Source organism: Hemitrygon akajei, unplaced genomic scaffold (genome assembly GCF_048418815.1).
Source record: "Hemitrygon akajei unplaced genomic scaffold, sHemAka1.3 Scf000042, whole genome shotgun sequence".
NCBI lineage: Eukaryota > Metazoa > Chordata > Chondrichthyes > Myliobatiformes > Dasyatidae > Hemitrygon > Hemitrygon akajei.
Window position 1 is genome coordinate 1,805,672 of NW_027331928.1, and position 72,089 is coordinate 1,877,760.

A 72,089-nucleotide genomic window follows, 5' to 3' on the forward strand; every position below is an offset into this window, starting at 1 on the left:
AGGTGCAGAAACAGACCATTCGGCCGTTCGAGCCTGCTGATAGCTGATCATCTACTATTAATACCCGGTTCCTGAATTGTCCTCATATCCTTTGATTCCCCTATCCATCAGATACCTATCTAGCTCCTTCATGAAAGCATCTAGAGAATTGACCTCCACTGCCTTCTGAGGCAGTGCATTCCAGACCCCCACAACTCTCTGGGAGAAGAAGTTTTTCCTTAACTCTATCCTAAATGATCTACCCCTTATTCTTAAACCATGCCCTCTATAACTGGACTCTCCCAGCATGACAAATCTTGAACATATTTCCTGCCTCTATCTTGTCCAATCCCTTAATAATCTTATATGTTGCAATCAGATCACCTCTCAATCTCCTTAATTCCATCGTGTACAAGCGCAGTCTCTCTGACCTCTCAGGGTAAGACAGTCCGGACATCCCAGAAATTATCCTTGTGAAACTACATTGCACTTCCTCTACAGCCAGGATGTCCTTCCTTAACCCTGGAGACCAAAACTGTACACAATACTCCAGGTGTGGTATCACCAGGGACCTGTACAAATGCAAAAGGATTTCCTTGCTCTTGTACTCAATTCCCTTTGTAACAAAAGCCAACATTCCATTAGCCTTCTTCACTGCCTGCTGCACTTGCTAATTTCACCTTCAGTAACTGATGAACAAGGACTCCTAGATCTCTTTGTATTTCTTCCTTACCCAACTCTACACCGTTCAGATAATAATCTGCCTTCCTGTTCTTACTCCCAAAGTTGATAACCTCACACTTTTTCACATTAAACGTAATCTGCCAAGTATCTGCCCACTCACCCGACCTATCCAAGTCCCCCTGAATTCTCCTAACATCCTCATCACATGTCACACTGCCACCCAGCTTAGTATCATCAGCAAGCTTGCTGATGCTATTCTCAATGCGTTCATCTAAATCGTTGATGTAAATCGTAAAGAGGTTTGGTCCCAATACCGAACCCTGTGGCACCCCACTAGTCACCACCTGCCATTCCAAGAAACTCCCATTCACCGCTACCCTTTGCTTTCTACCTGCCAACCAGTTTTCTATCCATGTCAATAACTTCCCCCCAATGCCATGAGCTCTGATTTACCCACCAATCTCCTATGTGGGACCTTATCAAAAGCCTTCTGAAAATCGAGTTACACTACATCCACTGGATCTCCCTTGTCTCACTTCCTGTTTACATCCTCGAAGAATTCCAGTAGATTAGTCAAGCATGAGTTGCCCTTGGTAAATCCATGCTGGCTCGGCCTAATCCTATCACTGCTATCTAGATATGCCACTATTTCATCTTTAATAATGGACTCTAGCATCTTCCCCACCACTGATGTCAGGCTGACAGGGCGATAGTTCTCTGTTTTCTCCCTCCCTCCTTTCTTAAAAAGTGGATAACATTAGCCGTTCTCCAAACCTCAGGAACTGATCCTGAATCTCAGGAACATTGGAAAATGATTACCAATGCATCCGCAATTTCCAGAGCCACCTCTCTTAGTAGCCTAGGATGCAGAACATCTGGACCGGGGGATTTGCTAGCCTTCAGTCCCATCATTCTACAAATCACCGTTTCCTTCCTAATGTCAATTTGTTTCATTTCCTCTGTTACCCTATGTCCTTGGCCCATCCATACATTTGGGAGATTGCAGAGTGGTGATATAATGGGCACTACAGGGAGTGGTGTTCACGCAGGCATGGGGTCAGAAATGTGAAGTAGATCGGGCACCATCGTAGCACACTCTAATGGAGTCAGGAAAAACTGTGCAACTTCTCTCTCATCCGTTCTTTACACTCACCAATACCCAGCCTTTCGGCGTTCGAGTCTTGAATTGAGTGTGCCTCTCAGAGATGGTGTGTGTGTGTGTGTGTGTGTGTGTGTGTGTGTGTGTGTGTGTGTGTGTGTGTGTGTGTGTGTGTGTGTGTGTGTGTGTGTGTGTGTGTGTGTGTGTGTGTGTGTGTGTGACTGGATCATGTGCTGCGGGAAAAGCAAGGAAAGGGAGAAGAGTCCACGGAAAGGGTGTTAATTTTCCAGGTAGTGAAGCAAGTGGTGTGGAACCACACGACCGGCCTGTGCATACAGAGATGTGGAGAAGCTCAGATCCTGGTGATAGATATCCAGTGGAAGGGGAGAGGTGTAATACTAGATATCATCTCTCCCTTATACTCCCCACTATTGCCTGGGACACAGACGGGGAGGATGAAGGGAATGGCGGGAGACGTAGATGGGGAACGATTAGCAGATGCGGTGTATCTCGGGGACGGAGATGGGTGTAGGGAACGTACAGGATGTGAGGGGGGTATAGAAAGTGTGCGAAATAGAGGCAGCAAAGCAAAAGAGAAGAGATGCGCGCAGAAAGAGAGAGAGAGAGCCAGAGGGAGCTAGAGACATAGAGAGTAATGGGTAGAGAGAGTGTATGGGCGTAGAGTGGACGAGTAAGAGAGAGAAGAAACAGAACAATATCCCCTGGAACATACGAACAATCACGACTGGGGTCAGACACAGAGTGAATCTCCCTCCACACCGTACCATCGCACACTCCCGGGGTCAGACACAGAGTGAATCTCCCTCCACACCGTCCCATCACACACTCCCGGGGTCAGACACAGAGTGAATCTCCCTCCACATCATCCCATCACACACTCCCAGGGTTAGAAACAGAGTGAAGATCCCTCCGCACCGTCCCATCACATACTCCCTGGGACAGACACAGAGTGAATCTCCCTCCACACCGTCCCATCACACAGTCTCTGGGACAGACACCGACTCTTTCGCTCTCTAACTCTGTTTGACTGTCCGTCTGTCTGTCTGTCTATCTGTCTGTATCTCTCTCTCTCATTCTCTCTCTCTGTCCTTAAGATTAGTAGCGTGGGGATCGGCCCTTTACCTCACCTTTCCTGCTTGTCAACAGTTGGCAGAATTTGCTTTCGGGGATAGAGAGCTTCTTGTTGAGGGTGAGACAGTTGGTCTGGCCGAGGACCAGAAGAGAATTCGCGGTTATCCTGGATTCAACGTCTGAATGCAACTCATGGACATTTAGACGATATCGGCACCGGTCTCTGTTCGTCTTGTTCCCAAAGGGTCTAGTAGTCTCTGTCGGAAGTGATAGGAGAGTGACTAATATCTGTCAAAAAGAAAAGAAAGCTTACCGAAGGGGTTCATAGATTTAGGTAATGTTAGAGATCTAGAAGACGATAAGGCTAATAGGAAGGAGCATAAGAATGAAATTTGGAGAGCCAGAAGGGGCCATGTGAAGGCCTTGGCGGGCAGGATTAAGGAAGACCAAAAGGCATTCTGCAAGTATGTGAAGGACAAGAGGATAAGACTTGAAAGAATTGGACCCATCAAGTGTGACAGTGGGAAAGTGTGCATGGAACCGTATGAAATAGCAGAGGTACTTAATGAATACTTTGCTTCAGTAGTCCCTGTGCAAAAGGATCTAGGAGATATTAGTGATAACTTGCAGCAGCATGAAATGCTTGAAAATGTAGATATTATGAAAGAGGATATGCTGGAACTTTTCAAAAGATCAAGTTGGAAATGTCACTGGGACCGGATGAGATGTAACCCAGGCTACCATGAGAGGCGCGGGAGGAGATTACTGAGCCTCTGCCGATGATCTTCGAATCATCAGTGGGGACGAATCATCAGTTCGTGGAGGATTGGAGGGTTGCGAACGTTATTCCTTTATTAAAGAAAGGTAGTAGAGATAGCCCAGGAAATTATAGACCAATGAGTCTTACATCACCGGTTGGAAAGTTGATGGAGAAGATCCTGAGAGGCAATATTTATGAACTTTTTGAGCGGTATGATATGATTAGGAATAGTCAGAATGGCTTTCTCAAGGGCAAGTTGTGCCTTAAGAGCCTGATTGATTTTTTTTGAGGATGTGACTAAACACGTTGATGAAGGAAGAACAGTAGAAGTAGTGTATATGGATTTCAGCAAGGCATTTGATAAGGTTCCCCGTGAATGGCTTATTGAGGAAGTAAAGAGTCATGGGATACAAGGGGATATGGTCTTATGGATCCAGAACTGGCTTTCCCACAAAAGGCAAAGAGTGGGAATGTACGGTTCATATTCTGCATGGGGGTCGTTGATCAGTGCTGTGCCTCAGGGATCTGTTCTGGAACCCCTACTGTTCGTGAGTTTTATCAATGACCTGTATGAGAAAATAGAGGTATGGGTTAGTAAGTATTCTGATGACACAAATGCTGGAGTTGTTGTGGGTTGTGTAACGGTCTGTCAGCGATTAGAGCGGGACATTGATTGGATGCAAAACTGGGCTGAGAAACGGCAGATGGAGTTCAATCCAGATACGTGTGAAGTTGTTCAGTTTGGTAGGTCAATAGTATGGCAGAATATAGTGCTAATGGTAAGACTCTTGGCAGTGTGGAGGATCAGAGCGATCTTGGGGTCCGAGTCCATAGGACGCTCAAAGCAGCTGTGCAGGTTGACTCTGTGGTTTAGAAGGCGTACGGTGTACTTTGCCTTCATCAATCGTGGAATACAAATTAGAGCCGAGATGTAATGTTGCAGCTATATATGCCCCTGACCAGACACCACTTGGAGCACTGTGCTCAGTACTGGTTTCCTCACTACCGGAAGAATGTTTAACCCATAGAAAGGGTGCAGAGAAGATTTACAGGATGTTTCCCCGATTGGGGATCATGCATTATTATAACAGGTTCAGTGAACGCGGCCTTTTCTCCTTGGAGCGACGGAGGATGAGAGGTGACCTGATAAAGGTGGAATAGATGATGAGAGGCATAGATCGTGTGGATAGTCAGAGGCTTTTTCCCATGGCTGAAATGGTTGCCACAAGAGGACACAGGTATAAGGTGCTGGGGACTAGGTAAACAGAAGAAGTCAGGGGGATGTTTTTTTTACTCAGAGAGTGGTGAGAGCGTGGAATGGGCTGCCGGCAACGGTGGTGGAGGCGGACACAATAGGCACTTTTAAGAGACTTTGTGTGTGAGCTTAGAAAAATAGAGGGCTATGTATAAGCCCAGCAATTTCTAAAGTAGGGAGATGATGGGCGCAGCTTTGTGGGCCGAAGGGCCCTCTATCATGCTGTACGTTTCCTATGTTTCTATATTTCCATCCATGAAGCCTCACTTAGAGAAGTTGTCCTGTCTGTTCTGACTGTGTTTTGTGGTGACATTTGCTCAGCACTGTAATGTCACCCCTCCTCCTTTAATTCTTCCGTTTTCTCACGTCTAAAAATAGGGAAACCCGAAATATCTTGCTGTCCTGCTTGTTCCTCCTACACCCAATTCTCAATAATGGCTGCAATATCATATTCACTGCGTTGATTCATGTCCTGAGCTCAACTGCGATTTTCAGAAGCTTCCTGCATTGAAATATACGGAGCTCAGGGCACCAATCGCATGATGCACAACCTTTTGATTCCTGCCTTTTTCAGAGGACTTAACAATATCTGTTTCCATATCGACTCCGCTATCTGCTCTCGAACTCTGAATCCCATCCCCTGGCAAATCGAGTTCAACAACTCTCCCAAAAACTCTCATGCCACAGTACTGACAAACCTTCCCGCTGGGATATCAATTGCCCTCTAGTTTATGTGCAAACCGTCTTCCATCTCTTCTGTTGACATCTCACGTTCCTTGGAATAAACACAATGAATTCTGAAGCCCTCCCACCTGCACCGTAGCTTGAGCCACGTGCTAAACTGTATGGTCTTCCTAGGTCTGGGCACACTGGGAAGGGTGGTGTTCCTGTCCTTTAATTTAATAGCTAAATCTCTGACCTCACTGTGCAGAACCACCTTCCCATACATACCGATTTCATTGGTACATATATGGACCAGGGAATCGAGCTGCTCACTCACCTACTTGAGTATCATAGAATATTTTTTGGTATTGCAGTTGAACCTCTTTCTAATGCACTTAAGTCAACTACATTATTTCAAGGTGTTAGGAGGGGGGGGGTCACAGAACATTGCCATTGAAATCCTCTCAATTCACATCTGACCCTGTCGTGCGCCTCCACCCTCAAAAATTTTAAATCAATTTCCCTACCACTATACGTTCACAACAGTTCAGTTTTGGGTCCCATTCATAGAGGCCATCTATTTCTTTCCTACACACTCGATTCAGTTTTTAGACAATGGGGTTTGAAGCGTCTTGTGCGCATTAAGGATTTGTGCACTGAAAATATATTTAACAGTTTTGATCACCTGTGCAGTAAATATGGCCTTCCGCATCATCATTTTAGATAGATAGATAGATAGATAGATAGATAGATAGATAGATAGATAGATAGATAGATAGATAGATAGATAGATAGATAGATAGATAGATAGATAGATAGATAGATAGATACTTTATTCATCCCCATGGGGAAATTCAACTTTTTTCTAATGTCCCATACACTTGTTGTAGCAAAACTAATTACATACAATACTTAACTCAGTAAAAAAATATGATATGCATCTAAATCACTATCTCAAAAAGCATTAATAATAGCTTTTAAAAAGTTCTTAAGTCCTGGCGGTAGAATTGTAAAGCCTAATGGCATTGGGGAGTATTGACCTCTTCATCCTGTCTGAGGAGCATTGCATCGATAGTAACCTGTCGCTGAAACTGCTTCTCTGTCTCTGGATGGTGCTATGTAGAGGATGTTCAGAGTTATCCATAATTGACCGTAGCCTACTCAGCGCCCTTCGCTCAGCTACCTACCGATGTTAAACTCTCCAGTACTTTGCCCACGACAGAGCCCGCCTTCCTTACCAGCTTATTAAGACGTGAGGCGTCCCTCTTCTTAATGCTTCCTCCCCAACACGCCACCACAAAGAAGAGGGCGCTCTCCACAACTGACCTATAGAACATCTTCAGCATCTCACTACAGACATTGAATGACGCCAACCTTCTTAGGAAGTACAGTCGACTCTGTGCCTTCCTGCACAAGGCATCTGTGTTGGCAGTCCAGTCTAGCTTCTCGTCTAACTGTACTCCCAGATACTTGTAGGTCTTAACCTGCTTCACACATTCTCCATTAATGATCACTGGCTCCATATGAGGCCCAGATCTCCTAAAGTCCACCACCATCTCCTTGGTCTTGGTGATATTGAGACGCAGGTAGTTTGAGTTGCACCATATCACAAAGTCCTGTATCAGTTTCCTATACTCCTCCTCCTGTCCATTCCTGACTATTTTATTTTCAATACCTGCATATTCTCCACTTTGTCAAGGAAAAATCTCCCCCTTTTTCTGATATACCACCTGCTATGTTGTGGGACAAACTCACTCTTAGCTTTAATAATAAAGGGCTGATCTCTGTACAATACTCTCAGCTGATGTCTTTGTGAGTTCAAGATCTAAATAAAACTACGACTAGCTGGGAGGATGACCTTGGTGTGGATCTGGCTGAGGAATATTGGGGAAAAGCACTGAATATGGTCCATTCCTCGTCATCATGTGCTAGACTGGGGCTCATACAATTTAAAGTTTTACACGGTATATTTAAATAAAGCCAGGCGTGCTGAGATATATCCCGGGACAGACACAGGCTGTGACAGATGTTCCTTCCCTCCGGCTGGTTTAGTGCATGCATTTTGGTCTTGCCCTCGGCTTGATGGCTACTGGGCACTGGTTTATAAAATTATCAGTGAGGTTTTGTGGTGACACTAAGACCTTGCCCGCTTATAATTGTATTTGGTGTGGCAGATGATGTTTTGGATTGAAATGCAAACCAGTCGGATATCATTTCACTTACATCGCTTTTGGCCCGTAGGAGAATCTTGCTGGTCTGGAAATCCGCCACTCCCCCATCTGCTGCTGCTTGGTTAGAGGACGTAATATTTTATTCTGAAATTAGAAAAGATTAAATTCACTCTGAGGGCGTCTGTGAGGAAGTTCTATTCGAAATGGGGGCCTTTCTTGTCATATTTTGGTAGTCTTAAGGAATTACCTACCGGTTGAGGGCATTGGATTGTAGTTGGAAAGTTGCTTCCCTTTTAACACGCATATGGTTTACCTCACAGGGTTGTTGATGAATAGTAATATGAGTGTATTCTAGATCATAAGAACATAAACATAAGAACATAAGAGATAGGAGCAGGAGTAGGCCAATCGGCCCCTCAAGCCTGCTCTGCCATTCAACAAGATCATGGCTGATCCAATCTTAACTCTAGTTTTCACCGAATCCCACAAGGCAACAGTGCCAACCAACAGGGCACCATGCCGCCCATTTTATTTTATTATTCATCCCGCCCAAACCCATGTGATCACCCGGGGGAAAAAAAAACCGAGTTGCCAATTGAGGAGAAAAAATCTGGAAAATTCCTCTCCGACCCATCCAGGCTATCGAAAACTGGTCCAGGAGATCACATGGCTGATCTAAACCTAGCCTCATGTCCACTTACCTGCTCGCTCACCGTATCCCCTAATGCCACTTTTATCCAGGAAAATGTCTATCTCCGTTTTGAATTTATTGAGTGTAGTAGCTTCCACAGCTCTCTGGGGCAGTAAATTCTAAAGCCCCACTGCCCTCTGAGTGAAGAAATTTCTCCGCAACTCAGTCCTTGAACGGCATCCCCTTATTTTAAGATTATGTCCCCTATTCCTAGTTTCACCCATCATTGGGAACATTCTCCCCGCATCCACCCGATCAAGCCCCTTCACAATCTTATATGGTTCAATAAGATCGTCTCTCATTCTTCGGAACTCCAATGAGTAGAGTCCCAATCTACTCAACCTCTCACCATACATCAACCCACCCATCCCCGGAATTAACCTAGTGAACCTTCTCTGCACTGCCTCGCGAGCCAGTATGTCCTTTCTTAAATATGGACACCAGAACTGCACGCAGTACTCCAGGTGTGGTCTCACCAATACCCGGTACAACTGCAGTAAGACCTCTCTGTTCTTATCCCCTAGCAACTCCATCCCCCTAGCAATAAAAGCCAGCATTCCATTGGCCTTCTTAACCACCTGCTGCACTTGCATACTAACTTTTTGTGTTTCCTGCAGCAGGACCCACAGTTCCCTTTGCACAGAAGCACTTTCCAGTTTCTCTCCATTTAGATAATAACTTCCTCTATTATTCTTCCTGCCAAAGTGCAAGACCTCACACTTGTCAGTATTATATTTCATCTGCCAAATGTCTGCCCAATCACTCAGCCTATCTATGTCCCCCTGCAGGGTTTCAATGTCCTCCGCACTCATTACACTCCCTCCCATCTTTGTGTCATCAGCAAACTTCGATACGTTGCACATAGTCCCTTTCTCCAAATCATTAATATAGATTGTAAAGAGTTGGGGTCCCAACACCGACCCCTACGGAACACCACTAGTCACCAACTGCCAGTCTGAGAATAAACCATTTATCCCAACTCTCTGTTTTCTGTTAAAAAGCCAGTCCTCCACCCATGCCAGAATATTATCCCCAATCCCATAATTTTTTTCTTTAAGTTATAATCTTTGGATCACCTGAGATGTTGTAGATGTGTGTGGGCCTTCGTCTTGAAGTAGTGTGGGGGTATGGCTGTGAAATGTCCGTACTTGTATTTGTGAAGTGTTGTATTGTAAATACATTAGCTGCCATTGTATGTTCGGTGAGGGCGGGTGAGGGGAGGTTTTTATAGGGGTAAGATACAAAAGCAAAATGGAGGAAAATATAAACCATTATGTATTCCACATTGTGCGGTTCCTTCAATAAAATATATTATAAAAAAAAGAATCATAGAGAAGGAATGGTGTGCTGTGAAAAGAGGAAGGAAGGGGAGGAGAGTGAGGCCACAGAAAGGGTGCTCAGATAGCAGCCATTGGAGCAGAACGTGTGAGGCACCATTTTCTGTCTCACTGTCTTTGTTTGGAGTCTGTTTAAACGCCGAAATCCACGGAACCATGGCCAGGAGTCACAGACAGAGCATGAATCCCTCCATACAATCCCATCACACACTCCTGGAAACATACACTAAGTCACGCTCCCTCCTCAACGACCCATCACACACCCCCGGGATCATACACAGACTACAACTCCCCCATTTGTGTTTCAACCCACACTCCGGGGTCACACAAAGAGTGAAGCTCCGTCCAAACCGTCCAAACGCACGGTTCCTGGGTCTGATAACCAGCGAAGCTCCCTAAATATTATCCCATCACACTCCTGGTGTCAGACATGTGAAGTACCTCCCGCACATCGCAGCACACCCTACCGGAGTGAGCCAAAGTACGAAACCCACTCCCTGCTTCGTTCTCCCCACTCACCAATACCCAGCGTTTCGGCTGTCCAGTAGTCTTGAATTGTGTGTATCTCTCGGAGATGGTGTGTCTGTGTGGGCGGACTGTGTGCTGCCGTTAGAGGAAGGAAGGGGAGGAGAGAAGAGGCCAGGGAAAGGGTGGTGAGTTTGCAAACACTGACGCAAGTGGTGTGGAACATGTGACCGGCCTGAGCATGCAAAGTTGTGGAGAGATTCAGATCCTGGCGATCGATAGCCATGGTACGGGGAAGGTGAAACGCCAGCCATCATCTCTCCCTCATACTCCGCACAATTGCCTGTGTCACAGAGTGGGAGGAGAGTGGAGGGACGACGTAGATGGGGAGCGTTAAGCGGGTGGAGTTTATCTCGGTGACGGGGCGGGGCGTATGGGTACGGACGGGATGATGGAGGCGGCGAAGAGTGCAGGACAGGATGTGGGTCACGGAGACAGGGCTGCTTGTAGGCGAGGGATGGGTGACAGAGACGGGAGTGGTTTTGAAGAGGGAGCGTGTTATGCATACGGGGAGGACTGTATTCGAGTTACACTGCAGGGCCTGACTCTGTGTTGGTATCGTTGAGTGGTGAGATCCTGCTGTGGTGCAGAGCCTGTTCCTGTGTCAGTGTCACGATGAGGGGCGTGTTCATGTCAGATGAGGGTTGTGGCAGTGACACCGAAACACTTTCAGTGTCCCATTGAAGAACAACTCCGTGTCACAGTGAGGGTTGTGTGTCTCGTTCATAGCTTGAGCAAACGGTACTGTCCCACCTGCAATCAAGTCTCACTAATATCTACCGTGTCAGGCTTAGAGACGTTGACCCCTGACCCGAGCGCATCTGCCCTTCAAACAATACTTCCTGCATTGAAAAGCACGACGCTCAGAACATGAGTCCCAGCAGGCTCAACCTTTTGCTTCTTGACTTTTTCAGAAGTCCTAGCAACATCTGTCTCAACAACCACTCAACTATCTGTAATAGCGTTCATGTTTACATGTCCCTGACACTCTAGTTTATACCCCACTCTCGCCTTCTAATGGCAAACCTTACCGCTGGGATATTAATTCGATTCCAGTTCTGGTGTAAAGTGAGAGAGCTGCTCATGGGAGAGGAAATGAAGGATCTGAGCAAGGTGAAGGCTGTGTGGTGCGGCCTCCAGGCAGGAGCCTGTGCTGCCCCCCAGTGTTCGCTCGGCAGAATGCAATCTGTGTTGTGAACCATTGTAGATTACCGTAGCATCAAAATACCCAGGGGCCTCAAGCTGCATAAGTGTGTGTGTGTGTGTGTGTGTGTGTGTGTGTGTGTGTGTGTGTGTGTGTGTGTGTATGTGTGTGTGTGTGTGTGTGTGTGTGTCTGTGTGAGTGTGTGTATGTGTGTGTGTGTGTCTGTGTGTGTGTGTCTGTGTGTGTGTGTATGTGTGTGTGTGTGTGTGTGTGTGTGTGTGTGTGTCTGTGTGTGTGTGTACATAATGCGTGAATGTACTGACCATCATCCTACGTATGCTTGCTATTTTTATATTTTGTACATACGAAGTGTGCTTAAACCCTAGCTTTTTAGCCACATTTTAAACTGAATATTCTTTCTAATTTTGTACACACCTGCACATGCATAAGTTTTGAGAGCAGACTCCCATTCTCTACCTATATACTGGTGACGATACTGACCGCTTACCTTCGAGGAATCTCCTTCTCGTCCACTGTACCTCATTCCGTTCCCCTAACAAAGACAATCCTATCGGTACAGCTCGCCAGATTTCACCCCTTATTCCTGGCTGAGCTACGGAACCAACGTCAGTGCCAGAGACCTGACCGGTGAGACATTCCCCTGCTTTCTCATTTGCATCTCTCTCCTCCCATCCAGAAGTATCCAAAATGTTATTGAGCGGGTTGGCCACAAGAGGTCTCTGCACTGGAGATGGCTGTTTAACCCGCTTCACCTTCCTCTCTGTCACCCAGTTTCCTGTACGCTACACCGTGGGTGTAAATACCTCTCTATATGTCTTTCCTCTCACCCCCTCAGCTTCCCGAATGATCCCCGGTTCATCCAGTTCCATTTCCTATGCTGTTACACAGAATGTCACAGAGAGATGCGTCTGGGTGTCACGGTATGGGGTCACTCAGCTTCCGGTCGGGGTTGTGACCATGTGATGGTGAGGGGTGTGTAGGTGTGACAGTGACAGCTGTGTGTCTCGCTCACTGCGTACGCTGTCTGTGAAGTGGTTGTTCTCTGTGATTTGCAATTTATCGCCATAGTCCTTGATCTACCCCAGAGAATTATCTGTCCAAACGATGAGTTTGAATCTGTCTTTTGGCCCCTCCTGCAGAGCAGTGAACGTAAATTACCGAACACAACAGACACTTCGGCCCACAATGTTGTGATATGCCAATTGAGCTGTATCACATCTGACTGCACAACAACCATCTCCCTGCGTTCCCTGCACATTAACGTCCCTGTCAGAGAGGCACATGAACCCCTCTCTCCCTGAGTTTGTCAGTGAATCCCATGTGACTAGAAAAGCCGCCCCTCAACTTTGAATACATCCCGCTTCATCACGACTAATACAACCGAAACCGGGAATGTTGAGCTGACGCTCCTGCCCGCCCTGCAATGGCGTCCGCTGATGTCTACAATATCATAGTTCCAGCCGTTGACCCCTGCCCTAAGCTCATCTGCCTTTCGTACAATACTTCCTGCATTGAAACGGAGACAGCGCAGAACATGAGTCCCAGCTGGCTCAACCTTTTGCTTCCTCACTTTGTCTGTGGTCTTAACAACATCTGTCCCAACAACCGCTCCACCATCTGTCTTGGCATTCTGTTTTCATCCCCCTGCATCTCCGGTTCAATCCCCACCCCTCCTCCTCTTTAATGGCAGGACATTCCGCTGGGATATTAGATCCAGGCCAGTCAAAGTGGAAACGGTGAGATTTGCTCAGTGGCGGAGGAAAACCAGGGACTGCGCCATGTGCGGGAGTTGCGGCGCGGCCTCCAGGCAGGTGTATGCACCGCCCCCTTCTGTTCGCTCGGCAGAAGACAACCTCTGTTGGTGTCGAATCAAAATTTCGGTCAAATTCTGTGGACCGCTGGACTCAAGCTGTGTTGTGGCCTATTTTAAGCCTTACACATTATAGGTGTTTCTGCACCTTGGTCCTGGAGTTACCCTGTTTCGTCCAGCTGCATTAATGGCTATTCATGTAAGATTGGATGAAAATTCAACTAGGATTGTATTGAAATAGGCCGTATACACTGGTCGCACCTTCCTTGGAAGAGAACCCAATGATCCAACTATCAGAAGCGCTCATTCATATCACGACACCTTACCCACGTGTTAGTCGGTGTTGTCTTTCTAATTCTGGTCACACCAGCACGAGCCGACCTTCGCCTGCTCACCCTCCCACTGAAGATTGCAGAAGACCCGCTCGGAGTGGTAGTGTCCCTGACACTCGGGAGGCAAAATACCATCCAGGAATCTCTCTATCGCACACAGAACCACTTTTCTAATCCCCGAATAAATGATCCCCTCTCATCACAGCTCGCCTCATCTCGCCCTCCCCCTAACCTTCTAAACCATAGAGACAAAATCGGCGCCAGAGACCTGACCGGAGATATTTCCCTCTACTTCGTCATTTGACACCTCCCCCATCCAAATGAATACAAACTGGTAGACGTGTTATTGAGGGGTTTGGCCACAGGGGGCACTCTTCAAAGCGCCTGGCTGTACAACCTTTTTCATCGGCCTGACTGTCACCCAGTTTCCTGCGACCTGCACATTCGGTCTAACTTCCTCACTTCCCTATCAGCCCTAGGCTTCCCGAATGATCCAGTTTCACTTCCATCCCCTTAACGCCGAGTGTTAAAAGCTGAAGCTGGATGACCTTCTTACAGGTGAAGTTGTCAGAGACACTTAAGGTCTACCTGCCATCCCACTTCCTGCAAGAGGAGCATTTAACTCTCCGACCAGGAATGCCTACTGTTCTAACGGTGCAATTATAAATAAGGAAACAATAAATAAACTAAAAACAAATCCAACAACAGTAGCCCATGTCTTATCTTAATTTTCCCTTGCTAATGAACGCGCCTCGCTGATTGGTTTTTGTTCAAACAAACGCGAGGCGCTGCTTTCTAATGCACACTTCACTTCCCGCTCCCGATCTCTGATTGGAGGCTGTCGCAACGCCATATTTATGTGAGTCTGTGACTCCGGTTTTCAGCCACAGAGTGGGGATACATCCAAACCATCCCATCAAACACTCCTGAAGTCAGACGGTGAGTGATGCTTCTGAAGCAACGCTACATCACACAGTGTCGGGATCAGAAAAGCAGTGACGGTCCTTCGGCGCTCCCGTCGCACACAACAAATTTAGTAGGAGTGAAAAGCACATTTTATGAGACAGACGCTGAATGAAACTCCCTCCACACACACTCCCATCACACACTCCCGGTGTCAGACACAGATTGAAGCTCCCTCCACACCATCCATTCGCACACTCTTGGAGTTAGACACAGAGTGAATCTCCCTCCACACCGTCCCATCACCCCTCCCCCAACCAAATGTATACAAAGTGGTAGACCTGTTATTGTGGGGGTTGGCCACAGGGGGCACTCTTCACTGCGCTGGCTGTTCAACCTTTTTCAGACACAGAGTGAATCTCCCATCACACATTTCCCCGAATGATTTCTTTCTGAGTGATTCCGTCCAATCACACAATCACAGTTCGGATATTATCTGTATTTTCAGCATCCCACCCCCTCCAAATCTTCTCATGCGTCTGTAATTCCCTTCATTACATTGTGTTACCGATACCTGTGACTACATCTCAGAGTGAAGTACTAATCCAATCCTACGTTTTCAGTTAAGAGACTTCTGGCTGTTCACCCTCACACTTAAGAATCCTGACTCACTACCAGAGACCGGATTACCGACACTTTCCTCTTTTAGGTGGTCCTCCGCCCTCACTCTGCCAGAATCCAAAGGTGATATTTCTGTTGTTCATGGGGAGAGCTACAGGGGTACTGTGCACTTGTTACTTAACCGCTTACCCCTCCCTGGCTGTCACCCAGTTTCTTCGGTCCTGTACCTTGGATGTAACCACCAGTCGCAGGGCCCGGTTGAGATGTACCCCAGGCTACTGTGGGAGGCGAGGGAGGAGATTGCTGTGTAGCTGGGGATGATCTTTGCATCATCAATAGGGAGGCAGGAGAGGTTCTGGAGGATTGGAGGGTTGCGAATGTGTTTCTTCATTCAAGAAAAGGAGGACAGATAGACCAGGAAATTATAGACCAGTGAGTCTAACCTCAGTGGTTGGTTAGTTGATGGAGAAGATCCTCAGTGGCAGGATTTATGAACATTTGGAGAGTATAATACGACTAGGAATAGTCAGCATGGCTTTGCCAAGGGCAGATCGTGCCTTACGAGCCTGATTGAAATTTTCTGAGGATGTGAGTAAACTTGTTGATGAAGGAATAGGAGGAGATGTAGTGTAGATGTATTTCGGCAAGGCATTTCGTAAGGTATCCCATGCATGTTGGAGGTGCTGTGGATGGTGTGGAGGGCGGTCAGAGGTTACAGCGGGACATTGATAGGATGCAAACTCGGCTGAGAAGTGGCAGATGCAGTTCAACCCAGATAAGTGTGAGGTGGTTCATTTTGGTAGGTCAAATATAATGGCAGAATAATGTATTGATTGTGAGACTCTTGTCAGTGTGGAGGATCAGAGGGATCTCAGGGTCCGAGTCCATCGGACGCTCAAAGCAGCTGCGAAGGTTGACGCTGTGGTTAAGAGAGTGTACGGCGTATTGACCTTCCTCAATCGTGGAATTGAATTTTGGCGCCGAGAGGTAATGTTACAGCTATATAGGACCCTGGTCAGCCACCACTTGGAGTACTGTGCTCAGTTCTGATCGCCTCACTACAGGAACGATGTGGAAGCCATAGAAATGGTGCAGAGGTGATTTACAGGGATGTCGCCTGAATTGTGAAGCATGTCTTATGAGAATAGATTGAGTGAACTCGGCTTTTTCTCCTTGGAATGACGGAGGATGAGAGGTGTCCTGATAGCGGTGTTTTAGATGATAAGAGGCATTGATCATATGGATAGTCAGAGGCTTTTTCCCAGGGATGAAATGGTTGACAGAAGTGGACACGGGTTTAAACTGCTGGAGTGCTGGTACAGAGGAGATATCGGGGTAAGTTTTTTACTCAGAGAGTGGTGAGTGCGTGGAATGGGCTGCCGGCAAAATTGGTGTAGGCAGATACGATAAATTCTTTTAAGATATTTCTCGATAAGTACACGGAGCTTAGAACAATGCAGGGCTATAGTTAAGCGAAATGTTAAATAGTTAAGTTATTGGGTAGCGAAATGTTTGGCACAACTTTGTGGGCTGACAGGCGTGTATTGTTCTGTAGGTTTTCTATGCTTCTATGTTTATACGTCTCTATATGTCCCATCTATCATCTTGTAAGCCTCTTGAATTACTTGAAATTTCCTGGATGTTTGCATCGCAGAGGATCTACTCTGAGCCCAACACGTTGACCCGCTGCATCTTCTCTCTCTCCACAATAGGTCTACGGCGGGTGCAAACTCACTTACTCAGCACTAGACCTTGGACCATCTGGAGAACAGCAATACCTACGTCAGCCTGCGGTTTATTGACAACAGCTTAGCGTTCAACACGTCATTTACTCAGTTACAATCAACAAGATCCAAATCCTGGGCCAATGTATCTCCCCCTGCAACGGAATGTTAGACTTCCTCATCGGGAAACTACAGTCAGTGTAGACTGGTCTTAATATTTTTGATCAACAGATTATGTTGCAGAAGCAGACACTTAGAGAGGAAAATGTGCAAAGAAGTGGTTGATGGAAAAGGCATGGATCTGTGCCTCTACTCACTGGAATTCAGAGGGCTGAGTGTTGACCTTATTGAAACCTATCTTCCCAAATTATTATTATTATTATTATTATTATTATAATAATAATAATAATTATTATTATTATTATCATCATCATCATCATCATCATCATCATCGTCGTCCAAAATTAAAAGAGTACATCGAAATGGGTAACACCAGCAATGTCTCAAAGGAAAAACTGTTTTTAAGAATGAAAAATCTGGTAACACGAAAAAAGAAAAGAAAAAAATCAACTAAATCAAAGAAAAAGTGAAAAAAAGCCAATCGGTGCTCAACCCCGGAGCCATGCGTCATACAAAAAGCTTCTAAAGATTAACATTAAACTGCTATCAAATAGATATATATATATATATATATATATATACTTTACTTACTTTACTGTCACCAAACAATTGATACTGGAACGTACAATCATCACAGTGATATTTGTTTCTGTGCTTCGCGCTCCCTAACCAAAATTTACAATTAGATCTCGGAGGATACCTATCAATGAGCTCAACTGGTATCAACGAGCAAATGCCCCCCATCTTTTCTCAGAGTGAAACACAGGTTCGAAGGTTCGACTTCTAATTTTCTCCAAACTAAGACATAACATCACTTGATAGAGCCATTATGACAGAGTGGGAACCGACGCATCCTTCCACTTCAGCAGAATGGCTCTCCCAGCTATCAATGTAACAAACGCAATAAGATGTTGGTCAGACAAAGACACACCGCGGATATTTTGAGGAATTATTCCAAAGAGCACTGTTTATTTGTTAGGCTATAAATTAATTTTAACTGCTTCCGAAATTGTAGAAATAACTGACTTCCAAAACTGTTCCAGTATAGAACAAGACCACAGCATATGCGTCAGTGCAGCTGTCCCAGGGTTACATCTATCACAGTAACTATCAACAGTAGGAAAGATTTACATTTTCCATCTTTTTTATTGATTAAAAAAATAAGGATACGAGTCAAAGGAGAAGTTATCTCAAATACGTATTTCAATAAAAGTACAAACAAAGGCAAGAATAAACACTGTCAAAATCATGTAGAGTATAATATTGAGCGAATATAAGAAGAACCACAGCTCCTCTTAACAATTCATACACAAAAAAGACTCAGATATGACTTTGCACAATTTTAAACTATCAGCGAATGACTGGCACAAATCGAAGAAGAGTTAACCAACTTCAGAATCCGCATCCAGTCCTCCGTCAAGAAGGTCAAATTATGTTCCTTTTCCCAAACTTGTTTAATCTTACATAAAGGACGTTCATCCCATTGTAATAATAAATTATAAATTCTTCCCATGGAACCCTTCATCAAAGGGTTCATGCTTGTAATAGTATCTAACAGGTCGGCACACTATATGTAACGAAAATTACTTAAATACTTTTGATAAAAGACCAAGAATTAGTAAATCTCACTTCCAAAAAGGGAAAAAGGATGGAGGTCCTGCTTTGGCTAATTTAAGAATGTAGTACTGGGATGTTAATGTGCGATATATGTCTTTTTGGTTACACTCGTTAAACTGGGTTGATAAGAACGAGCGGCCAATTTGAGTACATTTGGTATTGAAAGCTGTGAAATAGTTTTGGTTAACCTCGTTATTGGGAGCTGCTCTACTTATACAATTAGCTAAAGTTGCTAATTTAAATTTATACCCTGTGATTAAGTATTCTTTTCAATTTTGGCTCCAGTTCCGTACTTTTTTAATTAAAAAATAATAAACGTTGTAGTTTAATTTATCGAAATTATTTTCTCAGCCTTCTTTGAGTGATACATTTAAAAAAAATATTGGAATAATAAAGGTATTAATTATTTTTTTAGATCTATTGAAAGAAGATAGACATGTCTTTTGAACAATTAGTTGATAAATATTGTCTTTCACACTCATGCTTTTTTTACAATACCTTCAAGTTAGACATTTCTTACAAAAGATATTTAAGTAATTGACCTCATTGAAACCTATCGAATGTTAAAGGTACTCGGTGGGGGGACTGGGAAAGAAGGTTTCCTCCGTTGAGGGAGACTAAGACATGCAGGGGAGATTCAGAATTGAAGGATGCCAATCTACACCAGAGATTCGGAGGAGTTTCTTCAGCCAGCGAGGAGTGGATTTCTGTAATTGTCAGCAGCGGGCGTCAGTGGAGGAGAAGTCACTGCAAATATTTAAGATATATTTATGGCAAAGATCGAGCGAGGGAAGAGGTTGTGCTGAGGGAATTTGAACAGCTGCGGCCTAACCTGAAAAGCAGAACGGAAACGGATTACTGCCCGAGCCCGGGGCAAATTGGGATAGGGTAAAGAAGATTCGAGACTTCAATGCATGACTCAAGAACTGGCTTGGGAGATGTGGGTTGGAATTCATGAGATATTGACGCCAGCATTGGGGAAGGAGGGAGTTGTTCCCATGGGGTGGGCTACACCTGAACCGTGATGGGACCGGGATCCCAGCGAGTCGCATAACGAGGGCTGTGGATTTAAACTAAATAATAGGGCGAGGGCTTAACAGATTGGTGGAGTAGAAGTAAAAACAAATAAAATAAAAGTGTGGATAACGATGAGGTAAAATAAAAAAATGATAAAAAAAATAGAAAATAAATAAGATAAAGGTGAAGTAAAAGCAAAAGATTAAAAAAAGAAAAATAAGAGTGGAGTGAAGTGAAGCGAAGGAACTTCAAGTGTAAAGAGAGAAAGATGACATGATTTCAAAAGCACAATGAGTGTAAAAGCACTCTATCTGAATGTCTGTAGTTTTTCAAATAAGGTCAGTGAACTTGTGGAACAAATCACTACAAAGGTGAATGATTTAGTGGTCATTATGGAGACGTGATTTCAAGGTGGAGAAGATTGCAAATATCCAGGTATATCGGGTAATACAGAAGGACAGACAAGAAGGTTAAGGAGGTCGGTTAGCGCTCTTCATTAAGGATGAGATCAGGGCGATTGTGAGGGACGATATAAGATCTAAGGAGCGGAATATTGAATCCATCTGGGTAGTGATAACGAATAGTAAAGGGAAAAAATCACTTGTGTGAATTGTCAATTAAACACGAATAATATCACTACAGTGTCACAGACAGGAAACACAGGATATCTGAGGCATGTAAGAATGGAACCGCTGTTATCGTGGGGGACTTTGCCTTGCACAATCAATTTGTTCGAGGCTGTCTTGAGGAGGATTTCATAGACTGCAGCCGTGATGGCTTTCTGGAACAGCATGTTGTTTAACCAACAAGGGAACGTGTATCCAAGTTCGGCACTCCCATTCCCCGGAGTATGGGGAGCTGTTACTTTCCATTTGGTACTCAGACTGCCAGTTATTGCCTACCACATTGCTTCGTGGAATGTCTGCAGTTAAAAGACTCGTACAGAGCACTCAGGGCTCAACCTTAGGAGTTTCATTTCCTCTTTGGATTTATTTACTCTAGTCTTGGTTATTTCTAATCTGAGTCTGAGTGTATTCTAGACCTGACTCTGCACGTACCTTCACCACCATCGATATCTCTCTCTTCACAGAAGGGATTACAACGTCAGGAGTTTGAGGAGATGCGGTCTGTCACTGAAAACTCGCGAGTTTCTCCGGATGTACGGCGGACAGAATTCTGGCTTGTCGGATCGCCGCCTTGTGTGGAGGCTGCAACGCACAGGGTCGCCAGAGACTGCAGAGTGTTCTAGACTCAGCCAGCCCCATCGCGAGAAAAATCCTTCCCTCCAACGAGGACATCTTCAAGAGGGACTGCATCCATTACTGAGGACTCTCACCACCCGGGAAATGCCCTGTCATCATTCGTACCATCAGGGAGGATGTACAGGAGCCTGACGACACGCACTCAACGATTTAAAACAAGTTACTTTCCTTCCACCATCAGATTACTAAACGCTTCCCGAATCCATGAGCACCCTCGATATTGTCCTATTTGCTGTGTTTATTCATTTTTGGAACATACATTACATTTACATCTTTTCGCTGTACTGATTGCACAAATGATCAACTCTCAGATGGTATAAGTAACAGACAATAAATCAGATGATGATTCCGGTTGCAAACCCGCGATACAGTTAGACAGGACATGTGGCACGCTGGTCTTCACTGAGTACAGGGGTCGGGAGGTCACATGGCAGTTGTACAAGGCATCGGTGAGGCCACACGTGGAGTACTGTGTTCGGTTCTGGTCGCCCTGTTGTAGGAAAGATGAGCTGGAAAGTGTGCAGAGGGAGATTTACGAGGATGTTGCCGGGATTCGAGTGGCTGAGTTGTGGAGACCGGGCTGGCGTGAGGAGTTTATTCTTTGGGGAGCACGGGTGACATTATAGAGATGTATAAAACCCCGAGGGGCATAGATAGACTGCATGCGCACAGTCGTTTACCCCAGGGTGGGGAATCTGTGAACTAGAGTGCACAGGAGTGAGGTGAGAGTAGGTGGAGAGGAGTGAGAGAGGTAACAGAGAAGGAGGTGTGGAGAACGGTGCAGAGGGAGAGAAGAGTGGGACAGATGGCGAGAAAGAAGGAGATTGGTGGAGAAAGAGGAATGTAGGAGAGTGTTGGGGGGAAGGAGATGCGAGTTGTGGAGGAGAATGGTTGGGGGAGGGACAGAGTGGGAGCAGAGGGAATGTGAGGGTGAGGTGGGTAAGAGTGGTGAAGAGAGACGGGGGAGGAAATCGGATTGTAATGTGAATCAAGTTGGCCTTAGGGACTGTTGACAGAGATCCTGGATCTTTTCGGGAATATCCTTGAACAAATGTTCAGACTTCTCGCAGATGAAATGGTGTTGACGATTGCAAAGATCCCTCCATTCGACCGTGTCGCAGTTACCGCAGGCGGATGTTCCACTGTAATGCTTGTACATAAGGCTAGAAACCGCTTCCCTATCAGAGAAGGTTAAACAATTTCAACAGGGTCGAAACAGCTCAAGGAGGACACCCAAGACCGTCACCAAACTAACCCCACCGCATCGCCCTTTCCACACAGCCCCGTGTCGGTAGCCAAACTAAACCCCCTGACCCACTACATCCCCACAGAACTGTATCGTCTCTCAAACTAACGCCACTGCCCGACACTCTACCCCACAGCCCCGTGTCAGAATCTGATCTACTACTGAGTGCCCCTCACTTCCCACAGCCCCAGTGAATCTCCAAACGAATGCCACTGACCCAGTCCCAAATCCGAATCTCACCCGTGTGCGCATTTTCCAATCCAGTAAGTTCTGTCTTGATGAACGAGAGCGTTTGAAACAACATTCTGCGAAATTAAACTTATTTTATTAATGTTAAGAAGGAGCCTCTCTTAATGCCTGAATCTGGGAGTGTGAGGAATGTTGGTCTAGAGAGAGAGGGATTCACTCTGCGTCTGACTTTAGGAGTGTGTGATGGGGCGGTGCGGAGGGAGATTCACTCTGTGTCTGACCACGGGAGAGTGTGATGCGATGGTGCGGAGGGTGATTCACTCTGTGTCAGACCCCGAGAGTGTGTGATGGGACGGTGTGGAGAGAGCTTCACTCTACGTCTGACCCCGGGATTGTGTGATGGGACGAAGCGATGTGAGATTTACTCTGTGTCTGACCCCGGGAGTGTGTGATGGTCCGGGGCGATGGGAGATTTACTCTGTGTCTGACCCCGGGAGTGTGTGATGGGAGGGTGTGGAGTGAGATTCACTCTGTGTCTGGCTCCGGGGAGTTTGAGTTTGTTGCGGAACGTGTCCCGCTCGGTGTGAAACATACCTCCTCCTCTTTTGAATTTATTTCCAGTAATCTTGCATCAACGTTTGAACAATTTTTCTTCGCTGCATCGTAAGATGTTTCCAACGTGGATATGAAATAACACCGGTCTTCATTTTTGATCCAGTCCTGGGAACACGCTTGCTCTGGAAATCAGGAACAAGTAAAGTGAATTCCCAGCATATCGTCCCATCACACACTCCCTTAGTCAGACGCAACATAAAATGCCTGCACACCATTACATCACAAACTCTAATGATCAAACACTGCAAGAAGCTCACTTCACAATCTCAGGTAACTCATAGGAGGAGGCAATCAGAGTGCGATGCTCCTTCTTCGTCAGTGCTGTGACAACTACCGATCTCAATCTAAGATGAAAGCTCTCGATTCGCCATCTAATCGCTCAATCAGTCTCAGACTCACAGTCAAGTTATCTCCGCGCCGTCGCATCACGCACTCCCGGGGTCAGACTCAGAGTGAAGCTCCCTCCACACAGTCCCATCACACACTTCCGGGATCAAATACAGAGTGAAGCTCCCTCTGCTCTGTCCCATCACACACTCCCTGGGTCAGACACAGATTGAATCTCCCTCCACACTGTCCCATCACACACTCCCGGGGTCAGACACAGATTGAATCTCCCTCCACACTGTCCCATCACATACACCTGGGATCAGGCACAGGGATGCGATCTCTCTCTGTCTTTCTGTCTGTCTCACTCTGTCTGTCTGTCTATGTCGCTCGCTCTCTCTCTCTCTCTCTCTCTCTCTCTCTCTCTCTCTCTCTCTCTCTCTCTCTCTCTCTCTCTCTCTCTCTCTCTCTCTCTCTCTCTCTCTCTCTCTCTCTCTCTCTTCTCCAACTCTTGAGCCACGCATTGAAGTCTCGAATCTATTGTAACCTATACCAACAGTGTTGGGACGATGTGGACGGTGCATCACTCAGTGTCTGCCCTCAGTGGTGTTTTTTCGGACCGTCCAGGGCCCCACCCTGTGATGCCGAGGCAGTTAGGAGTCCTTTGTTGCCTCACCTCTATTAGTTGTCAGGAATTGGCAGAGTATCTGCTGGTTTCGGTTGGAGGTGATTTGAGACTGACGTATCTGTAATACTGAGAGAGATGGTGAACCACTTTTATCGTTAACAGTGACGGCTAAGACATTGTCACGGTGCGGTACGGTTCATGTTGAAAAGCGTGTACGTGTCAAAGTGAGTGGTGACACAGTGTCACTTTCAAGGGCGTGTCGGTGTCTCTCTGAGGTGTGTTCTGGTGTCGCCTTGAGTAGTGTATCAGTAGAACGGACAGAGGTATGTCTATCTTACAGTGAGAGGTACGTTGCTGTCATTGTGAGTGTCATGTATGTGTCACTGTGAGGGCTGTGTTCGTGTCACGGTTAGGCGTGTATCTGTGTCGCGTACAGAGGCGTATCAGCGCAACAGTGAACGTATTGTTGGTGTTATTGTGAATGGTATCTCGGTTTTACTGTGAGACTGGATTGTGTTACGGTACAGGCCGTATTATTGTCACGGTTAAGGGGTGTGTCTTTGTCACGGTGAAGTGTGTGTCGGTGTGACGTTGAGGATCGTGTTGGCATCACTGTGAGGTTTTACGCTGATTCTTCATTCCACTCTGTTAGTTTACGTTCTGACTCCATCCGGAGCCCGTTCAACTCACCATAGATCGAGAGCCCGGCCACTATCGCGATGAGGGCGGATGCAACGAGACAGAATAGGCAGATCTTCCGGTACGGTCTATTTCCGATGTTCTCTTTCGACTCCCGTTTATACGGACCTGTATAGAGAGCATTCAGCGTGTGTGTGAATTCAGCCGTGACTCCCTCTGGGATCCGTTGCACCCACTATCGGCGCTCTCTCCTTCCACCTTCCCTCCCTCAATCAAATCAACTTTCAGCCGTCTTTGTTCGGAGCCCAAATTCCTCGTCCTTGCAAAGTCTGTCCAATGGCTAACTGATTCGAGAGGCATTTTATTCTCTCTCTCGAAGCTGATCGATGAAGCAGGAGTCGTGAATGTTGCCGACGTGAACTTCACTGGGGCGTTTGACCTTATCCCTCAGGGGAGCGTTACCCAGAGTGATCATGATACATGGGATCCACGGGGAAATGGCCGCTTCGATCCAGAGTTTACTATTTTTCACAATTGTATTATTGTTTGCAAGCTTTGTAATTTTTTCACACATGGGATATATGACTGTCCTGCTGGACTAACATGTTGTGGGGATATTCGTGGAATCCATTGTGTTTCTTTGTTTTGTGCCTGCGCCAGGCAGGAGGGCGGTACGGTAACGTAGTGGTTAGCAAAGCGCTTCTCAATACCAGAGGCGCGGGTTCATGACATGAATAAAAATGAGGTGAGTGGGCTGGTAAGATCGGAGGCGACCCAAACATTTACATTTCTATTCTAATTACAGGAAGTTCTATTGATAAGAAGGGTATTAATAAGGCTGAAAGAGTGCAGAGAAGGTTTACAACGACCCAATGATACGGGTACGAAATTTCCTGAAAGTGGAGTCGCAGTTAGACTGGGATCCTGAGGAGTGTTGTAAAACAGAGGAACGGAGGGGTACAGGGACACGGTTCCCTGAAAATGGAGTCACAGGTAGAGAGGGACCCTGAGGAATGCTGTTGAACACAGTGGTAGAGGGAAACGGTTACCTGAAAGTAGAGTCACAGGTAGACAGGGACCTTTGGGAGTCTTGTAGAACAGAGGGATCCAGGGGTACAGAGACACAATTCCCTGAAAGTGGAGTCACGAGTAGACAGGGAACCTAGGGAGTGTTGTAGGACTGAGATACCCAGAGGTACAGGTATACTATTCCCTGCAAGTGGAGTCACAGGTAGACACGGATACTGAGCATACGTACTCAACGCTGGAAGAACTCAGCAGGCCAGGCAGCACCCGTGAGAAAAGAGTAGCCAAAGTTACGGGCCTAGACCCTTCATCAGGAATTGGGGGGAGGGGAAGAGAGGGTCGAAGCCCAGTAATAGAGATAGGGGAGGGGGATGAGCTAGAGGCGCCAGGTGGAAAACCAATCAAAGGAAAGATAAAGGGGGGAGAGGGTAAGCATGAAAGAACTGTAGAGATAAAAAAGCAGAAAGTTGAAAGGGGAGAGAGGCAGAGAGTGACCTGGGATAGGGGCAGGGGGAGGGGGAGGGACTTACCGGAAAATAGAGTCAATGTTCATACCACCGGGCTGGAGGCTACCCAGACGGTAGATGAGGTGCTGCCCCTCCAATCTGAGTTTAGCCTCATCGTGACAGTAAAGGAGGCTAGGTATGGGCATATCTAGATGGGAATGAGAAGCAGAGTTGAAGTGGGTGGCAACCGGGAGGTCCTGTCTATTGTGGCGGACGGAGCGGAGCTGCTCGACGAAGCGGTCCCCCAATCTGCGTTGGGTCTCGCCGATGTAGAGGAGGCCGCACCGGGAGCACCGGATGCAATAGACAACACCAGCAGACTCGCAGGTGAAGTGTTGCCTCAACTGGAAGGACTGTCTGGGGCCCGGAATGGTGGTAAGGGGGGAGGTGTGGGGACAGGTGTAGCATTTCCGCTTAGAGGGATAAGTGCCGGGTGGGAGATCTGTGGGGAGGGGTGTGTGGACCAGCTAGTCGCGGAGGGAACGATCCCTGCGAAAAACTGAAAAGGGGAGGGATGGAAAGACTGCCACGATGAGGCCAAACTCAGGTTGGAGGAGCAACACCTCATCTACCGTCTGGGTAGCCTCCAGCGTGGTGGTATGAACATTGAATTCTCCAATTTCCGGTCATTCCCTCCCCCTTCCCCTTCCCCTATCCCAGGTCTCTCTCTGCCTCTTTCCGCTTTCAACTTTCTGCTTTGTTATCTATACAGTTCTTTCATGCTTATCCCCTCCTCCGCTTGACTTTCCTCAGATTGGTTTTCCACCTGGCGACTCTAGGCTCTACACCCTCCCCTATCTCTATTACTGGGCTTCGGCCCGCTCTTCTCCCCCATTTCTGATGAATGGTCTCGGTCCGAAACGTTGGCTACACTTTTCGCACGATGCTGCCTGGACTGCTCTGTTCTTCCAGCGTTGTGTACGTATTGTTTGATCCACAGCATCTGCAGTTGTATTTTTGTGTTTAGACACGGATACTGGCGAGTGTGGTAGAACAGAGAGACCCAGGTATACAGGGACACGGTTCCTTGATAATGGAGTCACAGGTAAACTGGACGGTGAAGAAGCCGTTTGATACGTTGGACTTCATCAGTCAGGGCACTAAGTACGGGAGCGGGGAGGTCACGTTGCAGTTCTACAAACGTCGGTGACGCCGCACTTGGAGCAGGTCGTTCAGGTTTGGTCGTCCTGCTGTGGAGAAGACAGCATCGGGCTCGATGGAAAGATTGCAGAGGGAGATTTACGAGGATGTTTCCAGGAATGGAGGTCAGGCAGGTCGGGTCCTTATTACTTACAGTATACGGATGACCTTACAGAGGTGTATGAAACCGAGAGGGGCACAAATAGGGCGAATCAGCACATCAAGGGGAATCGAGTACGAGAGCGCACAGGTCTCAGATTAGAGAGGAAATAAATTCGATTGGATCCCCTAGTGACAAACCTTTCAACCCAGGTGATGGTCTGAATGTGGATCGAGCTGCCAGATAAATGGTGGTTGAGGGAGATGAATTTGAAGCATTAAGTAAAACCACACGCACTTCTGAGTATAACCTGTGACCATCTACGCAATGACGTCAGTAATGTGAACTCTGACCTGTTTGGCCATTATTTGGCAGCTTTCGGGGTCCCGAGGCAATTGGAGGAGAGTCACCCTCATTGATGAGGGGCTCGTCTTTCGGAAAGTTCAGCTCTGCGTAGGTGGAGGTCAGGCCGTCTGAGAGAGAGAGCGAGGAATGATGAGAGAGAAGGAAATAGAGTGAGCAACGATCGGCAGAGAATGGAGGGAGTGATGACAGAGAAGGAGAGCTGAGTGAGAGGGTGAAGTGAGGGGAAGAGGTAAGGCAGGGCTAGAAGGTGAGGGAACGGGTGAAGAGTTATAGTTGCGATGGGCGGGTAACTGTGAGAGAGAAAATAGGAAAGATAATAAGTATGGGAGGGGGGAGAGAGCGGAGTTAGAGGGGGACGGAGAGATCTGAGAGAGATTGCAGAGATGGGAGAGTGAGGGATGGAGAAAGGTTGGAGAGAGAGAGGGAGGCGAGACAGAGATAGACAGAGGGAAGAGAGAGGCAAGAAAGCATGAGTGAGAGGGAGAGAAGGTGAAAAGCGGCGAGAGAAGAGCGGGAGATGGCCGGAAAATCAGCGACAGGGAGAACAGGGAGAGAGTGAAGGATGGAGAGAGGAGGAGGGTAGGAGATAGAGGGAGGTGAGAGAGTGAGCAAAGATAGAGTGGGCGAGTGGGAGGGAGACAACGAGAATGAGAGAGGGTGAAAGTGGTGAGTTTAGACAGTGAGAGATGTATGGGAAGTGGAGAGTGAGGGAGAGTAGGGAAAAGTGGGAGACGTACGGATATGGAGAGTGTGAGGGAAGTGAGAGTGGAGCGTGAGAGAGGGAGAAGGGGAGAGAGAAGGGTGTTGATAAACGGTGTAGTTACGAGAGTGTGGGCAGAGTGATGGGAAGGGACGGAAGAAGAGACTGGTAAAGCGTGCCGGAAAAGAGGAGAGTGTTGAGAGGAGAGGGGACTGGGACACGGGAGAGGGGAACGAGAGGGGTGGAGGGTTAGAGGTGAGAGGGAGGAAGAAAAGAAAGGCGAGGAAGAGGATTAGGTGGAGGGAGTCATTCAAATGTTAATCAGCGTCCTCTCCTAACTGCCTCTTCCATTGCGCCCCTTCTTCACCGCCCCTCCCAGAATATTCCGCACTGATTGACCCGCCCAGAGAGATCCCGCTTCACAGACCCCTCCCACGGTGCTCCAAGTGCTTCGTGACCACCCCCACACAGAGTGCTCTCTCCTCGATATCCCTTTATCCTCCTATAGCAATCAACCCTCACCCCATCACACAGCTCTCCAACCACACCTCCCATCACGGAAACAACATCCGCACCAAACACTGTCACCTCCTTCAACGGTGCTCCATCCTCACCGGACCTCCCAGCGCTCACCCTCAACACCGACCCTCACTGAGCTCCCGCCTCATCATCTCTACCACGCGTCCCTTCTGACTTATTCTACACCAGGGAATCGCTGGGGTTTACTAAACACTTGCCCTGAGATCTCCCGACAGGAATGGGCACGTCACCCAAACAGCGTCAAACCAGCATAGATAAAACTGACCTTCATCTCTGCGGACCCGGGACGCCGAGAGGGCCGTGACATTAAGTTCCACGTACGATACATCAGGTCCATCTGGGAACAGAGCAGCGAGGGTCAGACACAGAGTGAATCTTCCTCCAATCCGCCCCATCTCACACTCCTAGGGTGAGAGACGGAGTGAAGCTCTCCCCAGCCAGTTACACTTGATATCCCCAGGATAAAGTACAGAGTAAAGCTTCCTCGGCGCCGGCCTACCACACCTCCCAACCTCGCGGAGGTGAGGCGCAGAGAGTAGCTTTGTCCACACTGCCACAGCGCTCACTGCCAGGTATAGAAACTGCGGGAAACTCCCTCCCTCTTCCCGCCCCACTCACCTCTCGAAGGAGCCTGTGAGTCAGTTCCTGCGAGCTGCCTCCTCGTGTAGGTCTCGTTCTCGTCCATCGTGTCGTGTCTCCGAGATCAGAAAGGGGATGGAACCGTCGGTAGAGGAAACCCCTGGAGGCGGACGGTCGCTCACCAACACCTGATGGAGAGAGACCGAGAGCAGTGAGAGGAAGTGCAGGGAGGAGAGATCGCCGGTGTGGGAGGCGGTGGACGAGAAGGATGAGAGTGCCGGGAGCGGAGAAATAGAAGGGGAGGACAGATTTGGAGAGCAAATTGGGGAAGAGTGTAGACAATGGAGAGAGAGAATGAGGGAAGGAATGGAAGGAGGGGATTACAGAGGGATGGCAGGAGTGCGGGAGGGGGAAATGACGGAGATATTCGTACTTGTATCATAGAGACTCTATTGTCCAAGAGATCCTCACCCCACCCCCGTCCACCACTGGGTCCTGGACGGCCCTACTGCTCCTGCTCATCGCCCGGGCTGCAGGCACCAGAACCTCCGTCTGGGAGAAACGGCGGCTGCGGGAAACACGCCCAACACACACCGAGGTGAGTGAGCCGCCTCCCTCCGAGTGAGGAAAACTGTCCCCCTCCATACACGCTCCTTCCAAAGGGTTTCTTTGCTTTCTACGTCCTCTATATCTCCGTTCCCTATACTATGGCAATCTCTCTGTCACTCTCCCTCGCTCTCTCTCTCTCTCTTCCTCTCTCGTTCTCAGTCTCCCACTATCCCCCTTTCTTCTTATCTCCCCTTTCCCTGCATCACTCTTACAGTTGCCTATCTCACTCCCTCTCCTACCACCACACCCACCACCCTTTGCCCTTTCCAATCCACCTTCCAACTCTCTTCCCTCCCCCACACCCACTTTACCCCTCTCCCCATCGCCATCAACTTCCCAATTACAGTATCGTAGCACACTCTGTCCCACAGCACACTGTTCTCTCTACAATTTCCACGTCTCTTACCAGGGGTTAGTTGCTTCTTGGATCGGGACACCCAGCCGTCATTCACATTTTCCGATTATCCATTATCCGCCTTCCCCCTCGGTCACCTCATCTCCCTTCATCCTTTCCCTACCTCTCCAGAGCGTTTAACGCTTACCCTTCTTCCCCACCTCCACACCGTTCCTCATTCCTGCTCTCATGGTTCCTCCCCCCATGCCACCTTCCCTCCATGCCACCTTCCCTCCATCCATCTCCACCCGTGTCCCTCACTCCCCACTCTCACACCTCACCCAATCCTTCGCTCTCCCTCTCACCATTCCTCCCTCCATCACAACTCGCTGCCTTCAGCCGTTTTCATATTCTTGACGTGTGTCAGCCTCAGAGATTCCGCGCGCGCGCGCGTGTGTGTGTGTGTGTGTGTCTGTGTGTGTGTGTGTGTCTGTGTGTGTGTGTACGTGTCTGTGTGTGTGTGTGTGTGTGTCTGTGTGTGTGTGTACGTGTCTGTGTGTGTGTGTGTGTGTGTGAGAGAGAAAGAGAGAGAGAGAGAGAGAGGGAGAGGGAGAGAGAGAGAGGGAGGGAGGGAGGGAGAGAGACAGCGCGAGAGTCTCCCCTTTCCCACCCAGCTTCCAACACTCTCCCTTCTCCACTCTCCCCCAACGGCCTGCCCTACTCTTTTTTACATCTCCAACACCCCTATCGCCGTGACCAAGAGATATTTTCCCCCACAAACCCACCCATTTTCTCAGGACATTTTCCACGTCCCTTCCGGCTTTCCGACTGTGGAGAAGGGGATGCAAGCTCTTTCTCTCGGGACACCAAACGTCCTTCACAGTCTCCCATTTCCCCCCATTCCCCGCACGCCCCCTCGCCCCATCTTCCTCGTTCCTTTCACTGCAGCTTCCTTCCTCACGCTCCCTCACACCACTTTTCTCCCACCACACTTTTCATCTTGCCCTTCCCCTGCCTACTTCCTCCCTGGCACTCTTCGCTGCAGCCCTCTCCCTCACTCCAGACCCTCACCCCTCTTTCTGTCACGCTCCCTCCCTCATTCTTCACACTTACCCTTCATCCGTTCTTTTTTCTGTCCCTCTCACCATACATCCCCTTCCCACCACTTCGCTACATCTAGCCGTTACAGAAGTCTTGAATTGCGTGTCTGCCTCAGAGACTGTTTGTGTGTGTGTCTGTATGAGAACCGTTGTGCTGTGGAGGGAAGAGGAAGGAAAGGGAGGCGAGGAGGGGGCGGGGACGGGCTATAGAGACTGCACAAGACAGGAGCCACATGACAGGCCAATCCACACAGAACTGTGGAAAGCCTCAGAACCGAGGAAGCGTTTTCGCTCAGGACAACCAGGGTCTCTGACATTCTCTCTTTCCCCCATACCGCACACTCCCCTGGCCTCATTTCCCTCGTTCCTTTCTCTGTACTTACTTCCTCACGCTCCCTCGCACCCCTTCCATCCCACCACACTTTTCATCCTTCCCTTTCCCCTGCCTACTGCCTAACTCCGCACCCTCACCCCTCCTTCTCTCCCGCTCCCTCCGTGTACCTCACTCCTCACTCTCACCTCTCAGCCGCTCCTTCTCTCTTCCTAGAACTATAGAACCATAGAATATTACAGCACAGTAACAGGCCTTCTGACCTTTCACCCTTAACCCATGTCCTCTGTTTATTTTTTTATTTCTCCCCTGGCCTCAGAGGAAAAAGCCTGCTTGCATTCACTCTAACTACACCCATCATAATTTTATGTTCCTCCACCAAATCTCTCCTCATTATTCAACGCTTCAGGGAATAAAGTCCTAACCTATTCAATCTTTCTCTGCAAATCTGTTTCTCAAGTCCCGGGAACATCCTTGTAAACCTTCTCTGCACTCGTTCAACCTTATTAATATCCTTTCTGTAATTCGTTGACCAAAACGGCACTCTATACTCCAGATTCGGCCTCACCTATGCTTTATACAACTTCACCATAACATTCCAGCTCTCATAATCAATACTTTGATGTATAAAGGTCAATGTACCAAAAGCTCTCTTTACTAGCCTATCTACCTGTGACGACACTTTTAGGAAACTTTGGATCTGTATTCCCAGATCCCTCTGTTCTATTACACTCCTCTGTGCCCTACCATTTACCTTGTATGCTCTACCTTATTTTTTTCCTTCCAAAGAGCAATACCTCACACTTGTCTGTATTAAACACCATCTGCCATTTTACAGCCATTTCTTCAGCTTGTCCAATTCCTTCTGAAAGCTTTGAAAAATCTGTTTCACTGTCAACTACACCTCCGATCTTGGTATCATCAACAGATTTGCTGGTCGAATTTACCACAGTATCATCCAGATCATTGATATAGATGACAAAAAAATGGACCCAGTACTGATCCCTGTGGCGCACCACTAGTCACAGGCCTCCGCTCAGAGTAGCAATCCTCCGCTACCACTCTCTAACTCCTCCCATTGAGCCAATGTCTAATCCAATTTACTACCTCACTATGTATACCTAGCGACTGAATCTCCCTAACTAACCTTTTCAAAGGCCTTACTGAAGTCCATGTAGACAGCATCCACTGCCTTCCCTTCATCCACTTTCCTTGTAACCTCCTCGACAAGCTCTAATAGATTTGGTAAACATGACCTACCACGCACAAAGCCATGTTGACTCTCCCTAATAAGACTCTGTATATTTAAATACTTGTAGATTCTACATCTTAGTACTCCTTCCAATAATTTACCTACTACCGTCGTCAAGCGTAGCGGCCTATAATTTTCCGGATTAATTTTAGAGCATTTCTTAAACAACGGAACAACATGAGCTATCCTCCAATCCTCGGTCACCCCACCCGTAGATACTGACATTTTTAAAATATCTGCCAGGGCCCCTGCAATTTCAACACTATTCTCCTTCAAGATCCGAGGGAACACCCTGCCATGTCTTCGGGATTTATCTACTCTGATTTGCCTCAAGAGAGCAAGCTCCCCCTCCTCTTCAATCCTTAAAGGTTCCATGAAATCACTACTTGGTTGTCTTATTTCAATTGACTCCATGCCAGTTTCCTTAGTAAATAGAGATGCAAAAACAACCATTTAAGATCTCCACCCTTTCTTTTGTTTCCATACATAGCCGACCACTCGGACCTTCAAGAGGACAAATTATATTCCTTACTGTCCTTTTGTTCTTAATATACCTGTAGAAACTCTTTGGATCATCCAACACCTTGACTGCCAAAGATACCTCATGTCTTCTTTCAGCGCTCCTGATTTTTGTTTGTTCTTTTTTTAACATTTTAGACGCCTCAAGTACCTTATTTGCTCCGTTTCCTATATATGTTATACATTTTTCTCCTCTTCTTTATCAGAATTCCAAAATCCCTAGAGAACCAAGGTTCCTTATTCTTATTCACTTTGCCTTTCACCCTGACAGGAACATGCAAACTCTGCACGCTCAAAATTTCTCATTTGAAGGCCTCCCACTTACCTTCGACAACCTTGCCGAAGAACAAGCTGTCCTAATCCACGCTTTCTACATCCGTTCTCGTTTTATTTTTCCAAATTTGGCCTTTTGTCAGTTTAGAACTTCAACCCAAGGACAAATTCTATCTTTATCCATGATCGAGTTGACAGTAATGGTGTTATAATCATAGGAACCATAGTGTTCCCCTACACACACTTCCGTCACCTGTCCTAACTCGTTTCCTAATAGGAGATCTAATATTGCATCCTCTATAGTCGGTGCGTCTATAGTCCTGCGTCCCCCGCTCCTAATCTTAAGAGAGAGAGAGAGAGAGAGAGGAGAGAGAGAGAGAGAGAGAGAGAGAGAGAGAGAGAGAGAGAGAGAGAGAGAGAGAGAGAGAGAGAGAGAGAGAGAGAGAGAGAGAGAGAGAGAGAGAGAGAGAATCTGTGTGTATGTGCCGTTGCGGTGTATAGGGAAGAGGAAGGGAGTTGAGGCGAGGAGTATACGGGGAAGGACTGGTGCGATTGCAGATACCACCCTCTCCCCATTCCCACCCACTTTCCACCACTCTCCCTCCTTCTCTCTGCAACGCCCCCTTCTCCCCCATCTGCCTGCCCTAACCATTTTTACCTCTCCAGCACCCCTATCGCCGTAACCCAGTTTCTCTGGAGATTTCCCACGTAGCTTCCGACTTTCCGAAGGCGGTGAAGGGGATGGAAGCTTTTTCGCTCGGGACACCTAGCGTCACTCACATTCTCCCTTTCCCAGTTCCCTACCCTCCTCCTCGCCCCATTTCCCTCATTCCTTTCTCTGCCCCTTCCTTCCTCACGTTCCCTCGCTCCCCTTCTCTCCTAGCACTTTTTTCATCCTTCCCCTTCCGCTGCCTACTTCCTCCCGGCCCAGACCTTCACGCCTCCTTCTCTCCCGCTCCCTCGGTGTAACTAACTCCCCACTCTCACCCCTCACTCTCTCCCTTTCTCTCTCTCTTATCATTCCTCCCTTCCCCACCACATCCCTACCTTTAGCCGTTCCAGAAGTTTTCAATTGCGTATCTGCCTCAGAGATTGTTTGTGTGTTTGAGAGCCGTTGTGCTGTGGAGGGAAGAGGAAGGAAGGGGAGGCGAGGAGTGGCCTGAGACGAGGTGGAGAGATTGCACAAGACAGGAACCACCTGACAGGCCTATTCACACAGAACTGTGGAGAGGCTCAGAACCGAGCGACCGATAGCCGGTGGGAAAAGGAGTAAAACCAAGCGTCAACTCTTCCCCATCCTCCTCATAAATCCCGGTGAACACAGAGGGGAATATTTGTGGAGGAGAGGTTTGGGTTGGGGAAAGTGATGTGGAGGGTTGTTGGTGATGGAGCGGTCCACGCAAACAGAGAGTTGTGTCGGGGAGGTTGGAAATGAGGGAGAAGAGTGCAGTGAAGAAAAGAGGTGACTGAGTTGGGAGGAGTTTAGGGGAGGGAGGGTGTGACGGAGACAGGAGGTATTGTGAGGTAGGAAGGGTTTGTCGGTGACGGGAAGACGGTGTAGTGGAGTGTGGAGTGGATGTGTACGGCAGTGGAGTCAGGTGATCACGGAGATGGTCAGTGGTGAAAGGGAATGGTTGAGTGACTGGACATCTTCTGTGATATCGGTCTCGGGCACAACGTCTTAACATCGATCAGGTGTCAGTCTCGTATGATGACCTGGTAGGGATCTGCAGACCGGTGCCCACCAACAGACTGTATCTAAAGGGAGGGAAAATTAAAATATATTTTATACAAAAGATTAGGTAGACATGCTGCCGAGTTCCTTTAAGGTTTACCTTCAGGTCGTGACGGTGGTGTAGAAGGAAAATGTGATGTGAAGATTCATTTCGGGAGGTCTCCAATATATAAAAAAAGGATGTAATGTTGAGATTTTAAGAGGCCCTGCTGATCCCTCATTCGGAGCCTTGTGGGCGGTTTCTGGATGAGCTCACATCGGAGAAGGTTCAGAGGCGGTTCAAAAGAATGATTCCGGGATTGACTGGCTTGTCACATGGGGTCATTTCATGGCTCTGAGCCTGTACTCACTGTGCTGGTAGCAATCATTTCGGGATGTCTGGAATTGATAAATAAGGATGTAAGGGTGAGACTTGCAAAGCCGCATTTGGAGCGGTTTCTGGACACTTATCGAGGAACGGATGAGCTCACATTGGAGAAGGTTCAATGGCCGGTGCAGAAGAATGGTTCTGTGTTTAAATGGTCTCACTCTCTCCTTAGGCTGTATTCTCTGGTCTTTGACTCTCCCAGTACAGGGCAAATCCTTTCCACGTCCACCCTAGAAAGGCCTTTTACCATACGAAAGTTTTCAATGAGGTCAATATCCATTCAATACCGGCACAGAGCCATCATAATCACTTCATATCACAAGACTTTTAATCGCGGAGGAATTTTCGTTAACCTCCTTTAAACCGTCTCCGGTCTCCTCGCAGCCTTTACAAGACAAGCGGCCCAGAACTTCCTGATCACAGCTTGAACATGCAAGTGAACCTTTAGTGAATCCTGCACAAGGGCTCCTAAGTCTCTGTCAGTGTCAGCCTCGGCTACGCTTCCATTTACACTTTTTGTATACCATTCTGACCAGATGATTTTAACCGAGCATTTCCGTATCTCGAACCTCAATAATGCAACACCTGGCGACCCTAGGTCACTGCTGAAAGGACTCGGCCCGAAACGTCGTCTGTATTCTTTCCCACATATGCTGCCCAGCCTGCTGAGTACTTCCAGCGTTTTGTGTCTGTTGCTTGGGTGTCATCACTTTCTTACGACTTGATTCCGTTTTTACCATCAGAGCTCAGACGCCCTCTCTGCACTCCCGGCTGTGGCTTCGACAGAATGTGCATCCTTGGGCATTAAGTTCCCAGTTACAGACTTCCAGCCATGATTCAGTGATGCCTGCAACATCAGACCTGCCAATCTGCAGCTGTGCTGCAAGTTCAGCTTTGTGTTTTGGTTACCGCGCACATTTAAAATCCACTCATTCAGGCCTGTATTCATCTTTTTCTTTTTTGCTCTTTTATCCTTTTCCGATTTCTTCCACCTTTTAACTTGGAGCGCAGCCGATTGACTGCAATTTGCCCCGGTCATCAACCTCTCCACAGTAAATATTACCTCTGTTTGTAAACCAGTTACCTAATCGTCAGCACTATTACCGGCTTTTCATAGAATTCTTTTGTATTGAAATTTATGCAGGTCAGGACACAAGTTGCACTGAGCTCAATCATGTGATTCTGAATAGCTTATGAGGTCTTACAAGCATCTGCCTCCAAAAATTATCCATGAACTGTTCTGGTAATCTAGCCCCCATCCGTCTGCAACCAGTTCGAACCGAAACTGTCAGCAGTACAGTTTTCCTGGTTCTGGGCTCACTAGCACGCGGCACGAGCAGCAATCCACATCACTGTCCCCAACCCAAGCCTCTCCTCCACTAATCTCTCTCTCTGTGTTCACCGGGATTTATCAGGAGGATGGGAAAGAGTTGAGGCTGGTTTTACTCCCTGTCCCACCGTCTCGGTTCTGAGCCTCTCCACAGTTCTGTGTGGATAGGCCTGTCATGTGGTTCCTGTCTTGTGCAAACTCTCCAGCCCGTCCACGGCCCCTCTTCGCCTCCACTTCCTTCCTCTTCCCTCCACAGCACAACGGTTCTCAGACAGACACACAACAATCTGACACGCAATTCACGACTTCTGCAACGGCGACAGGTAGGGAGTAGTGCCTCCGCATACGTCCTGTCCATGACATTGGTGCATATCCATGAATATGTAACCTTGGGCATTAAATTCCCAGCTGTAATCGTTCTTTCAGCCATGATTTAGTGATGCCTGCAACATCAGACCTGCCAATCTGCAACTGTGCTGCAAGTTCAGCTTTGTGTTTTGGTTATCGCGCACATTTAAAATCCACACATTCAAGCCTGTATTCATCCTTTTCCTTTTTTATGTTATTCGATTTTGTCCACCTTTTCATTTGGAGCGTAGCCAATTGACTACAGTTTACCACGGTCATCAACCTCTCCTCAGTGTACATTGCCTCTGTTTTTAAAATAGTTACTTCAAAGTCGGCACTATTATCGGCCTTTCCTACAATTTTATTGCCGATCAGGACACAAGTTGCACTAAGCTCAACCATATGATTCCAAACACTTCCTGAGATCTTACCACCATCTCCCTGCACAGATGCTCCATAAGCTGTTCTGGCAATCTGGCTCCCATCCCTCGGCAACTGGTTCGAACCGATAACTGTCAACTGTACAGTTTTCCTGGTTCTGGCCTCACCAGCGCGCGGCACCAGCAGCAATCCTGAGATCACTACACTGGGCATCCTGCCCTCTAATTTAGAACCGAACTCCCTGCACCCCCTCCTCATACGTCCTACCCATGGCATTGGTACCCACAAGGAACACGATTTCACTAGCTCTGATCTGGGCCTTCGACCATCTGGACACCAACAGTGCTTACGTCAGACTGCGGTTTAATGGCAACAGCTCAGCGTTCAGCACAGCAAACTAACTGTAGATCGGAAATGTTATGATCAATCTGCACGGACTGCGGTTTCACGATGCGGAAGTCAAACATTATTTCGCAAAGGGAGATTCAACGGTTCGGGGATTGGAGCTTGTTTTTTTTAGAACTGAGGAAATGACTGTGCTGAACGCTGAGCCGTTGCCAGTAAACCGAGCGTGACGTAAGCATTGCTGTTGTCCAGATGGTCCAAGGCCCAGTGAAGAGCAAGTGAAATCGTTCTCCGTGTGGGTATCAATAGCATGCATAGGTTCTTGCCTGACTAGCACGTGGCTCGGGTTTCAATACTGAGATCACTACTCTGCTGATCCTGCCCTTTAACCAAACTCCCTCTACTCTCTCGTGACTCGTCCGAACCATGCCATTGGTAGCCAAATGAAGCAAGATCTGACTTAGAAACATAGAAACATTAAAAAAAACCTGCAGCATAATACAGGCCTCTCGGCCACAAAGCTGTTTTGAACATGTCTCGACCTTAGAAATTACTACAGTTACCAGTAGCCCTCTTTTTTTAAGCTCCATGTACCTATACAAAAGTCTTTAAAAAGATACGATCGTATCCGCCTCCACGACCGTTGCCGGCAGCCATTTCCACGTACTCACCACTCACTGAGTAAAAAAAAACTTACCCCTGACATCCCTCTGTACCTATTCCTTAGCACCTTAAAAGTGTGCCCTCTTGTGACAGCCATTTCAGCCCTGGGAAAAAGGCACACACCATCTACACGATCAATGCCTCTCATTATCTTGCACACCTCCATCAAGTCACGCCGCATCCTCCTTCGCTCTGAGGAGAAAAGGCCGAGACCACTCAAACTGGTTTCATAAGGCATGCTATAAGCCAGGCAACATCCTTGTAAATCTCCTCTGCACCCTTTCTATGGCTTCCACATCCTTCCTGTAGTGAGGCGAACAGAACTGAGCTCAGTACTACAAGTGGGATCTGGCCAGATTCCTATCTCGCTGCAACATTACCTCTCGGCTCCTAAATTCATTTCGACGATTGATGAAGGCCAATACACCGTAAGCCTACTTAACTAGAGAGTCCATAGGCGCAGATGCTTTGAGCGTCCTAAGGACTCAAACCCCTAGACACCCCTGATACTCAACTCTACCAAGAGTGTTAACTTTAATACTATATTCTCCAATGATATTTGACCTACCAAAATGAACCATTTCACACTTATCCGGGTTGATCTCTATCTGGATTGAACTCCATCTGCCACTTTTCAGCCCAGTTTAGCATCCTATCGATTTCCCGCTGTAAACTCTGACAGCCCTCCACACTGTCCACAACACCTCCAACCATTGTGTCCAAAAGCTCCAGCACGTCCTCTTTCTTAATATCTGCATAGTCAAGCTTTTCTTTCCGCTGCATGCCAATATCTCCAAGATCCTTTTCCATAGTGAACACTGAAGCAAAGCATTCATGAAGTATCTCTGCTGTTTCCTCCGGTTCCATACACATTTTCTCACTGTCACAATTGATAGGTCTTACTCTTTACGGCTTATCCTCTTGAAATTTATATAACCGTATTACCATATAACAATTACAGCACGGAAACAGGCAATCTCGGCTCTTCTAGTCCGTGCCGAACGCTGACTCTCACCTGGTTCCACTGACCGCACTCGACGCATAACCCTCCATTCCTTTCCTGCCATATACCTATCCAATTTTGCTTTAAATGACAATACCGAACCTGTCTCAACCATTTCAACTGGAAGCTCATTCCACGCAGCTACCATTCTCTGAGTAAAGAAATTTCCCCTCATGTTACCCTTAAACTTTTACCCATAAGTCTCAACTCATGTCCTCTTGTTTGTATCTCCCCTACTCTTAAGGGAAATAGCTTATCCACGTAAAGGCATTCTGTCCCCATAATTTTAAATATCTCTGTCAAGTGCCCCCTCAACCTTCTACGCTCTAAAAAATAAAACCAAACCAAATCTTTTCCTGTAACTTAGGTGCTGAAACCCAGGTATCATTCTACTAAATTTTCTCTGTACTCTCTCTATGTCCTATAATTTCCTATTTCTCATCTTTCCTATAATTCGGTGACCAGAACTGTAAACAATACTCCAAATTCGGCCTCACCAAAGCGCTGTACAAATTTAACATCCCAACTCCTATACTCAATGCTCTGATGTATAAAGGACAACATACCAAAAGCTTTCTTCACCACTCTATCCATATGAGATTCCACCTTCAGGGAACTATGCACCATTATTCCTTGATCACTCTGTTCTACTGCATTCTTCAATGCCGTACCATTTACCATGTATGTCCCATTTAAATTATTTCAACCAAAATGTAGCACCTCACACTTATCAGCATTAAACTCAATCTGCCATCGCTCAGACCACTCTTCTAACTGGCCTGAATATTTCTGCAAACTTTGAAAACCGACTTCATTATCCACAACGCCACCTACCTTAGTATCATCTGCATACTTACCAATCCAATTAACCACCCCATCATCCAGATCATTATTGTATGTGACAAACAACATTGGACCCAGTACAGATCCCTAAGGCACACCACTAGTCACTGGCCTCCAACCTTACAAACAGTTATCCACCACTACTCTCTAGCATCTCCCATCCAAACACTGTTGAATCCATTTTACTACTTCAATATTAATACCTAACGATTGAACCTTCCTAACTAACCTTCTGTGCGGAACCTTGTCAAAGGCTTTACTGAAGTCTATATAGACAACATCCACTGCTTTATCCTCGTCGCCTTTCCTCGTAACCTCATCAAAAAATTCAATAAGATTTGCCAAACATGACTTAGCACGCACAAATCCATGTTGACTGTTCCTAATCATACCCTGTCTATCCAGATAATTATATATACCATCTCTAAGAATACTTTCCATTAATTTACACACCACTGATGTCAAACTGACAGGCCCATAATTGCTAGGTTTACTCTTAGAACCCTTTTTAAGCAAAGGAACCACATGAGCAATACGCCAATCCTCCGGCACCATCCCCGTTTCGAATGACATTTGAAATATTTCTGTCAGAGTCCCTGCAATTTCTACACATACTTCCCTCAAGGTTCACGTTTCTATTCCTCAAAAGCGCCAGTACATCATCCTCTTTAATCGTCATAGTTTCCATAACTTCCCTACTTGTTTCCCTTACCTTACACAATTCAATATCCTTCTCCTTTGTGAGTATGGAAGAGAAGAAATAGTTCAAAATCCCTCCCATCTCTTTCTGCTCCACAGATAGCTCTCCTCTCTGATTCTCTAAGAGACCAATGTTATCCCTCACTATCCTTTTGCTATTAATATAACTGTAGAAACCCTTCGGATTTATTTTCAACTTACATGCCAAAGCAACCTCGTATCTTTTTTTAGCTTTTCAAATTTCTTTCTTAAGATTCTTCTTACATCCTTAATATTCCTCGAGCACCTCATTTACTCCATGCTGCCTACATTTATTGTCAATATCTCTCTTTTACCTAACCAAGTTTCCATTATCCGTTGAAAACGATGGTTCTCTCAAGCTTATTCACATTTTCACATACTTGCAGAATGCATTGGGGTTTTCCTTAATCCTGCCGACAAGACCTTCTTAAGCTTTCCTGTTATCCTGCCGGTTAAGAAGGAGATTAGGAGAGCCAGATAATTCGCCGGAACCTGATGGGATGTACTGTAGGCTACTGTTGGAGGCGAGGCAAGAGAATGCTGAACCTCTGCCGAACATTTTATCTTATTCAGGTAAAAGGTAGAGGTAGCGCATGAAATGATAGACCAGTCGTCTTACTTTACTGGTTCGCAAGTTGATGGAGAAGATCCTGAGAGGCAGGACTGATGAACATTTGGAGAGGAATAACATGATTAGGAATAGTCAGCATGGCTTTGTCAACGGCAGGTTGTGGCTTACGAGCCCAATGTATTTTCTGAGGACGTGACTAAACACACTGATGAAGGAAGAACTGAAGATTTTACGCATATGGATTTCAGCAAGGCATTTGATAAGGTAGTCCATGCAAGGCTTATTGAGAAAGTAAGGAGGCAAGGGATCCAAAGAGACATTGCTTTGTGGATCCAGAGCTGGGTTGTCCACAGAAGGGGAACGGTGTTTGTAGACGGGTCATATTTTGCATAAAGGTCGGTGACCAGTGGTGTGCCTTAAGAATCTGTTCTTGGACCGTTATTCTACGTTAATTTTATAAATGACCTGGATGAAGGAAGTGTAGGGTTGGGGTAGTAAGATTGCTGATGACACCAAGGTTGGAGGTGTTATGGATAGCGAGGAGTGCTCTCAGAGGTTATAACAGGAATCAGATAGGATGCAAAACTCTTTGCAGCGGGCCATTACACTATGCCAAATCAAGTACAGTCTCTCCTCTTGTAGACTCACCTACTTATTGTGTCACCTACTTTTTTAAATGGAGAGAAAATTCATCAGTATACGAAAGGGATTTGGGCGTACTTTTGCAGGATTCCCTGAAGGCTAATTTACCGGTGGAGTCGGTGGTGAGGAAGACAATTACAATGGTAGCATTCCTTTCCAGAGAACTGGAATACGAAGGCAATCGTTCAACTCTAAGACATTTAAGGCCTTTCCGAAGCCTAATCTATGGTATTATGCGCAGTTTTTGCTCCCTTATGCAGGAAGGGATGTGTTGATATAGTGAAGGGTACAATGGGGGTTCACGAAAATAATTCCGGGATTGAAACGCTTACCACATGAGGGGCATCTGAAGAATCTGGGGTTGTACTCTATGGAATTCAGAAGAATGAGGGGTGACCTCATTGAAACCTTTCAAATATTGAAAGTCCTCTATAGAGTGGATGGGGAGAGAGGGCTTCCGATGGTAGGGAGACTGAGGTCAGTGGGGACATCCCTCCGCATAGAGGGATGACAATTTTGAACGCAAATTAGGAGGAATTACTTCAGCAAAAGCGGTGTGAATTTCAGGAATTCCTTCCAGCAGGCGCCGCTGTAGGTCAAGTCTCCGGGTATATTTAACACATCAGCAGATCAAGGAAAAGGCTTCTGCTGAGGGAACTTAGCAGCGACCGACTTAAAAAGCAGAGCGAAAAAAACAGGTAATATCCTGGTTACTGCCTGAGCCACGTGAAATTGGCATAAGGTAAAGAAGAAATCACACAATGATCTCTGTCCCCTGCTCCAATCCCTCCACTACGTTTTTATCCTCCACCTCATTCTATTATTTATCCTACCTACGTCATTGTAACCAATGTATACCACGACCTCCGGCTGTTCTCCCTCCCACTGTCGGAAGAATTTGATCATTCCATTCAAAGGGCCCCAAACCTTAGCCTTAAAATTAGACACGGATATTTTAGCAGCCACTGAGTTAAGGCCGTTTTTTACGAAAGTCTGCTTCATCCGAATTCCCGTTCACATTTGCTGCCCCACGTGTCTGCCCTTGGCTTTAATTCAGTCCTTAATTTCCCACGTCAGCCACGATGAGTTATCCGTGCCAAATGAGAACTTCTTATTCCGATGGCGCTTATCTCTCCTGCGCCTTGTGAACTATTCCCTGGAACTCCAGCCAACTCTGCTCTGCCGTGATCGCCCCCAGTAACCTCCTCCAACCCACCTGGCCAAGCTCCTCTCTCATGCCTCTGTAATTCCCTTCATTCCATTGTGGTACTGATACCTGTGACTTATGCTGCTGCATCTCAGAGTGAAGCATGAGTCCAATCCTACGTTTTCAGTTAAAGGACTTCTAGCTGTTCACCCTCACAATTAGAAATCCTGACTCACTAACAGAGACTCGACTACCGTCGCTTTCCTCTGTTAGGTGGTCCTCCGCCCACACCCTGCCTGTATCCAAAAGTGATATACCTGTTGTTCAGGGGGTTAGCCACAGGAGTACTATGCACTGGTTCCTTAACCGCTGACCCCTTCCTGGCTGTCACCCAGTTTCCTCGGCCCTGTACCTTGGATGTAACGACCAGTCGCCGGGCCCGGATGAGATGTACCCCAGGCTACTGTGGGAGGCGAGGGAGGAGATTACAGAGTAGCTGGGGATGATCTTTCCATCATCAATAGGGAGACAAGAGAGGTTCTTGTGGATTGGAGGGTTGCGAATCATTTCCTTTATTCAAGAAAAGGAGGACAGATAGACCAGGAAATTATAGACCAGTGAGTCTAACCTCAGTGGTTGGTTAGTTGATGGAGAGGATCCTCAGTGGCGGGATTTATGAACCTTTGGAGAGTATAATACGATTAGGAATAGTCAGCATGGCTTTGTCAAGGGCAGGTCGTGCCTTAAGAGCACGATTGAATTTTTTTGAGGATGTGAGTAAACTTATTGATGAAGGAGGAGCAGTAGATGTGGTGTATATGGATTTCAGCAAGGCATTTCATAAGGCTCCCCATGCACGGCTTATTGAGAAAGTAAGGAGGCATGGGATCCAAGGGGACATTGCTTTGTGAATCAAGAATTGCCTTGCCCACAGAGGGCAAAGCGTGGATGTAGACGGGTCATATTCTGCCTGAAGATCGGTCACCAGTGGATGTCCCACCGATCTGTTCTGGGACCCTTACTCTTCGTCATTTTTATAAAGCACCAGGATGCGGAAGTGGAGCGATGGGTTAGCAAGTTTACTGATGACACTAATGTTGGAGGGCTGTGGTTGGTATGGAGGGCTGTCAGAGGTTATTCGGGACATTCGGGAGTACTATGCACTGGTTCCTTAACCGCTGACCCCTTCCTGGCTGTCACCCAGTTTCCTCGGCCCTGTACCTTGGATGTAACGACCAGTCGCCGGGCCCGGATGAGATGTACCCCAGGCTACTGTGGGAGGCGAGGGAGGAGATTACAGAGTAGCTGGGGATGATCTTTCCATCATCAATAGGGAGACAAGAGAGGTTCTTGTGGATTGGAGGGTTGCGAATCATTTCCTTTATTCAAGAAAAAAGGATTCAGTTATTACTCAGTTTTATTCAGTTTTACTCAGCAAAACTGGGCTGAGAAGTGGCAGATGGAGTCCAACCCAGATAAGTGCGAAGTGGTTCATTTTGGTAGGTCAATTATGATGGCAGAATAATGTATTAATCGTGAGACTCTTGGCAGTGTGGAGGATCAGAGTGATCTTGGGGTCCGATTCCATCAGACGCAAAAAGCATCTGCGCAGGTTGACTCTGTGGTTAAGAAGGCGTATGGTGCATTGACCTTCATCAATCGTGGAATTGAATTTTGGCGCCGAGAGGTAATGTTGCAGCTCTATAGGGCTCTGGTCAGACACCACTTGGAGTACTGTGCTCAGTTTTGGTCGCCTCACTACAGGAACGATGTGGAAGCAATAAAAAAGGTGCAAAGGAGATTTACAAGGATGTTCCCTGGATTGTGCAGCATAACTTTCGAGGATAGTTTGAGTGAACTCGGCCTTTTCTCCTTGGAGCGACGGAGGATGAGAGGTGACATGATAGAGGTGTATAAGATGATGAGAGGCATTGATCGTGTGGATAGTCAGAGGCTTTTTTTCCCGGGGCTGAAATGGTTGACAGAAGATATACACATATCGCGGATATTTTGAGGAATTTTCCCAAAGAGTACAGTTAATTTGTTAGGTATAAAATTAATTTTAAGTGCTTTAGAAATGGTAGATAAAAACTGACTTCCAAAACTGTTCCAGTATAGAACCAGACCAAAACATGTGTGTCAGTGTAGCTCTCTCACTTTTACATTCATCACAATAACAATCAACACACACTGTCAAAATCATGTATGGTATAATATTGAGCTGATATAAAATGAACCACAGCTTCTCTTAACAGTTCATCGACAAGAAAAACGCAAATAGTAACGATGTACATTTTTTAATTGTATCAGCGAATGACTAGCACAAATCGAAGAAGTGTTAACCAACTTCAGAATCCGCATCCAGTCCTCCGTCATAAATGTCAAATTACGTTCCTTTTCCCAATCTTGTTTAACCTTACATAAAGGACGCTTATCCTATTGTAATAATAATTTATAAATTCTTCCAATCGAACCCTTCATCAAAGGGTTCATGCTCGTGATAGTATCTAAAATGTCGGGAGACAATATGTAATAAAAATTACATAAATATATGGGATAAAAGACAAATAATTTGTAAATGTCACTTACAAAAATTTAAACAGGATGGAGGTTTTGTTTTGCTTAATTTAAGAATGTTTTACTGGGCTGTAAATATGCGTTAAATGTCATTTTGGTTACACAGGGTTGATAAGAACCAGCGGCCAAATTGGGTAGATTTGGAATTGAAAGCTGTGAAATAGTTTTTTTTTTTTTTAACCACGTTATTAGGAGCTGCTCTACCTATACATTTAGCTAAAGTTGCTAATTTAAATTTTATCCTGTGATTAACTATTCTTTACAAATTTGGTTCCAGTTCCGTATTTTTTAATCTTAAAAAACATAAACGTAGTAGGTTGATTCATCAGAATTATTTTTAAGCCTTCTTTGTTCCACTTTTTATTTTGAAAAAAAGGTATTATTTGTTAGATCTATTTATAGAAGACTGAAGTCTTTCTGAACAATTAGTTAATAAATATTCCCTTTCACATTCATACTTTTTTACAATACCTTCAAGTTAGACATTTCGTACAAAAAATATTTAAGTAATTGACCTCATTGAAACCTATCGAATGTTAAATGTACTCGGTGGGGGGACTGGTAGAGAAGGATTCCTCTGTTGAGGGAGACTATCGAATGTTAAAGGTACTCGGTGGGGGGACTGGGAGAGAAGGTCTCCTCTGTTGAGGGAGACTATCGAATGTTAAAGGTACTCGGTGGGGGGACTGGGAGAGAAGGATTCCTCTGTTGAGGGAGACTATCGAATGTTAAAGGTACTCGGTGGAGGGACTGGGAGAGAAGGTTTCCTCTGTTGAGGGAGACTATCGAATGTTAAAGGTACTCGGTAGGGGGACGGAGAGAAGGATTCCTCTGTTGAGGGAGACTATCGAATGTTAAAAGTACTCGGTGGGGGGACTGGGAGAGAAGGATTCCTCTGTTCAGGGAGACTATCGAATGTTAAATGTACTCGGTGGGGGGACTGGGAGAGAAGGATTCCTCTGTTGAGAGAGACTATCGAATGTTAAAGGTACTCGGTGGAAGGACTGGGAGAGAAGGATTCCTCTGTTCAGGGAGACAATCGAATGTTAAGGGTACTCGGTGGAGGGACTGGGAGAGAAGGATTCCTCTGTTGAGGGAGACTATCGAATGTTAAAGGTACTCGGTGGAGGGACTGGGAGAGAAGGATTCCTCTGTTGAGGGAGACTATCGAATGTTAAAAGTACTCGGTGGGGGGACTGGGAGAGAAGGATTCCTCTGTTCAGGGAGACTATCGAATGTTAAAGGTACTCGGTGTAAGGACTGGGAGAGAAGGTTTCCTCTGTTGAGGGAGACTATCGAATGTTAAAGGTACTCGGTAGGGGGACGGAGAGAAGGATTCCTCTGTTGAGGGAGACTATCGAATGTTAAAAGTACTCGGTGGGGGGACTGGGAGAGAAGGATTCCTCTGTTCAGGGAGACTATCGAATGTTAAATGTACTCGGTGGGGGGACTGGGAGAGAAGGATTCCTCTGTTCAGGGAGACTATCGAATGTTAAAGGTACTCGGTGGAGGGACTGGGAGAGAAGGTTTCCTCTGTTGAGAGAGACTAAGACATGCAGGGGAGATTCAGAATAGAAGGATTCCAATTTAGAACGGAGATTGGGAGGAATTTCTTCAGCCAACGAGGAGTGGATTTCTGGAATTGTTAGCAGCGGGCGTCAGTGGAGGCCAGATCACTGCAAATATTTAAGAGGGAAGAGCGAGGGAAGAGGTTCCGCTGAAGGAAATTGAGCAACTGCGACCTAACCTCAAAAGCAGAACGGAAACGGATTACTACCCGAGCCAGGGGCAAATTGACAGAGGGTAAAGAAGATTCGAGACTTCAATGCATGGCTCAAGAACTGGCTTGGGAGAAGTGGGTTTGAATTCATGAGAAATTGACACCAGCATTGGGGAAGGAGGGGCTGTTCCAATGGGACGGGCTACACCTGAACCGTGATGGGACCTGGATCCCAGCGAATCCCATAACGAGGGCTGTGGATTTAAACTAAATATTAGGTGGTGGGTTCAACAGATTTTCTGAGTATGGATAAAACAAAAGAGAAATGTGTGGATAAATATGAAATAAAATCAAAAGCTAAAAAAGAGAAAATTGAGAGTGGACTGAAGTGAAGCGAAGAAAATTCAAGTGTAAAGAGAGAAAGATGACATGATTTTAAAAACACAATGAGTGTTAAAGCACTTTATCTGAATGCCCGTAGTTTTCCCAATAAGATCAGTGAACTTGTGGAACAAATCACTACAAAGGTGAATGATTTAGTGGCCATTATAGAGACGTGATTTCAAGGTGGAGAAGATTGCAAATATCCGAGTATATCAGGTAATACAGAAGGACAGACAGGAAGGTCAAGGTGGTCGGATAGCGCTCTTCATTAAGGATGAGATCAGGGCGATTCTGAGAGACGATATAAGATCTAAGGAGCGGAATATTGAATCCATCTGTGTTGAGATAACGAATAGTAAAGGGAAAAAATCACTTGTGTGAAGTGTCAATTAAACACCGAATAATATCATTACAGTGTCACAGACAGGAAACACAGAATTATCTGAGGCATGTAAGAAGGGAACCGCTGTTATCATGGGGGACTTTGCCTTGCGCAATCAATTTGTTCGAGGCAGTCTTGAGGAGGATTTCATAGACTGCAGCCGTGATGACTTTCTGGAACAGCATGTTGTTTAACCAACAAGGGAACGTGTATCCAAGTTCGGCACTCCCATTCCCCGGAGTATGGGGAGCTGTTACTTTCCATTTGATACTCAGACTGCCAGTTATTGCCTACCACATTGCTTCGTGGAATATCTGCAGTTAAAAGACTCGTACTGAGCACTCAGGGCTCAACCGTAGGAGTTTCATTTCCTCTTTGGATTTATTTACTCTAGTCTTGGTTATTTCTAATCTGAGTCTGAATGTATTCCAGACCTGACTCTGCACGTACCTTCACCACCGTCCATATCTCTCTCTTTACAGAAGGGATTACAACGTCAGGAGTTTGAGGAGATGTGATCTGTTATTGAAAACTCGCGAGTTTCTCCGGATGTACGGCGGAGAGCATTCTGGTTTGTCGCATCGCCGCCTGGTGTGGAGGCTGCAACGCACAGGGTCGCCAGATGCTGCAGAGGGTTCTCGACTCAGCCAACTCCAATCGCAGTCAAAACCCTCCCCTCCAACGAGGACATCCTGAAGAGGTACCGCATCTTTTACTGAGAACCCTCACCTCCCGGGAAATGCCCTGTCATCATTCGTACCATCGGTGAGGAGGTACAGGAGCCTGACGACCCGCAGTCAACCATTTGAAACAAGTTACTTTCCTTCCACCATAAGATTACTTAACGCTTCCCGAATCCATGAACACCCTCGATATTCCCCTGTTTTCTGTATTTATTAATTTTTGGAACTTACATTAAATTTACATCATTGCGCAGTACTGATTGTACAAATGATCAGCTTTCGGGTGGTATACGTCACAGACAATAAATCAGATGGTGATTCCGGTTGCAAACACGCGATACAGATAGACAGGACATGTGGCACGCTGGTCTTCACTGAGTACAGGAGTCGGGAGGTCACAGGGTGGTTGTACAAGATATTGGTGAGGCCACACGTGGAATACTGTGTTCGGTTCTGTTCGCCCTGCTGTGGGAAAGATAAGGAGGAAAGAGCGCAGAGGGAGATTTACGAGGATGTTGCCCGGATTCGTGTGGCTGAGTTTTGGAGACCGGGCTGGCGTGAGGAGTTTATTCTGTGGGGAGCAAGGGTGCCATTATAGAGGTGTATAAAACCCCAAGTGGCATAGATACAGTGAATGCGCACAGATTTTTTTTTTACCCCAGGGTGGGTAATCTGTGAACCAGAGTGCATAGGAGTGAGGGGAGAGTGGGTGGAGAGGAGTGAGTGAGACAACAGAGAAGGAGGGGTGGAGAACGTTGCAGGGAGGGGAGAAGAGTAGGAAAGATGGCGAGAAAGAAGGAGATCGATGGGGAAAGAGGAACTTAGGAGAGTGTTGCTGGAAGGGAAAACGAGTAGTGAGAGTGAGGATGACGGGGCTGAGTGGATGAAGAGGGAATGTGAGGATGAGGTGGATAAGAGAGGGGAAGATCGACCGGGAAGGAAAACGGATTGTAATGTGATTCAATTTGGTGCTAGGGAATGTTGACAGAGATCCCGGATCATTTCAGGAATATCCGTGAACAAATCTGCACGCTTCTCGCAGATGAAACGGTGTTGAAGTTTGCAGTGGTGCATCAATCCGTCCGAGTCGCAGTTACCGCAGACGGACATTCCAGTGTTATCCCTGAACATAATACTAGAAGCCTCTTCCCTATCAAAGAAGGTTGAACAATTTAAACAGCGTCACAACAGCTACAGGAGGAAACACGAGACAGTCACCAAACTAACCCCACAACAGCGCACTAACCATACAGCCCCGTGTCGGACCCAAACTAACCCCCATGACCCACTTTCTCACTACAGACCGTATCACTCCCCAAAAAGATGCTACTGCCTCACACTCTCCCCCACAGCCGTGTGTCAGAATCTAGTCACGATCGTGATGCCCTTACTTCCCAAGCCACGGTGTGTCGCCAAACTAATCCACCTGACCCGGTCCCAAGTCACAATCCAGTAAGAATCTGAATCTCACCCGTTTTCGCATTTTCCAATCCAGTAAGTTCTGGCTGGATACACGAGAGATTTGGGAACAACATTCTGCGAAATTAAATTCTTTAATTAATGGTACGATGGAGCCTCTCTTAATGCCGGAAACAGAGAGTGTGATGTATGTTGGTCTTCAGAGAGAAGGAGCTTCACTTTGGCAGAGACAAGAGCCTTGTGATCGGACGTTTTGGAGGGAGATTCACTCGGTGTCTGACCTCGGGAGTGTGTGATGGGACGCGGTCGAGGGAGATTCACTCTGTGTCTGATCCCGGGAGTGTGTGATGGGACGGTGTGGAGGAAGATTCACTCTGTGTTTGACACCGGGAGTGTGTGATGGGACCGTGTGCAGTGACACTCACTCCGTGCCAGACAGCGAGAGTGTGTGATGGGACGGTGTGGAGCGAGATTCAGTCTGTGTCTGAAACTGGGTGTGTGTGTGATGGGACGCTGTGGAGGGAGATTCACTCTTTGTCTGACACTGGAGAGTGTGATGGGGCAGTGTGGAGGGAGATTCACTCTGTGTCTGACCCCGGGTGTGTGTGATGGGACGCTGCAGAGGGAGAATCACACTTAGTCTGACACTGGAGAGTGTGATGGGGCAGTGTGGAGGGAGATTCACTGTGTGTCTGACCCCGGGTGTGTGTGATGGGACGCTGTAGAGGGAGAATCACTCTTAGTCTGACCCTGGAGAGTGTGATGGGGCAGTGTGGAGGAAGATTCACTGTGTGTCTGACCCCGGGAGTGTGTGATGGGACGGTGTGGATGGAGATTCACTCTGTGTCTGACCCCGGGAGTGTGTGATGGGACGGAGCGGAGGGAGATTCACTGTGTGTCTGACCCCGGGAGTGTGTGATGGGACGGAGCGGAGGGAGATTCACTGTGTGTCTTACCCCGGGAATGTGTGATGGGACGGAGCGGAGGGAGATTCACTGTGTGTCTGACCCGGGAGTGTGTGAGGGGACGGAGCGGAGGGAGATTCACTGTGTGTCTGACCCCGGGAGTGTGTGACGGGACGGAGCGGAGGGAGATTCACTGTGTGTCTGACCCCGGGAGTGTGTGAGGGGACGGAGCGGAGGGAGATTCACTGTGTGTCTGACCCCTGTAGTGTGTGAGGGGACGGTGCGGAGGGAGATTCACTGTGTGTCTGACCCCGGGAGTGTGTGAGGGGACGGAGCGGAGGGAGATTCACTGTGTGTCTGACCCCGGGAGTGTGTGAGGGGACGGAGCGGAGGGAGATTCTCTGTGTGTCTGACCCCGGGAGTGTGTGAGGGGACGGAGCGGAGGGAGATTCACTGTGTGTCTGACCCCGGGAGTGTGTGAGGGGACGGAGCGGAGGGAGATTCACTGTGTGTCTGACCCCGGGAGTGTGTGAGGGGACGGAGCGGAGGGAGATTCACTGTGTGTCTGACCCCGGGAGTGTGTGAGGGGACGGAGCGGAGGGAGATTCACTGTGTGTCTGACCCCGGTATTGTTGATGATTGTTGCGGATATCGTTTCTCTCAGTGTGACACGTACCTTCTCTTCTTCTGAATTTATTTCCAGCAACATTGCTTCAAATTTCGAACAATATTTATTCGCTTCGTCGTAAGATGTTTCCAAAGTGGATATTAAATAACAGCGGCCTTCATTTCTGATCCAATCCTGGGAACACGCTAGCTCTGGAAATCAGCATCAAGTAAAGTGAGTTCCCAGCACAACGTCTCATCACACACTCCGCGGACAGACGCAGATCGAGAATCCCTCTACACCATTTCATAACAAACTCCGATGGCCAAGCACTGTGCGAAGCTCACTTTACACTCTCAGGTTACTCATGCAAGGGGTCAATCAGACAGAGACACTCGATTCGTCCCTGCTGTCACAACCACACTATGTCAAACTCAGAGTGAAGCTCCCGCTACGCCATCTAATCGCTCAATCAGTCATAGACTCAGGGTCATGTTATCTTCACCGCCAGGTGTCTATCCCTCCACACCGTCCCATCACACACTCCCGGGGTCAGACACAGAGTTGATCTCTCTCCATACCGTCCTATCACATACGCCTGCAATCAGACACAGAGTGCAGCTCTCTCTCTCTCTCTCTCTCTCTCTCTCTCTCTCTCTCTCTCTCTCTCTCTCTCTCTCTCTCTCTCTCTCTCTCTCTCTCTCTCTCTCTCTCTCTCTCTCTCTCTCTCTGTGTCTCCACCCTGTGAAGCCGTGACAGGTAGGAGGCCGTTGTTACCTCACCTCTGTTACTGGTCAGTAATTGGCAAAATATCTGGTAGTTTTGTTCGCAGGTGATTTGAGACCGACGAATCTGTAATACTGAGAGAGATGGTGAACAACGTTTAGCTTTAACAGTGACGTGTGAGACATTGTCATGGTGACGCGCGGTCACGGTAAGTGGTGTGTCATTGTCACGGTGCGGTACGGTTCATGTTGAGGGGCGTATCATGTTGAGAGTGGTGACACAGTGTTACTTTCAAGGGCGTGTCGGTGTCACTGTGAAGTGTTTTTCGGTGTCGCCTTGAGGAGTGTATCAGTCACAGGGTCAGGGGCATGTCGATGTTACAGTAAGGGGTGCGTTGCTGTCACTGTGAATGTCATGTCTTTGTCACGGTGAGGGTTGTGTTCGTGTCGCGGTTAGAAGTGTATCTGTGTCGCGTACGGGGGCGTGTCAGCGCTACGGTGAAGGTATTATTGGTGTTATTGTGAATGGTATGTCGGTTTCATTATGAGACTGGATTGTGTTACGGTAAAGGCCGTGTTCTTGTCACGGTTAAGTGGTGCGTCGGTGTCACGTTGAGGTGCGTGTCGGCATCACTGTGAGGTTTTACGCTAAATCTTCATTCCACTCTGTTAGTTTATGTTCTGGCTCCATTCGGTGCCCTTTCAACTCACCATAGATCGAGAGCCCGGCCACTATCGCGATAAGGGCGGATGTAACGAGACAGAAAAGGCAGATCTTCCGGCACCGTCTATTTCCGATTTTCTCTTTCGACTCCAGTTTATGCGGACCTAGAGAGAACATTCAGCGTGTGTGTGAATGCAGCCGTGACCCCCTCTGGGATCCCTTGTACCCACCATCAGCGCTCTCTCCTTCCACCCTCCCTCCCTCAATCAAATCTAGTTCCATCCGTCGTTCAGAGCCCAATTCCTTGTCCTGGCAAAGTCTGTCTAATGGCTAACTCATTCGAGAGGCCCTTGATTCTCTCTCTGGAAGGTGATCGATGAAGCTGGAGTCGTGAATGTTGCCTACCTGAACTTCATTGGGGCGTTTGAACATATCCCTCAGGGGAGCCTTATCGAGAAAAGTCATGATACATGGTATCCACAGGGAAATGACCGTTTCGATCCAGATTTTACTATTTTTCACAATTGTATTATTGTTTGCACGCTTTGTAATTGTTTCACACATGGGATATATGACTGTCCTCTCGGACTAACATGTCCTGGGGATATTCGTGTAATCCATTGCGTTTCTTTGTTTTGTGGCTTCGCCAAGCACAAAGGCGGTACGGTAACGTAGTGGTTAGCACAGCGCTTCTCAATACCAGAAACACGGGTTCAATTCCTGCCACTGCCTGGGCGCTCTGGTTTCCTGCCACAGTTCAAAGGCGTCTCAGTTGGTGAGTTAACAGCATATTGTAAAATATTCAAATCTAAAAACATTTTTAAAAGCTGAATCTCAGAGTTGTATATGATGTACAGGACTGACATGAATACAAATGGGTGAGTGGGCTGGTAAAACCGGAGGCGACACCAACATCGGTGATGTTCTGGAAAGTGTAGAACTTCGCTGATGGATTCAGTGGGATGTGGATCATTCGTAGATGGGTGGACAAATGGCAGTGTGGGGCTCTCCGCTCTGGTAAATGAAATGCAAAGTGAAAATCTTCAGATGGCAGAAATCCTAGCTGAATGCTGCAGGATCTCAGCAGGCTCGGCAACATCTTTGAAAAAGTACAGGTGATGTTTCGAACCAGAGCCAATCAGCAGGACTGGAGGAATAAAAGATGAAGTCCTTGACGGACTCGCTGTGGACAGGATGTCTCCTGTGGCGGGACAATCGAAGACCAGGTGACACAACCTCAGAATAGCCGGACAGACATTGGAACGGAGATAAGGAACAATCTCTTCAGTCAAAAAGTGGCGAATCTGTGGAGCTGTTGCCACAGGCAGTTATGGAGACCAGGTCTCTATGTAGATTTGTGGGACAGGGTGATAGATTCTTGATCAGTCAGGGTCGCGGGCTGAAGGCAGGAGTTTGGAACTAGAAGAAAATTGGATCAGCCATTACGAAATGGCGAATCAGACTCGACGGGCCAAATGGCCGGACTTCTCTCCAAATTACATGCTCTTATGGTCGGTGACTGTAGGTTTTGTCGTAAAGCTGGACTAGAAAAGGATCCTTCAAGATTCAGCCAATGGGGTGAAGTAAAGGGACGCAGGGTTCCGGGTACAAAATTCATTGAATGAGCTGTCACAGGTAGACAGACATCCTGGGGAGTGTTGGTGAACAGCGGGACCTCGGGGCAGAGGTGCACCGACCCTGAAAGAGGAGTCGCAGTTAGAGAGGGGCCCTGAGGATTGTCGTAGAACAGAGGGACCCAGGGGTACAGGGACACGGTTCCCTGAAAGTGAAGTCACAGGTAGACAGGGACCCCGGGTAGTGTTATAGAACCGAGCAACGCAGGTATACAGGTACACTTCATAGACCAATCGTCCCTGAAAGTATAGTCACACGGAGACTGGATGGTGAAGAAGGCATTTGACACGCTGGCCTTGCTCAGTCAGGTCATTGGGGACGGGGGGCGGGAAGTCACGTTGCAGTAGTACAAGACATCGGCGAGAATGGTGTTTACTTTTGGTCGTCCTGCTGTGGGGAAGATACCAATGGAAAGAGTGCAGTAGGAGATTTCCGAGGATGTTCCCAGGACTCGAGAGACTGAGTTATGGAGAGGTCGGTCAGCTTTGGAATTTATTGCTTACAGTGTACGGGTGAGCTTACAGAGGTGTAAGAATCCATGAGGGGCACAAATAGAGTGAATGAGCACATTACGGAGAGTCGAGTACGAGAGCGCACAGGTCTCAGATGACAGAAGAAATAAATTTAATTGGATCCCCTAGTGACAAATCTTTCAACCCAGATGATGGTCCGAATGTAGAACGGGCTGCCCGGTAAATGCTGGTTGAGAGATGAATTTGAGGCAATAAGAAAGCACACACACTTCTGAATAAAACTCGTGACGTTCTGCAGAATGAAGTCAGTATTGTGAACTTGGACCTGTTCGGCCATTGTTTGGCAGGCTTCGTGGTCCCGAAGCAATGGGAGCAGTCTCATCCTCATTGATGAGGGTGTCGTCTCTCGGAAAGTTCAGCTCTGAATAGGTGGAGGTCAGGCCGTCTGAGAGAGAGCGCGAGGGACGATGGGAGGGAAGGAAATAGAACAAGTGCGGCCGGCAGAGAATGGAGGAAGTGAGGACAGAGAGGGAGAGGAGGGAGGCAATAGGGAGAGTGAGAATGAGTGGGAGAGATAGGGCTGAAAGGCAGGGATGGAAGGTTAGAGAACGAGGGTAGAGACGGCAGAGAGAGGGTGAAAGAGATTGATGGTAAGGAGATGAGAATGGTTAGCGATGGGGCGATGGGCAAGAAAATGCGAAAGAGAAAACGGGGACAGAGAATGATTAAGGGAAGGGATAGAAAGCGGTGGTAGAGGGTAAGAGTGAGGGGGTATTCACTATTCGGTGAGGGGGCTATTCGGTATTCACTAAAATGAAGGATATTGAATTGTGTAAGGGAAGGGGAAGAAGTAAGGAAGTTATGGAAACTGTTACGATTAGAGAGGAGGAAGTACTGGCACTTTTAAGGAAAATAAAAGTCGATAAATCTCCGAGTCCTGACAGGATTTCCATAGGACCTTGATGGAAGTTGGTGTAGAAATAGCAGGGGCTCTGACAGAAATATTTCAAAAGTCTTTAGATACGTGGATGGTGCCGGAGTATTGGGGTATTGCTCATATGGTTCCATTGTTTAAAAATAGTTCTAAGACTAAACTCAGCAATTATAGGCCTGTCAGTTTGACGTCAGTGGTGGTAAATTAATGGAAAGTATTATTAAAGTTGATATATATTATTATCTGGATAAACAGGGTCTGATTAGGAATAATCAGTATGGATTTGTGCGTGGAAGGTCATGTTTGACAAATCTTATTGAATTTTTTGAAGAGGTTACGAGGAAAGTTGACGAGGGTAAAGCAGTGGATATTGTCTATATGGACTTCAGTTAGGCCTTTGACAGGGCGCCGCACGGAAGGTTAGTTAGGAAGTTTCAATCGTTAGGTATTAATATTGAAGTCGTAAAATGGATTCAACAGTGGCTAGGTGGGAGAAGCCAGAGAGTAGTGGTGAATAACTGTTTGTCAGGTTGGAGGCCGGTGACTAGTGGTGTACCTCAGGGATGTGATTTGGGTCTAATGTTGTTTGTCATATACATTAATGATCCGGATGATAGGGTGGTAAATTGGATTAGTAAGTATTCAGATGATACTAAGGTAGGTGGCGTTGTGGACACTGAAATACGTCTTAAAAGCTTCATAGAGATTTAGGCCAGTTAAAAGAGTGGGATGAACGATGGCGGATGGAGTTTAATGATGGTAAGTGTGTGGTGCTACAGTTAGGTAGGAATAATCCATATAGGACATACATGGCAAATGGTAGGGCATTGAAGAATGCAGTAGAACAGAGAGATCTAGGAATAATGGGGCATAGTTCCCTGAAGGTGGAATCTCATGTGGATAGGGTGGTGAAGAAAGCCTTTGGTATGCTGGCCTTTATAAATCAGAGCATTGATTACAGTAGTTGGGATGTAATGTTAAAATTGTACAAGGCATTGGTAAGGCCGAATTTGGAGTATTATGTACAGTTCTGGTCACGGAATTATAGGAAAGGTGTCAACAAAATGGACTGAGTACAGGGAAGATTTATTAGAATATTACCTGGGTTTCAGCACCTTAGTTACAGGGAAAAGCTGAACAAGTTAGGTCTTTACTCTGGAGCGTAGAATGTTCGGGGGGACTTGTTAGAAGTATTTAAAATAATGAGGGGCATAGGTCGAGGTGACGTGTATAGGTTTTTTCCATTGAGAGTAGGGGAGATTGAAACAATTGGACATGATTTGAGAGTTAAGGGGTCAAAGTTTAAAGGTAGCACGAGGGGGAATTTCTTTACTCACAGAGTGGTAGCTGTGTGGAATGAGCTTCCAGTAGAAGTGGTAAAGACAGGTTCAGCATTGTCATTTAAAATAAAATTGGATAGGTATATGGACAGGAAAGTAAAGGAGGATCATGGGCGGAGTGCAAGCCAGTGGGACTAGGCGAAAGTAAGCGTCCGCACGAACTAGAAGGTCTGAGATGGCCTGTTTCCGTGTTGTATTGTTATAGGGTTATATGGTTATATGGCTATATTGGAGTGAACGATCTGGGAGAGATTGCACAGAGAGTGGAGGGCGAGAGGAAAGTAAGGGAAGTAATACCCTATATTCCTCAATAGACCCATCTGATCCTTGCTTCCTAAACCTCATGTATGATGTTTTCTTCCAACTGACTAGATTGTCCACCTCATTTGTCACCCATGGTTCCTTCACCCTATCATTCTTTATCTTCCTCACCGGGACAAATTTATCCCTAACATCCCGCAAGAGATCCTTAAACAACGACCACAAGTCTACTGTACCTTTCCCTGCAAAAACATCATCACTATTCACAGCCGCAAGTTCTAGACTTATAGCCTCATAATTTGCCCTTTCCCAATTAAAAATTTTCCTGTCCTCTGGAAAATGTGTATAGATAGAGTAAATGCAAGAAGGTTATTTTTCCACTGAGGCAAGAGGAGGAAATAAATAAAACTGAGTACATGGGTTAACGGGGAAGGGGGAAACATTTAAAGGGAAGATTAGGAGGTTGGGGGTCTTCTTCACACCGAGAGTGGTGGGAATGTGGAATGAGCTGCCAGATTAAGTGATAAATGCTGGCTCACTTTTAACATTTAAGAAAGAATTTGACAAGGACATGTATGAGAGGTGTATGGAGGGATATGGGCCAGGTTCAGCTCAGTGGGACGAGGCAGAAAAATGGTTCGGCACAGCCAAGAAGGGCCAAAGGGCTTGTTTCAGTGTTGTAATGTTCTATAGTTCTATGGTTCAAGGAACGGAGAAAGGGATCACAGTTGAACATGCAGTTCAAAGGGGTGCTAAACTCTTGACTTTAGACCAGCATTCAGCAAGGTCACTTTCATGGGAGATACTTTGACAAGATTGCGATGATTGGGATTCACAATGAACTGGGAATTTGGGCTCAGAGTTGGCTTGTGTACAAACCTCAGAGAGAGGCGGACGTCCGTGAATCGTGGTGTAATGCACCGATGCGCCCTACGGCTTCTGCTCTTTGTGGCAAAGCTTTAGATGGAAATCTGGATATTCAAGTAGGCTTTGTGTGCTTCGAATGTCCTGCCTCGTAGAGTTAGTAAATTGTTAGTAAATTGTTTTATTATTTCGAGCTATAGAACAGAGCCCACCCAGCGGAGTACAGAAACTTGTCTGCAATGTTGTCTCGAATGCATTTCCTCTGGTATTAGACATTTCAACTTTGGTAAAAGGTACTGTCTGTCGACTCAGTCTGTGTCTCTTGTGATCTTAGAAACTTCTGTCGGATCTCCCGCTCAGCGTCTCCGGAGCTATCCAAGGCCTTCTAATCCTCCCAATAATGTAGTGACCAGAATTGTATACAGTACGCCGGATGCAGACTAATCGGTAATTTTGATACAACATACCTTCCAGATTATTTGAACCCGGTGCCCCCAATGATAAAGTCAAGAGTGTTATATGCCTGGTTAAACACCCCAGAAAACGTCCCCACGGAGAATAACTTTGGACCCTAATCTCCTTCTGCAAATCAACACTGTTTAGGGTCTTGGCTTTCAGGGTGCGCTATCTCTTAACATTTGGCCTAACAAGGTGCAACATTTCACATTTGACCGTGTGAAACTCCATCTGACATTTCTCCAACCCATATTTGTAACTGAAACATCTCCCACTGGATTCTTTTCAGGTCCTCTATACGATCCACAGCACCACCCATCGTCGTAACGTCGGCAAACGTACCAAAGCAGCCTCTGCCAGTGATGCCCACACTGAAGAAGTTTGACGAAGGGTCTCGGCCCGAAACGTCTACAGCGCTTCTCCTTATAGATGCTGCCTGGCCTGCTGTGTTCCACCAGCATTTTGTGTGTGTTGTTATCTAAGCTGTCATCCGGGCCAGTCACAAACATTACGGAAAGGAGAGTGCCAATGACATACCGATCACTTCATGGTAGATTTGCATTTGGAGAAGGAAGTCGGAGGATCAGAACGGGAGTGCGGTGGAAGCCATTTTGATTGTTTTTCTTCTCATCGGAGTTAAGAGAGTCGGGGCTGCGCAGGCGTGTGACGTTGGGCAGTGAAGCCGGGAAGCTTTAAAAAGAGCACAGGCTTTTGCAGCTGGCAGCAGAGTGAGCCGGGAACAGAGTGACGGCTTAAAGGCTTTGGCTCAACGAGCTTAGGCGGAAACGGGCGAGGCAAGGTAGGTTTAGGTTTCAGTTTTTCCTGTTATGCAAGTTAGTTTGGATAAGTGCGAGATGTTGTATTTCAGGAAGACAAGCAGCGTGGGACAGTCACAGTGAAGAGGAGGAACCCTGGGATGTGTTAGAGAACAGGTAGCCACAGGGCTACGGGAAAACGGTTCGCAAAAATTAAGGTCAAGTGTAGATAAGTCGGTGAAGATTGCATCTCCATCAATCAATGCACTGAGTACAGGAGTCGAGAGGTCACTTTGCAGTTGTACAGGTCGTAGGGTAGGATGCCCTTGGAGTACAGTGTTCAGTTTTCGTCCACCTGCTCCAGGCGAAATGCCACTAAGCAGCAAAAATTGCAGAGGGAGCTTTACGGGGATACTGCCGAGACTCGAGACTGAGTTATGGTGATAAGTCAGCAGATTAGGATTTTATACCTTGGAGTTCATGGGTGACTTACAGAGGTTTATAAAACCACGTGGGGCAAAGACAAGGTGAATGCGCATTGTCATTTTCTATAGACTCGGAGAATCGAGGATCAGAGCGCACAGTTCTGAGGTGAAAGCAGAAGGAGATTTAACTGCGGACCAGAGTTGAATTTTCTTTAAAAAACAATGCTCCGTCTGTGGAAGGAACGGCTAGAGGATATGGTCGATTCAGGCGCATTATCACTTATATACATGTGCGTTTTGCACGTGACACCTTCAGAATGGCGTCATCAACGTGAAATCTGACCTGCCTGATCTCCTGGTCCCGGCGCAATAGGAGGTTCTTCTTCCTGAGCGATGTGAAGTTCATTTTGGCGAAAGTTCAGCTGAGAGTAGGTGGGGTCCAGTCCATCTGGGAAACAAACCAAGAGAATGTGAGAGAGAGAGACAAATAGAAGGGCACGGGACAGGTAGAGAATGATGGGGCGGAGTGAGAGATGGAGACACAATATGAGGGAGATGAGGACGTGAGTGGAGAGAGACGTGGAGACAGAGCAGCAGATGGATGGAGAGGGGAAATAGGGTGAGAGAAGAAGGCGCTGGGCGGGAAAAAGGGAGAGAATGGGAAGACAGAACGAGGAGAGGAATTCAACAGGCAGTGTGGACGGAGAAGAAGGAAAGAGTGAATAAGAAAACTTAAGAACGACAACAGAATTAAAGGGGCAGAAAGCTCAGGAAGTGATCGGAGCGTATGGCCAAATGCAATAGGGATCGACGTGTGAAGCGTGGGGAGTGATGGATGAAAAGTATTATATATGAATGCACGAAGTATAAGAAATAATGTAATGAGCTTGAGGCTCAGTTGGAGATTGGCAAGTATGATGTTTCAGGAATAACAGAGACACGGCTGCAAGTGGACCAGGGCTGGGAAATGAATATTCAAGCCTACAAGTCCAATCGAAAGGACAGACTGGTGGGCAGAGGGGGTGGGGTGACTTTGCTGGTGAGGAATGAAATTCAGTCCCTTGCGAGAGGTGACATAGAATGAAGAGGTGTAGAGTCAGTATGGATAGAACTGAGAAATTGTAAGGGCAAAAAGACCCTAATGTGAGTAATCTACAGGCCCACATATAGTAGCCTGGATACGGGGGGCAAGTTGAATCAAGACCTAAAATTAGCGTGTCGGAAAAGTAATGCAACATGCAGGTAGACTGGGAAAATCAGGTTGGGACTGGACCCCAGAAAAGAGAGTTTGTGGGGTGCCTTCGAGATGGATCCTTAGAGCAGCTTGTACTGGAGCCTAACCGGCAGCAGACAATTGTGGATCTAGTGTTGTGTAATGAACCGGATTTGATAAGGGAACTTGAGGTAAAAGATGCATTCCGAGGTCGTGACCATAATATGAAAAGTTTTATTCTACAATTTGAGAGGGAGTAGGGAAAATCGGAAGGGTCTGTTGAACAAAGGGGACTATGTAGCCATGAGGGAGGAACTAGCCAATGTTGACTGGAAGGTACACAAGCAGGGATGACAATGGAACAACAATGGCAGGTAATTCTGGGAATAAGACAGAAGGTGCAGGGTCAGTTCATTCCAAAGAGGAAGAATAATTATAAGGGGAGTAAGGGGCATCCGTGGCTAACAAGGGAAGTCAAGGACAGTATAAAAATAAAGGAGAAGAAGTATAACATAGCAAAGATGAGCGGAAAGCCAGAGGATTGGGAAACTTTTTTAAGGAGCAACAGAAGATAACTAAAAAGGCAATACAGGGAGAAAGGATGAGGTACGAAGTTAAGCTAGCCAAGAATACCGAGGAGGATAGTAAAAGCTTCTTTAGGTATGTAAAGAGGAAAAAAATATTTAAGACCAAAGTTGGGCGCTTGAAGGCAGAAACGGGTGACATTATTATGGGGAATAAGGAAATGACAGACGAACTGAACAGGTACATTGGATCTGTCTTCACTAGGGAAGACACAGACAATATCCCAGATGTAATAGTGATCAGAGGACCTAGGGCAACGGGGTAACTGACGGAAATCCACATTAGGCTGAAAATGGTGTTAGATAGATAGATAGATAGATAGATAGATAGATAGATAGATAGATAGATAGATAGATAGATAGATAGATAGATAGATAGATAGATAGATAGATAGATAGATAGATAGATAGATAGATAGATAGATAGATACTCTATTCATCCCCATGGGGAAATTCAACATTTTTTCCAATGTCCCATACACTTGTTTTAGCAAAACTAATTACATAAATTACTCAGTAAAAATATGATATGCATCTAAATCACTCTCTCAAAAAGCATTAATAATAACTTTTAAAAAGTTGGGTGGACTGATGCGACTGAAGTCTGATAAATCCCCAGGGCCTGATGATCTGCATGCCAGGGGACTTAAAGAGGTAGCTCTGGAAATCGTGGTCGAATTAGTAATCATTTTCCAATGTTCTATAATTCAGGATCAGATCCTGAGGATTGGAGGATAGCTATTGTTATCCCACTTTTTAAGAAAGGATGGAGAGATAAAACGAGAAATTAGCCTGATATCATTGGTGTGGAAGTGCTGGAGTCAATGATGAAAGATTAAATAGCGGCACATTTGGATAGCAGTAACAGGATCGGTTCGAGTCATCATGGAGTTACGAAGGGGAAATCATGCTTGACTAATTTCTGGAATTTATTGAGGATGTAACTATGGAAATGGACAAGGAGAGCCAGTGGATGTAGTGCAACTGGGCTTTCAGAAAGCCTTTGATGAGGTCCCACATAGGAGAATAGTGGGCAATATTAGAGCACATGGTATTGGGAGTAGGGTACTAACATGGATATAAAATTGGTTTGGAGACAGGAAGCAAAAAGTAGAGATTAACGGGTCCTTTTCAGAATGGCAGGCAGTGACTCGTGAGGCACCGCAAGGCTCGGTGCTGGAATCGCACCTATTTACAATATACATTAATAATTTATATGAAGGGATTAAAAGTAACATTAGCAAATTTGCAGATGACACAAAGCAGGGTGGCAGTGTGAAATATGAGGAGGATGTTAGGAGAATGCAGGGTGTCTTAGACAGGTTGGGTGAGTATGCAAATAGATGGCAAATGCAGTTTAATGTAGATAAATGTGAGTTTATCCACCTTGGTGGCAAGAACAGGAAGGCAGATTACTATCTGAATGCTGTCAAATTAGGAAAAGGGGAAATACAACGAGATCTAGGTGTTCTTCTACATCAGTCACTGAGCGCAAGCCTGCAGGTACAGCAGACAGTGAAGAAAGCTAATGGCACGTTGGCTTTCATAACAAGGGAAGTTGAGTATAGGAACAAAGAGGTCCTTCTGCAGTTGTACAGGGCCCTGGTGTGACCACACCTGGAGCATTGTGTTCAGTTTTGGTCCAAATTGGAGGAAGGACATTCTTGCTATTGAGGGAGTGCAGCGTAGGTTCACGAACTTAATTCCGGGGATGGCGGGAATGTGATATGTTGAAAGATCGGAGCAACTGGGCTTGTATACTGGAATTTAGAAGGATGAGAGTGGATCTGGTTGAGACATATAAGATTATTAAGGGATTGGACAAGCTAGAGGCAGTAAACATGTTCCCTATGTTGGTGGAGTCCAGAACCAGAGGCCTCAGTTTAAGACTAAGGGGTAGGTCATTTAGAACTGAGTTGAGGAAAAGCTTCTTCATCCATAGAGTTGTGGATCTATGGAATGCTCTGCCTCAGAAAGCAATGGAGGCCATTTCTCTGGAGGCTTTCAAGAAAGAGTTAGATAGAGCTTTTAAAGATAGCGGAGTCAAGGGTTATGGGGAGAAAGCAGGAACGGGGTACTGATTGTGGATAATCAGCCATGATCACAATGAATGGCAATGCTGACTCGGAGGGCTGAATGGCCTACTCCTGCATTTATTGTCTATTGTCTATTGCGTACAGGAGTAAGACGGTCATGTTGCAATTGTGCAGGACGTCGATGAGGCCGCACTTGGAGTACGGTATTCAGTGTTGTTCATCCTGTTCTCGGAAAGATGCCATAGAACTGGAAATGAGTGCTCGGGGAGATTTACGAAGACGTTGCCGGGACTCCAGGGACTGAGTTAGGGAAAGAGGTTGGGTTGATTGCGACTTTATTCCTTGTAGAGCAGGGATGACCTTTCAGGGGTATATGAAGGCACGAGGAACACAGACGGAGTGAATGGGCGCAATTATTTCCCCTAGACTTGGAAAATCGAGGACAAGAGCGCACAGATATTAGGAGAGAGGGGGGAAAGATTCAACTGGTGAGCCGATTGACAACCGTTTGTTACCCAGATGTTGGTCAGTCTGTGGAACGAGCTGCCAGGGACCTGGTGGAGAAGAATGCATCACACACTTGGCCATTTGGCAGTATGACATGTTAGCCCTCCAGAATGACGTCGTTGTTGCATCACTGACCTGCTTGCGTATTGGTGAGGCGTTCGACTTTCCGAATGTTCAGCTCGGTGTAGGTGGACGTCAGATGGTCTGCGAGAGAGAGATAGACAAGTATGAGATTGCGCGATAGAGAATCGGGGTCAGTGAGGTGTAGAGGGAAGCGAAGAGAGCACAGAGACGTGGGGGGGGGGAGGGTTGGGGACAGCGAAAGGGAAGGAGGGAGGGGCAGGAGAGGGAAGCGAGACAGTGAGTACAACGACAGAGCGAGTGAAATGGATTAATTGATTTCTTGAGAGGGAGTGACTGAAGAGTGGCAATGGGTGGGAAAATGGAGCAGAATTGGGGAAAGAGAACGAGGAGAAATAGGAGAGAGAGAGTGGTAAAGTGAGGTGAGGGGAGTGAGGTAGTCAGTGCGGAGAGGAGGATTAAGAGGCGAGGCAGAGTGGTGAGAGAGTATAAAGTGAAGGCTAGAGAAATGTGTGGGACAGAGGATGGAAGAGTCAAAAGGAGCGAGAGAGTGAGGGAAAGAGTGCAGAAGAAGAGCCAGAGTTGAAGTCCGGGGGAAAGAGACAGAGGGGAGAGGATTCAGAAAGTGAGCAATGGGAGAGGGAAGAGTTAATGGGTAAAAGGGGGTAGAGAGATGCAGGAAGATAGAGAGCGATTAGAATAATCATGCGAGAGGGAGGCAAAAGAGGAGGGAAAGAGGGAGGGAAAGGGAGAGAGTGGGAGAGACGGTATAGTGGGACAGATATCGCGAAAGACAAAGCAGGGAGAGAGGGGCTACGGAAGAGAAAGAGGTTCAAGGAGGGATAGAGAGGGGAGAGGGCGTTTGAGTGGAGCGAACGAGAGAGAGCAGCATGGGGAGAATAGTTAGAGCGTAAAGAGAGGGGGTGATGAGGGTCAAGGGGCAGAGTGAGGACAAGAGAGGGGAGAGTGGATGAGATGGGAAAAGAGGGACAGAGGGGAGAAGAGAAGGGAAACAGAAGAATGAGTGTGAGAGTTAAAGTGAGAGAGAAGGGGGAAGAGATATGGTTTGTGCAGAGTGAGGGGGGGGATGAAAAAACTAGAGGGGATTAAAAATATATTTTCGGGGGCTCCCTCATCACCATTGCCCTCTCTAAACACCACCCTTCCCACGGTGCTGCTTATTCACCTGCCATTCCACAGCGCTCCCTCCTTTCGCCGTCTCAGCGCTCCCCCCTCAGTCACCCTTCCACCCCACCGCCCCGACCACGAAACTTTCACAACACTGCCCCCCATGACTTTCCGTCCTCCGACATCACACTCTCTACACCCCACTCCACAATGCTGCCCCCCATGACATTCCGTCCTCCCACATCACACTCTCCACATCCCTCTCCACAATGCTGCCTCGATAATGCCCTCTTATGCCGGTCGCTCCACGCCACCCTTCCCAAAGCACGCCAGCGTCACTAACGCACCCACCCCCTCACATTGCTCCCTCCTAGTATCCTGTCCTGCGCGCTCCCTTCGACATATTATCAAACAGCGAATTATTAGGGTCAGCTGTAAGTTTGCCCTGAGGTTTCTCGACAAGAATCGCCAAATTACATGACCACTGTCAAGGCAACAACGATGAATCTGACTTCCATTTCTACGGACCTGGGGCACAGAGAGGGTTTAGGCTTTAGGCTCCACGTACGATACATCAGGTTCAGTAATTGGCTGAGGGTCCCTCATCATCGACCCAGTCAAACACAAAGTCAATCTCCCTGTGCAGCGTCTCACAAGTCCTGGTCTTAGACACAGAGTGACGCTCCCTCCCCAATTTGCCATCACAAACCCCCAGGGTCAAACGCAGAGGGGATTTTCATCCACACTATCCAACACACTCTCTCGGAGTCAGACCCAAATTGAAACACCCTCCCTCCATCTTTCAGCCCCACTCACCTCGGGAAAGTGCCCCTGAGCCAGTATTTGTGCGTTTCTTATTCACGTGAGCCTCGCTGTCGTCCATCCTGTCGAGGATCCTCTGCGTATCTGAGCTCAGGAAGGAGAAGTAACCGTTGTCAGACTAAGCCCGTTTTGACAAGTGAGTCAGACCGACACCAAAAAACACAAGCTGAACAGCTGAAAAAGAGAGTAAGCGAGAGTTGGGTGTGGGAGAGGTACCGTGGAGAGGGATTGAGAGTGCGAGAGAATGGCCCGCAGAGATGGACTTCAATAAAGCCTTTGACAAGGTCCCACATAGGAGGTTAGTTAAGAACATTCAGTTGCTAGGTATCGATGGTAAAGTAGTAAACTGGATTCGACATTTGCTCAATGGGAGAAACCAGAGAGTGGTAGTGGATGATTTCTTCCCTGAGTGGATCCCTGTGACTAGTGGTGTGCCACAGAGATCAGTGCTGGGTCCATTGTTATTTGTCATCTATATCATTGATCTGGATGATAATGAGGTAAATTGGATCAGCAAATTTGCTGATGAAACAAAGATTGGAGGTGTAGTGGACAGTGAGGTAGGTTTTCAAAGCTTGCAGAGGGATTTGGACCAGCTGGAGAAACGGACTGGAAAATGACAGATGGTGTTTAATAAAGACAAGTGTGAGTTGCTGCATTTTGCATGGGAAAATCAAGGTAGAACATACAAGGTAAAGGGAGGGCACTGAGGAGTGCTGTAGAATAGAGGGATCTGGGGAAACAGATTGGCCTTTATAAATCAAAGTATTGAGTATAAGAGCTGGTATGTTATGATCAGTTTGTATAAAACATTGGTGAGATCGAATTTGCAGTATTGTGTGCAGTTTTGGTCACCTAATTACAGGAAGGATATTAATAAGTTTGAAAGAGTGCAGAGAAGGTTTAAAAGGATGTTGTCGGGTCTTGAGAAACTAAGTTACAGAGTAAGGTTGAATAGGTTATGACATTATTCCCTGGAGCGTAGGAGAATGAGGGGTGATTTGATAGAGGTATATAAAATTATGATGGGTATAGACAGAGTGAATGCAAGCAGGCTTTTACCACTGAGGCCAGGGGAGGAAAAAAAACAGAGGTCATGTGCTAAGGGTGAAGGTGGAAAAGGTTAAAGGGGACATTGTGGGGGGAGGGGCTTCTTCACGCAGAGAGTGGTGAGAATGTGGAAAGAGCGGACAGATGATGTGGTAAATGCGGGCTCACTTTTAACATCGAAAACTTGGACAGGTACATGGATGAGAGGTGTATGGAGGGATACGGGCCAGGCGCAGGACCGTGGGACTAGGCAGAGGAATGGTTCGGCACAATCAAGAAGGGCCAAAAGGCCTGTTTCTTTGTTGTAATGTTCTAAGGTTCTATGGTTCTATGGATCAGCCACAATGAAATGGTGGAGCAGACTTGATGACCCAAATGGTCTAATTCTGCTCCTACATCTTACGTTCATATGATATGTTTCTTTTGTTTTATTGTGCAAAAACTAAATGTTGTTGCTAAGCTTGACTAGCTGAAGACTGAGGCCCTGAAGACCACAGGATAAGTTGAAGACGCTGCTCTGCTTGTGCGAGCTAACAAAAGTTAGCAAAGTTTCATTCCAAGAATGAGGTAATGTTAACTTTTCTCCGACACTGTCTTGGTAATGGAGGAACTGACAGCAGACGTGCAGTTCTGATTTTGTGCACCGCTCGGAAGCATTCGTAGACTGGCTGATATCTAACAAGTGCTTCTTGAAATCGCTCATTGAGTTTATTTGGCTGTTGGCTGTACCCTACCATTACTTCGCTGGCTCCTCAAATTCATCCCCCGAACATTTGCCAAATTTCTTCCGTACTTTTCCCTGAGATCATATGTTTCCAGATTAAGCTTTCATGTTCCTGCCTGATAGTCTCATAATTGTCCTTACTACAATTAAACACTTTTCTGATTGTCTGTTCCTGTCTCTCTCTAATGCTATTGTAAAGGAAATAGAATTATAATCACTATCTCCAAAACGCTCTCCCACTGAGAGATCGGACACCTGAGCAGGTTGATTTTCCAATACCAAATCAAGTACAGCCTCTCCTCTTGTAGACTTATCTACATATTGTGTCAAGAAACCTTCCTGAAAAACACCTAAAAACTCCACCCGATTTAAACCCCTTGCTCTTGGGAAATGCCAATCGATTTTTGAGAAATTAAAATCTCCCATCGCGACTACCCTGTCATTATTCCACCTTTCCAGGATCTGTTCCCCTATCTGCAACTCGATATCCCTGCTATTATTGGGCGGACCACCTTTTCTGCAGCTGTGTCACTATCTCTGATCAGCAGTGCCACGACCCCAGGTGTTTCGGCTCCCTCCCTGGCTTTTCTGAAATATCTAAAATTCGGCTCTTGAAGTAACCATTCCTGTCCCTGAGCTCTCCAAGTCTCTGTAATGGCCACCACATCATATCTCCAAAGGGGATAGTGATCACACACTACCTCCTTTATCATAGCGTTGGAGAGGGATAGGAACAGATAAGTTAGCAAAGCATTTAGTTGAAGTAAGGAGAAATATGAGGTTAAGGCAGGAAGTTGGAAGCATAAATTTAGATCAGGTGTTCTCAGAAATGTAAGAAAGAGTTGTGGCAAATTTCCACGGGATATTTGCGTGACTTTATGCATAGGTTTTTTTCCAATGAGAAAGGGAAAGGATAATAGTCTACAGGAACCGTGGTCAACAAAGACTGTTGGAAATGAAGCCAAGAAGAAAAGAAGGCCTTAGCAAATTTATAAAGACTAGTTGATGACAGAGATCTAGAAGATTTAAACACTAACAGGAAGCAGCTTTAGAAAGAAATTAGGAGAACCAGAAGTGGCCATAAGAAGCCTTTGTATGTTAGTATTCAGGCGCACCGCAGCACACTGTTTACGTATTTGAAGAACAAGTGGATAAGAATTGAGAGAATAGGACGAATCAAGTGTGACAGTGGAAAAGTGTGGATGGAACCTCAGGAGACAACAGAGGTACATAATGAATACTTTGCTTCAGAATTCACTAGTGTAAAGGAACCTTGCGATTGTAAGGGTGACTTAAAGCGGACTAAAATTCTTGTGCATGTAAATGTTAACAAATACGAAATGCTGGAGTTTTTATAAAGCATCAAGTTGCAAAAGTCGCCGGGAAAGGAGGACCAGGCAACTGTGCGAAACGAACGAGGAGATACCTGAGCCTCTAGTGATGATGGTTGCATCATCAACGGGGACGGGTGAGGTTCCGGAGGATTGGAAGGTTGGGGTTGTTGTCGTATATTCACAAAACGGAGTAGAGAAAGCCCAGGAAATTATAGACCAATGAGTCGGATTGATTTTTTTTTTAGGAAGATATTGATGAAGGTAGCGCAGTAGATCTAGTTTATAGTGATTCCAACGACAATTTCATAATGTACCCATGGAGGTCTTATTGAGAAAGTAAGGGTGCATGGGACCCAAAGGGACTTTGCTTTTTGGATGTAGAACTGGCTTGCCCACAGAAGGCAAACAGAGGTTGTAGACGGATCGCATGGGGGCCGGTGAACAGTAGAGTTCCTCAGGAACCTGTTCTGGGAGCCCTTCTCTTCGTGATTTTATAAATTGCCTGGATGAAGATGTGGAGGTGTTGGTTAGTAAATTTGCGGATTATACATGGTTGGGGTCGTTGAGATACCCCCAATAATGAGGTCTGTCCGAGCTTACAACGGGACAGTCCTAGGATGCAAAACTGGGCTGAGAAGTGTTAGATAGATGTTCAACCCAGATATGTGTGAGGTTGTCCTTTTTTGTAGGTCAAATATGATGGAAAGATTCTCGGCAGTTTGGTGGCTCAGATACATCTTGGAGTTCGAGTCCATAGGACACTCAATACTGCTGCACGGGTTGTCTCTGTGCTTAAGAAAGCATATGGTGCATTGACCTTCATCAATCGTGAAGCTCAGTATAGGAGCAGAGAGGTAATATTACAAATGATCAGGCCGCACTTGGAATACGGTGCTCAGTACTAGTCGCCTCACTACAGGAAGGATGTGGAAACGATAGAAAGGATGAAGAGGAGATTTACAAGGATGTTGCCTGGATTGGAGAGCCTGCCTTATGAGAATAGGTTGGGTAAACTCGGCTGTATTTCTTTGGAGCGACGGAGGATGAGAGGTGACCTGATAGAGGTGTATAAGATGATGAGAGGCATTGATCGTGTGGATAGTCAGAGGCCTTTTTTCCCTGCGGTGAAATGGATGGCTCGAGAGGGCACAGTTTAAAGCTGCTTAGAAGTACCTACAGAGGGGATGTCAGGGGTATTTCTATTTTGGTTCGGAGAGAGTGGTGAGTACGCATAATGCTCTGCCGGACACGGTGGTGGAGCCTGATACGACAGCAACTTTTAACAGTCTCCTGGACAGGTACATGCAGCTCAGGGAAATAGAGAGCTATTGGTAAACCCAGGTAATTTCGAAGTCCAATCTGTAAAAGGGCTGGATGGTTCGGAGGTAAGGACATGTTCACACAGTATGTCGGCCGAAGGGCCTGTATTGTGATTTAGGCATTCTGTGTTTCTATGTTTC

At 46.7% G+C, this 72,089-nt stretch overlaps 1 protein-coding gene and 1 long non-coding RNA gene across 3 annotated transcripts; both read right to left on the reverse strand.

The window, feature by feature from the left end:
• Positions 1-2,923: 2,923 nt before the first annotated feature.
• On the reverse strand, positions 2,924-10,293 carry LOC140720451 (uncharacterized). Of its 2 annotated transcripts, none has more exons than XR_012097188.1 (4): positions 10,251-10,293; positions 7,955-8,054; positions 7,756-7,847; positions 2,924-3,111 (listed from the first exon to the last, which is right to left on the reverse strand). It is a non-coding gene; the product is annotated as an uncharacterized lncRNA (long non-coding RNA). The 2 variants fall into 2 exon arrangements; XR_012097189.1 differs by having other exon boundaries at positions 2,924-3,142.
• A 10,754-nt stretch (positions 10,294-21,047) lies between these two features.
• Positions 21,048-31,585, reverse strand: LOC140720416 (killer cell lectin-like receptor subfamily B member 1B allele B). Its single transcript, XM_073035269.1, has 9 exons — positions 31,485-31,585; positions 29,468-29,616; positions 29,115-29,186; positions 27,597-27,716; positions 24,523-24,639; positions 23,881-23,958; positions 22,857-22,999; positions 22,314-22,378; positions 21,048-22,005 (listed from the first exon to the last, which is right to left on the reverse strand). Exons 2-9 carry the CDS (start codon positions 29,532-29,534, stop codon positions 21,816-21,818), a joined length of 852 nt encoding a protein of 283 aa, XP_072891370.1. The 5' UTR covers positions 29,535-29,616; positions 31,485-31,585; the 3' UTR covers positions 21,048-21,815.
• Between the last annotated feature and the right edge of the window lie 40,504 nt (positions 31,586-72,089).

What these genes read in the sequence shown, in the direction of transcription:
- LOC140720416 (XM_073035269.1), bottom strand. Translation starts at nt 29,534, where the DNA reads ATGGACGAGAACGAGACCTACACGAGGAGGCAGCTCGCAGGAACTGAC. An exon ending in CCGGGTCCGCAGAGATGAAG is followed by an intron (nt 27,717 to 29,114) that starts GTCAGTTTTATC and finishes TCTCTCTCTCAG; the next exon opens with ACGGCCTGACCTCCACCTAC. An exon ending in GGCCGGGCTCTCGATCTATG is followed by an intron (nt 23,959 to 24,522) that starts GTGAGTTGAACG and finishes CATCTCTCTCAG; the next exon opens with TATTACAGATACGTCAGTCT.